Consider the following 72,089-nt stretch of genomic DNA (forward strand, 5'->3'; position numbering starts at 1 on the left):
GACCTCCTTCGCCACTAAAGACAAGCCATTCCTGAATGGGCCACCGCCTCTATGGCAGGTTCAGTAGGCGGACAAATGCAATTGTTTTATCAGTTACGTCTTTCCACTTCAAATTCCTTGGTCCTAGGAGTCATCAAGAGGAGCTATGCGCTAGAGTTCATAACCATTCCACCCAGCCTGCGCACTACTATGGCATGTCTGTGGTACCCAGTGAAGAATCGATTCCTGCAAGAGGAGATACAAAGTCTTCTCAAAAAGAGGGATATCTGCCCAGTTTCACTTGATGCCATATAGCAGGCCTGTTACTCGACATTCGTTTTGGTTCCAAAACATTTGGGGGTCTACCAGCTTGTGTTAAATTTCAGTGGAGTAAATCAGTTTGTTTCACTGATTGAAAGACCAAAGAAATATCGAGGCTTAGTACCACAAAATGAAATACACCAATCACAAGTATCTTTTATTTCTGTACAGTCAAAGCAAAACAGATAGCTATCTGGCTCCCAGCACCTCACAGTGTGTACCAGCCGACACAATGATGAGAGAAAGTGCTGGACATCTAAACACAGGCATATTTATACTATTTCTGAAACATTGTCCAGCCCCTCTCCACAATAATAAATTACTGGCTAGAGTTCGTGCCTAGTTCACATGTCAAATATTACAATATTGTACAAGGGATAAAAACAAGTTTGCATGTCCATGAAGTTACAATGAGATTGTTGGTTTTCTAATCCACAGTAAGCCTTGTCCCAAGAATCGCTACAATGTAGTTCAGCCAGACCACACGGGCTGAGTTTGTTTTCCATTGTCTCTTTCTTTATATAAGGATGAGGCTTGTGAGCGCAGACAACACATGGATGGCAGTTCATTCAAGTTACAAGGTTTCTTTACATTGGTCAACAGTCTGCTCTCGATCAGCCTAAACATTAACAGAACTCAAAGGTCGTTTGGCATGGCTGCAAGTTGAAAACACAGTCCACCATTTTAGAACATAGAAACAAGAGTTGAAATCAAAATGGCGGACGATTCTTAAAATGGCGGTGACATCGATCAAAAAGCGGAACATTTCAGATGTGGATTTCTGTGTAATGCAAAAGGGCTTAGGCCAGTATTCATATTAAGGAGGCACTATATGATTACGGTTTAACAAACCCTTCTTTTGGCCTAAGCCAAGAGCATTACTCAACCATTCGCTTTACTCAAAACCCCATGCCTCAATGTCCGTACATCCTGAATCACATTCTTCAGAAATATCAATCGCCATTAGATCCTTGATAGTGATATCTTTCATTACAAAAACATTAATCATTTTCTCGGGTGCATGTATTTTTGGTCCTAATGTACCCACACTTTGCGCACAACATCCCCCTAACATCGAAACATATGGCAGAAAGACTTTGTATGCAACAACAGAACAATAGAACACCAAGGATTACCACAAAGACTGAAAGGAGTTTCCATCCCCAAGACCGTAGAAAGTCCGAGAACCAAGCACTAAGATCCAAATGTCCCTCGGGAACATGTACTTCTGTACTTAGGACATGCAGATTTTGTTTTGCCTTGAATATGGTAGGGAAGGAGTCAGGTATGAAAATGCAACAAGCAGATCCTACCAATTTACATACTCCACCACGCTCAACTAGGATGACATGTAACACCATCTGGTTCTGTAGAGCCACTAATCTGATTGCTTTCTGTTCAAACGTCATATTGTATAGTATATCGGTGGGTCTGTTGATGGTTCTCTCCAATACTCTTGCCAGTCTCTTAATATCCTCAGAGTTCATGATCGGTCCCCAAAATGGCACAAAATATTTTGCTACATCACCCATGACCTGTGAAGGAGTATCACCATTCTCGTCCCGCCTTGGATGAGCTCTAGAGACCTCAGGGCGCTGGCTACAAATACCCCTGGTAGCAAGATACCCAAATAACAAGTACCCTGCCAATCTCTAGGTAACCAAGGGTAAGCTTCATTGCCACAGACAAAATAAACGGAATCACCTACATACAAAGGTCTGTCCTCACTAGTTAGATTTGCGATATTGGTACAACCCTAAAAAGTACCCATTGGCTGAGAACCATCCCTTTGTATGCAGAAGGAAACAGAGTTGGGGATATGATTGATAGTATAAGAAGGAGGCATGGCATCCCGGTTGCCTACGGGAGCCATCTTGAAAGAAATTAGCAATTGGAAAGGTTTGGAAATTCTATCGGAAGGCCTAATAGAAGCAACATTGAGTTTACCTCTATTTGCGAAAAGGGAACATCCCAGAGTCGTCAGGACCTGTCTCTCAAATTCATTCAAATTAGTCCCATCGAAGTTCCCCGCAATGCTGCCATTCCAACTACCAAAGAATAGTGCCCTTAGAGAGGCATAGCATGCAATAGTCAAAGGAAGAGGATGAATATATCGGCCCAACCCTTTTTCCCCGTGCTGTGGCAAATGCGAACATATCTAAAAATGTGTTCTATTGCGAATTGCATGGGTCACATTCATGATTAATAATAAAGTATTATTGTGGTAACTCTGTCTGTGTTGGGAATCCCTAGAAGGTAGAATGTGCAGATGCACGAAAGGTGAAGACATAGTGGGAACATTTTCAGTAGGTAACAAAGTCTCAAGTGGATACACACCCTCAAGGTACCAGAGCCCAAGTGCAAGTACAACTCTTAGACAAGTTAACATTACTACAAGGAAACAGTGAGTCCTCAAGGACCATGATTTTTTATGCTTAATGTCTTTGTTAGCCACACGACCAATAGCTTGCTCCCTATGATTAGAGTTAGAAAAGGGCATTGTTCCTCAAAGTTCGTTTCAAAAGGTTTCTGCGACAGACTCCTTAAGTTTGTTCGTTGGTGATCTCCTGACCACATGTTTTATCTTTATAGAAGGTAACTTTGCCAGTCCCAGCCAGTTACTTATGTTTCAGGGAGAGTGGTAAGGGACTAGCTCAACAGTCGTTTCTTGTGGGCACAGCCGTGCTGTGCTGTAAGTCTAGTACCGTGGACGCAGATCATACCTAAAGACTCCAGGTACGGCGTGATCTGCAAACAGAGTGTTGTTGCTTCCTGATGGAAGTGGTGAAACAGAGGCAAGATTGCTCAAGGGTGCAGAAAGATCTGAGTAAGAATTCGAAGACAAAGCAGCAGTCTCCCCAGGCCCCACAGGCTCAGGAAGAATCTCCAAGACACCCTTGGTATTGTTGAAAACAGGTTTGTCGTACAGAACAGAACAGACAGTCTCCTTCTCTATGTCCAGTGGCAGAGGAAAAGGTATCTTCTTGACGTGAGTCACGTAGAACCATTGTCTCTTTCCGGATAATCGTACAGCGGTCTGTGTGGCCAACAGGACCTGGAACAGTCCTCTCCAGTGTGGTGCGAAACTGGATGCTCTTTCAAAGACTTTTGTAAGCACCCAATCCCCAGGTCGAAGTTGATGACCTGGCCCCTCGTACTTTACTGGGAGGGCTTCTTGCACCTGTTGATAAATCAAATACAAGTTTTGAGTTAACTGGTCACAGTATTCAGAAAGGAGCAAATGCTCCACATCTTTCATTCGCATAGGCTTGGGCATGCTCCAAATATTGGCTGGTCAACCCATTACTATTTCATAGGCGGAGACTCCAGTTCTTGTTTGTGGGGTCGTCCGCATGGACAAAGCTACCGCTAAGCATCTGGCCATTTAAAATTGCTACTGGCACAGATCTTAGCCACCTTATTCTTTAAGATACCATTACGGCGTTCTACAAGCCCAGCACTCTGAGCATGTCTGGCTGAATGGAACCGTTTATCGATCTGTAATCCCGCGTATACTTGCAGAATAACAGCAACGATAAAATGTGGACCATTATCCAACCAAATGACCCTTGGCAAACCAAACCTAGGAAAATATTCCTTAGGCATGGTTTTCCCCATCGTCATTGCTGTGGCATCTTTCACAGGAAAGGCATCAACCCACTTGCTAAAGGCACAAATGACTACCAGAAGATACTTATAATTCTGGCAGTGCTCCGTTTCGATGAAGTCGAAATGTATCACTTCAAAGGGCACAGAGAGGGGACCAAAACTACCCCTTGGTGTTGATGTACCCTTTCCCACATTATGCTGCAAGCATACCACGCAATTTTGGACTAAATGCTCAGCAGTCTTTGAGATGTTTACATTGACCCAGACAGGTTCTAGCAATTTACACATTTTTCTAGCACATATATGAGTAGGACCATGAGCCATCATAACCATTGCAGTGACATAAGCATCGGGTAGCATCCATCTATTCTTTATGTTGTCCACCCAGCACCCTTCCTCATTCAAACTTGCTAAATACTCAGCCCAGTGTTTAAATTTTTCTGAAGTGGCATCAGCTTAAATATCTTTTATCAAATCAATTCCTTCATCTAATATACAAATCTTCATGGCTTCTTTAGTGACATACATGTCTGAGTATAAATCAGTGGCAGTCTGTTTGGCTATCCTGTCAGCAAAAGCGTTTCCTCTCTCCACATCATCTGTTACTTTCTGATGTGCGGTGCACTTCATGATTGCTAGTTGAGTAGGAAGTGCAAGTACTGAGAGTAGCTGAACTATCAAGGTACCATGTTTAATCTTAGTTCCGTGTGAGGTCAAGAAACCTCTCTCTGCCCATAGTCTACCGAAGTTGTGAACTACCCCAAAGGCATACTGGTTGTCTGTAAATATATTTACTCTAAGCCCTTGGGAAAGTTCACAAGCTCGAGTCAATGCGATAATCTCTGCGGCCTGCGCAAAGTTATGCGAAATTTTTTTGGTTTCCACAATCGTGCTTAATATAGTGATGGCATAAGCAGCAGTGGATGTACCATCCGGAGGTTTGAAGCAGGCGCCATCGCAAAACAGCTCCCCTTGTGGATCTTTCAATGGTGTGTCATTTAAATCAATCCTGCCTTTGGTTTCTTGCTATGGGGTATAGAGGCAATCATGTGACATTTCATCACTGCAAGCAGTTTCTTGCGGAAGAGGGAATAGTTCAGCCAGATTTAATGCGCAACATCTTGCAATTTTGATATGCGGTGCACATAGAATCAGCTCGTATCTTGTTAATCATGCTGATGTAAGATGTTACATTTGCGTTCTGTTCAATAGAACGTCTACTGAGTGGGGTACCCTCACGGTTAAAAAGTGACCTAAAACCATACCCTCACTTTGTTTTATGGACGCCGCAGCAACAGCTCTCAGGCATCTCGGCAAAGCGCATGCAACAGGATCAAGCTTGGAGGAAAAATAACTGCACAGTCTATTCTTCCCCCATGTTCCTGCGCTAACACAGCCAAAGCACATCCATCACATTCTTGCACATGTAAAACAAAGGCCTTATCATAATTTGGTGTGCCCAAAACTGGTGCTGAACACAGTGTAGTCTTGAGCAGATCAAAAGCTTTCTGGTGCTCCAAGTTCCACGGTAATGGCAAAGAAATGCCCTTCTTTGTCAATGCCAACATTGGTTTTATCACTAGTGATAAATTCGGGATCCACTGTATACAGTAAGAAGCCATTCTTATCAAGGATCTGACCTCTTTCTGTGTATTTGGGACAGACATGCTAGCGATGCTTTTTATCCATTCGGGTGTCAGTCTTCTTCCCTCCTTTGACAGGAGATAGCCTAAATTCGCGACCTCCTGTCGACAATATTGAAACTTTGTCAATTAAGCTTTATGCCCATGCTCTGCTAGATGAATAAGCAGCAACACGATGCCCTCCTTGCAAGCAGCTTCTGAGTCTGCAGCTAAAAGAAGGTCATCAACATACTGCAATAATGTACAAGGGGGAGGCAACTCAAGTGTATCGAGCTGCTCCTTCAAAACTCCACTGTAAATACTCTGACTTTCCGTGTACCCTTGTGGCACACAGGTAAATGTAAACGAGCATCCCCCTAAGGTGAACGCAAACAAATATCTACTATCCACATGTACAGGAATACTAAAGAAGGCATTCTTAAGATCCACCACACTGAAATGAGTAGCATAAGCTGGGATCATTGTTAATGTTGTTGTTACATCAGGCACAATTGGAAATTGTGGGGCAACAATCTTATTAATAGCACGCAAATCAATAATAAAACGGAAAGGAATTGCATTATCCCCTTTCTTGTACACCAGTAAAATCGGGCTATTGCACAAACTTCCTGCAATTTCCTCGATTACTCCACAATGTACAAAATCGGAAACTATACTCTTCAAAGCTTGCTCACCATCAACTGAAATCTTATATTGTGAAATACGTGGCAACTAAGCTCCTGGCTTCAAAACAATTTTAACAGGTTCAATTTGCAAAATTCCGACATCATTGTCATCATCTGCCCATAAACACGCCGGGGTGAAATGGTCAAACATACTCATTCCGAAGAACAATGAATTACCGCATTTAATTCCTTCAACAGATTCAACCCCATCAAATTCTCACCACAAGCCGTTGTTAGAAGAAATGGACAGTGCTCCGTGAATGGCCCTAGTGAAATTGGTACCAGCAGAGAAACCGGACTAACCACTGGCGTGCCAGAAAACCCTACAGAAACGTTATTCTGCCCTGACAATGGAATATCTGGAACCCGTGAATGATCAATGGAACACGTCTGTGCTCCTGTATCTATTAAAAATAGATGCTTCCTATTCCCCACCTTCATCTTAACGTAGGGCCCTTTTTGATCGACGGAATAGGTACAGGTTCCAGACCCTGCTTCGGGCTGTCCTAGCGAAACAATTGATCATCAAAGACAAGATCCTCAGAAAGATAGGCAGTTGAAGGATTATAAAAATATTTCTGCTATCTATACTAGTTTGCTGACCATCTTGCGAGAATGACTGTGGATTTGGAGAAAACTGCCTTCTACCAGGACCCCTACCCCAGGGCGGCCTATGGATCGTCTACCCATGACACCATATGTGTTATTCGATCTCTTCTGAAGGATCGGGCATTGTGCTTGCCAATGACCCTCTTGTCTGCAATAAGCACATTGGTTCATGTGTACAGGACCCAACTGCGCATTACTTTGTGGAACAAACTCACCTCTAAACTGTGTACTCCCACCTCTGGTTCCTCTGACTATCTGTTGGAATAATACTTTGGTTTTCAGGTCTCCCTTTTTCTTTTCAATCCTCTCTTTTTCATTATGTACCATATTTTCATAATACTGAGCCATATGCATTACTTCGGACTGCGATTTGGCTTGCCAAACACTTTCGGAAGTCATGATTTGTAACTGGATATCAGGCAATAATCCATGCACAAATTTATCCACAACCTTTTCCCTGACTCTGTGCTTAAATCCTGTCTGCTAAAACCTGAAAATGCTTGTTCGAACCGATTAAAAAATTCGGTAGCACCTTCAGATTTCCCTTGGTTTTAAGCAGTGAGTTTGTCCCAAACTATCCTTCTTTCTGGAACTAAATTCTTTAATTTAATTGTTATTCTGTCTGGCAGTGTCAGTATGACCTGTGGTGGTCTCTCACCAGCTTTCCTTTCTCCATCTAACCATACTAAGTTAACCCATGTGTCACCCAGCCCTGCCTGATCATCTACAGTTCTAATCTGTTTCCATAAATCAGCAGGTAGGATCACAGGGAACAACAAGTCTATCACCCAGGGTGAAAACTGATGAATACAAGACAGATTATATTTCTTTATAAAATCCTGTGGATTTTTCCTAATGTCTGGAATTGACTGTCTAATAGTGTTCACCTCCTGTCTGGAGAACGGGACATGAACAAATTGCGATACATAGTGAGCTTCAATAGTAGTGGCTGCTGTGCCTGTTTCAGAATTTGCTGGAACTTTGGGAACAAATGTCAGAGGAACCACTCTCATAGGCAACTGAGAACTAGGCAACTCTGAACGTTTGTTAAGCAATAAAGCCAGATCAAGCGCTAAAATGGTGGAAGCAGTATCGGGCTCTCTTGTAAATAATCATCAAATCTGCGGGACAACAAATCTTTTTCTTCATACATTCATCCTGCAGGTACTCTACCATTACCTGTAACACTTTCTTTTGCATTTCTGGAGTATACTGACTAAACGTATCATATACTTCCAGGGGAGATATCGAAACATCCGAAATCCATCTATGCACATCCCTTGTGCAAATTCTCGTCTCTTCACTCATTGATTTACAAGAAGGAAGAAACCGTTTCTGCACATACAGAGCACCCAATCTATCACCATCTGTTTCATCATTCTGTAACCGATCTAACTCCCTCCTAAACTCAAAAACCCTCTTGACATGCTCATGTACTTTCTCCACAGTGTCCCTTGTGTAGGCTAAAACATTCAAATCCCTCAACCCTTGTGGGACATCCATGTCCGTCAAATCATTCCACATTTCAGCCAAGTGCATTCCCATCCCCTCTATAAAAATATTCTGATCGGGAAAACTTTCTTGGTCAGAAATTGTAGCTAAGACAGCTGATTTTTCACCTTCTTCTATACATTTCATAGCCCATACATACAATTCCCTCTTTCTAGCTTTAGAAACTGTACTTCGAGTCACTACCTTTGATTCGGCACTCGCCCTTTCAATTGTTTCAAGTGGAGCAGAACCACTTGGGAAAGAGAGTTCAGACAAATCCTGTGCAAAAGGTAGTGGAGACACTACCGTTGGTGGTAAAGATGGAATTACGGGAACAGCAAGTATTGGTAAGGGTGGAGATGCAGAAGGGGGAGCAACAACAGGAAAAGGAGCAACAACACCTGGAGGCGGAGGGACAACGGGAGGAACGGGAATAACAGCAGGAGGAAGTGCAACAGCAGGAAGAGGTAAGGAAGACGGAAGAGTCACATAGGGAGGTGGTGCAGTGGCAACCGTCCTACGTTCATTTAAAAGTTTATCAATTAATTTGTGTGACGCATGAAAATCTTAAAACAGATTTATCTTCTGTACACCAAGTTGGAAAGCCCTATCCATGTTTCTAACAGACTCTGACTGTTTCTGTTGATCATACAATAATGCCTTTTCTGAATTTGACATATGACGACGTGCATGCTTCTCTTTACTCTTAAATTGCTGCATAGCTTCTTTTTTCCAATTCTGAATTACATCAAATGCTGCAGGTCTAGCTTTTTTCTTTAACAATATGGACTCTAAATACTCTTTACGGGCAATTTCAAAACTAACATTGACTGGCCACTGAAAGTCAGAAGCATGTCTAGTTTGTCTGTGCCAAATATCGTTGAATACTATACTACCAATGCTGTACTTACAGTACATCGTACATGCCGGCGCCGCTCCTGTGGCTCCGAACGGCCAAATTCCAAAGATTGTCTCTGCGGAATAATCCCCTGAAACAGGCAGACAATTTCCCAGGCATATCAGTTCACTTGTGTTACCTGCCATCACTTAAACTCGCGAGTGCAAAACTACAACCAAATATCAGGATACTTAGGGATCAGGGTATGACTCACCTGGCTGCAAAGGAAAAAGTCAGTCCCATCGGATTACAAAGGACAAAGGCCCTCGTGGTTGGTGATTTCGGCAAAACTGCCTGCCTCGATATGTGGACCCTCGTCAAGATGCCTCCTCGGACCGCGTGCTCACCGTCCAGGGAACAGATCGTGCAGTACTGTCGAGGGGTCGTGTCTCATACAAAGGGGTCCCCTTTTTTCTCACTGTCCGACCCCGGTCCGATAACCGCGTCTTCTCTTCAACGAGGTGGCATCAATCTTGAGGGTCCCTATTCAGGCGCCATCTGAAAGACCAAAGAAATATCGAGGCTTAGTACCACAAAATGAAATACACCAATCACGGGCTGAAAAGATACAAGTATCTTTTATTTCTGTACAGTCAAAGCAAAACAGATAGTTTTCTAGCTCCCAACACCTCGCAGTGTGTACCAGCCAACACAATGAGGAGAGAGAGTGTTGGACATCTAAACACAGGCATATTTATACTATTTCTGAAACATTGTCCAGCCCCTCTCCACACTAATAAGTTACTGGCTAGAGTTCGTGCCTAGTTCACATGTCAAATATTACAATATTGTACAAGGGATCAAAACAGGTTTGCATTTCCATGAAGTTACAATGAGATTGTTGGTTTCCTAATCCGCGGTAAGCCTTGTCCCAAGAATCGCTACAATGTAGTTCAGCCAGACCACACGATCCAAGTTTGTTTTCCATTGTCTCTTTGTTTATATAAGGATGAGGCTTGTGAGTGCAGACAACACTTGGATGTCAGTTCATTCGAGTTACAAGGTTTCTTTACATTGGTGAACAGTCTGCTCTCGGTCAGCCTAAACATTAACAGAACTCAAAGGTCATTCAGCTTGGCTGCAAGTTGAAAACAGAGTCCACCATTTTAGAACATAGAAACAAGAGTTGAAATAAAAATGGCGGATGATTCTTAAAATGGCGGCAACATCGATCAAAAAGCAGAATATTTAGGATGCAGTTTTCTGTGTAACGCAAAGGGCTTAGGCCAATATTCATAATAAGGAGGCACTATATGATTACGATTTAACATGATCAGGGTCAAGATGGAAACCGTTGAAAGTGAGGTAAGGACAAGAGATGGGATTGCATCTCTGGGCCTGATGAACGCTTACCTCCACCATCCCATCCATCCCTCTTGTCACAGGTTTGTGGGATTCAAAGTTCGGGGCAGCATTTACAGTTTATCTTCCTCCCTTTCGGGCTTAGTTAAGCGCCAAGAGTGTTCGCAAATATCCTGGCATCCTGGGTGGGAAAGATTTATGATGAAGAATTACAGATGAATGATCTATTTATTCAAGGTTCCCCCGTGCCCCAGAGTAGAGTTTGGTGTCTAATGAACATGCAATTGCCTAACTGCTCAGAGGTTTCTGCTGAATCTCCGTAAATCTCATCCCATCCTGATTTAGGATCTCCAATTCATCAGAGCACGGTTCCACACATGCAAGTGGCGTGTTTTTCTACTTCATGACTGGACCAAATCACCTGCAGGAAGTCTCCCATATATGAAATCAGGTGGCCATGGTTGGTCATGGTTGAGGTTGCAGGGGGGCAAGATGGCCACGTTCTCCATAACACCTCAGGCTAAATATCATCCATGGCATTCCTGTTTCACCTATAGAGAAACTAGCTGTTGGATCAGCAAACTTCAAGGGGCTGATCCCAGTTTCCACCCAGTGGGAGCTTCAAAGGTGGGTGTCATCTTCAAATCTCCTCAGGGATTTCCTCTTGATCACTGCTTTCCAGAAATGGTGAGTATGGATGCCAGCTCCCTCTGTTGGGAGAACTGTCTTAGATACCACATCAATGCAGAGCCGTTGTCCTCTTGGGAGTTCTAATGGTCCTCCAACTAGAGGGAACTACAAGCTATCCATTGGACTCCAAGTTTTTTCACACTGTGATCAGAGGCTGTGCTATTTGGGTTCTGTCAGACAACACAAAGCAGTGGTATACATCAACTGCAGAGCAGGGAAGGGCTCTCCTCTCCTGACACATATGTTCTCCTCTATGGGCAGAGAGGAAACTGCTTTTGCTGGAGGCTTTTCAATTCAGAGTGGTGAAGACGGTATACCTAACTTCTGCCGAATGGCAATTTTCCCAAATGTATTTTTGTTGAATTTTGTACCTCTTTTTTTTTACCACAGACGGTAAGTATGGTTAAGGTTTATAAAGGGGCGGGTTTGTGGATGGAAGGGAATTGTGGGGGAGTCTCCCCAGCTTTCTGTGTTAAAAAAGAGGTAAAAACATAGAAAAAACTATCAGCAAAGTTGCCACTCAGGAAAAAAACTTTAAAACCTAATAGATCCGGGAAGACTGTGCTACCAGATTCTCTCAGCAGGGTGTTCTCCCTTCCCTGGGCCTTTTCTCTTTGTCAAAAAACACCATGTTTCCTCTGTTCTGCTTAAGGACTAGGGGGTCAGGATCCTGGGGATGGATGCAATATCAGTTCAGAGGCCAGCCATGCTCCTTTATGCCTTCCCTTACATTCCTCTGCTGCCCAGGGTCTTGGCTCTGATCAAGAACACCAGGGAGCAGGTTTTCCTATTGCTCTTTACTTGACCAGGTGGTCCTGGTTCCCCCTCCATCTCCAGTTAGCCACTGGTTCTCCACTTCTACTTACGAGGGTTCCAATGCCATTCCAGCTTTCACTGGGCTCTGAACTGAACAGCAGTTGGCTCTGGTTAGCATTGTTTTTGAGCGGTTATGCCTCCAATGGTAGAATCTGTCACAGTATCTTGCATCGTTGTCCAGGGCTTCAGAAGCTCTCCACCGTGCTGGATTATTCTCGACACTGGCAGTCATTTGTAGCATGGTGTGGCAGGAATAAACTCAGGGACGTAATTTCACCAAAATGCCAGGGGTAGCGGAAGTGACATCACACAACCTTTGACCCCTAATGACATCACAGGAAGTGATTTCATTTGACCCCACCCCAAAGGGATATCTCGGGAAGCGATGGAACACGACCTTTCACCCGTTGAAAAAACAGGAAGTGGCATCACATAGCATTGCACACTATGAAAAATATGGTTACGATATCACTATAATGTGATGTATACATTTCATACCAGAATGTATTGCCATGTGTATCGTTAAGATCTGTGTGTATAGGCCCAGATTACCAAATTACTGTGAATGTAAGCAGACACCCATGACCAAATGATAATGATGTGTTATTATATAGCACTTACACTTAAGCGCTTTATATAGAAAAAATATACACCCAATGTCACCCAACCTGTGTTGGTACTCATTTATCACAAAAACAGAAGAGAGCAGGGAAACTCTATACTCTGGACCAGAGTATTATTGTACTACAGAAATCCGGAAAAATTGTCCAGAGAACAAAACTGTGTTACTTACAAATTGTATCAAATTTATTTAATCATGATACAGAAATTTGAAAAATGATCAGTTAATGACACAGTGCTTTAAAGAGCATGTTATTTCATATCACAACAATGGAGGTACATATAAAAAATGGCTAAAAATTAGTCCAACATCCAAACCATTCATAGTGCAGCATTCAACCCATACAACATTCAACGTGACAATCATCCAGACAACATTGGCTAAAAAATGACAAAGTCAAGAACTGTTAAAAAAAAAAAAAAAAAAATGACAAAGTTAATTCATACCGGGGAGCGAGCACAATCCTCACATCCCATCTAATAATTTTAGTAAGTTTTTTTTGGTTTTTATAGGAGCAGAAAGACATACAACAGAAAAAAGTTATTAAAACAATCTATCGCAAAGGCAGATCTAAAGATGAACATGTGGTATGGATCACATCCCTTGTACTCATTTATCAACCTCAGAAAGATGAAAGGCTGAGTTGAGGCATTTAAAAACAGACTAAATCAGTGACTCACCCCCTGAAGTGTGCCTGAAATAAACCCTTAATGAGTCTAGCAATTATTGTATAGAATAAGTACCTTACAGAATAGAATAAAAACTAAAAAAGATGATCTAAACCTAACACAATCGATTAATTCCATACCACATAATTGTACAACCCTGGCACAAAATAATAGCTTTCGCTTCACTAAAATATCGGTTCTAGAGGTAGAAAAAATCATTCTATCACCTAAACCTTCGAAGTGCAAAGGTGATGCTTGCCCAGCACACATTATAAAAGAGGCTGCCAGAGACCTCTCCCTGTTAATATCTAAACTTATTAACAGTTCATTCTCCACTGGAATCGTCCCTGCTAATCTCAAACAATCCTGGGTACTCCCACTTCTGAAAAAACAAACCCTAGATCCTCTCATTGCTACCAATTACCGCCCTATCACGACGGTACCATTTTTACTAAAAATCCTGGACAAAGTGGCCTATGTGCAAATTCAAAAATACCTCGAGCTCCATAATCTCCTAGGGATCAGACAATCAGGATTCCAACCATTACACGGGACGGAAACGGCCCTGATCGACCTTAAAACCCAAAATCGATGAAGTGAGAGACAGTGGGAAGACTGCCCTTATCTTACTACTAGACCTCTCAGCGGCATTCGACCTGGTGGACCACAAGGTCCTCTGTAGGCACCTGAATTCAGCCGCCCACTTCTCTGCTGAAGCGGTTAGGTGGATCGAATCCTTCCTCAGCGACAGAACAATCAGAGTGTTCTCCCCATCAGCAGAGGCTGACCCGTCTCCTATCACCTGCGGAGTGCCTCAAGGCTCCTGCGTATCGCCCACCCTCTACAACTTATTCACCAAGCCACTGTTCGACGATTTGGACCTTCTGGGTATCACATACACTAACTATGCAGATGATACACAGATTCTCCTCACGCTTTCTGGGGATCACGACAAGGACGTGGCGCTGGTGAATAAGATCTATCTCATCATTCAGACATGGATGGGCACTCACACCCTCTGCCTGAATGATGATAAGACCGAGTTGATCATTTTAGGTACCCCTTCCAACATCATCAAACTAGGCCCGGCATACACCTCATTCATTATCGATGGCAATAATAGCAAAGTTTCTAAAGAAGTAAAAACACTGGGATTCTATCTGGATGCAACTATGTCCTTCAATAGACAAGTGAAATCCCTGGAACCTACCACAGCTTACACCTGCAAACTTATCAGAGCAGGCAAGCCCTTCCTGTCCAACGACAACTGTATTATTCTGGCCAGAGCACTAATCTTATCAAGATTAGATTATTGTAATGCCCTCTACTGCGGTACCAGCAAAACTAACATCCATAAACTCCAAATACTACAAAACAATGCTCTCAGAGCCGCACTTGGCATCAACAAAAGAGTACACATGACCGCCATTAGACGTCAACACAAATGGCTGCCTACTGGGCCTAGAGACCCAAGCTACTCCTCACTGATGACGCCCAACAAGGCTGAAACATGTCTGGAGATGCTTGTGGTCTCGTGCAGAAGGGATGTGACCTAGCAGTTCGGGCTGGACTACCCCATTTGGGGGTAGGGCCAAGCCCGATTTGCATATGGTTTTTCCCCTTCTGTAATGGCTTGGCAGGCAAAGAACGATGGTCTGGAGGGTTGCCCAGAGCAATGCCAGAGGTTAAGATTCATTCTAAACCTTCCAGCCATTACCTCTTTTGTTTTGCTGCACAAGACAAGATACAGCTAAAAATTGCCTCTATAACCCATAAAGCTTTACATAATGCTGTCCCTATTTACCTAATAGACAAACTATCGAGAAGATCCTCCACTAGGCCCACCAGAACTATCAATGCCAATTGTCTCGTGGTACCCATATTCAAATCCACCAAGAATGGTGGTAACAGCTTCCCGGTGGAGGCAGCTCAACTCTGGAACTCCCTACCTCATGAGTTAAGAGCAGACCAACCCTACCTTCATTTCAGAAAGAGCTACATCGCCCTTCTCAACCAAACATAACTAATGTATAACCACTCTGTGCCCAACCTCTCCTCCTTCTTGCTTGTGTAAATACGTTATTTTTATTCCTTCTCTAAAAACTATGATTGTAAAACACTGTATATACTCTGTAAATTGCACCTTTGCTCACTATATTTACTACTATGTCATTGTGATCATTGTGATTCTAATCTGTACCTTTTAAGCTTTGAATATCCTTCCTTTACTGCACCCTGCTACCCTTGGGTCTGGTGCGCATTATAAATCCAATAAACAAACAAACAAACAATTCCAGAAAGACACATTATTTGGTATTCCTATTCTTTCTTATTTAGGGTCAGTGCTGAAAGTGTTAGACTTATGGCACTCCTGTTCTTATTTATTTGTTTTTTAGTTTTTTTTTAAGAGGCCTGAAAAAGAAAGCCAGCCACTCCAGAAGTAAAGACCCACATGGTGGTGGCCACAGCCCAGGAGATTGCATTACAAAAAAATATATATATTTTTTTAGAGGTCAGAGGTCGCAAAGTAGACCACAGAGGTCACAAGGGAGACCTCAGAGGTCGCAGTTGCGACCTCTGGCGACCCCTAAATGACGTCCCTGCATAAACCTCCTCTGGGAGTGGTTTCCCTCTATCAATCTGTATGTTTCTTCAGTGGGGCTTTGAGGTGGGGATCACTCACTCTTCCCAGTGTGCCCAGTTGGCAATGATTTGAGCTTTCATGGAATCTTTGGTAGCAGCTGAACTTAAGGATGATACAAAAGCTAGGCGTTTACACATTTTATCCATCTCTTGACTTATGGTTAAATCTCTCTAGCCCCAGTGGGATCTCTTGAAGCTCTTCTGGGTCCCCCCTTAAAGCCTTTATCCAGAGTAGAGTTAAAGCTTCTCACTTGGAAGGCCTTGTTTTGGAGCCATCACTTCTGCCAAGAGGGTTGGGGAATTGGGAACCTGCTTTGTTCTTCTCCCTACCTAGTTATCTCTCCAAAGAGCCAGAAAATTGTTATTCCTGCCTTCCCAGGGGATTTTATCTCCTGAGGATAGGGAGCTCTTGGCCACCTTGGATAGTCACTCAGACCTCTTTGTATACCTGCAGCAGACAGCCTCTTTTCTATCCTACAAAACCTCTTTGTTGACTTTGGAAGAGCTAACGGGGGTCACAGAGCCTCGTCGGTCTACTTTAGTAGGTGGATCCAGGTAACCATCACTCTAGTCTGCTCTCTTTCAGAATCATCTCCATCGCTGGGGAGGTCCACTAGGGATATGCCAAATCTTGGCCCAAGGCTAAGGTGGCCTCATTGATTGATATCTGCAACGCAGCAACTTGGGCTTCCCCAAGTACTTTCACTCATCACAATCCACCCTGAACTATATTCATTGATAACTTCAAGTACCACAGGTGCCTATTCTGATCCTGGTTGCACCAATATTGTAAACAAGAATGTATACACTATACCTGTACGTGTTCTCTAAAAGAAAATTGCAAAATTTCAACAATTGCCATGTGCTCCGAGTTTTATTAAGTGTTTAATTTCTTCACTTTTTCAGAAACTATTGCATCGACTTAATTCTTTTTCATGTTTGCAAAATCTGTTACATCAACTTAACTTTGTCAATCAACAACCAATTTCTCACATCAACTTAATTCATGTAACCTTCAATTTCTCCAAATGTATGTCCCAAAGCACAACTCGATTTGTAATCGATTCATTCATGGATGACTTTTAAGGAAGATATAACATTGACTTGACTTATAAATCATTTCATAATTACAATGCACCTTATTGCCGGAATACCATACACCCTGCAATCAATTTGCATACATATTTATACTGCTAGAGCAGCCTTCATATTATTGCAATCAATGTTTTGTATTTGTACTCCTAGGATAGACTATAATGCTAGAACAGCCTGCACTTTATTGCAGTAAATGTTTTATTTAATTATGCTCCTAGAACAGCCCACACATGTTTCACTCAAAGATCCATATAAATCATCCTGGGCCTAATGGTGATCTTCTTCAGGGCAAGTATTCCTGGGAGGGAGCTACGAGAGAGCTCCGTGGAAGACTACCTTATCTGCCCGGATGCACACGGAGAACCTGCTCTCATAGAATGAAGTCCGCACTTGGGCAGCAAATATTACTAGCTGTTTAAACAAACCGCATCAGTTGAACCATTGAGGACCTTCAGTTTGACTGCATCTGCAGTGAGCCACTGACAATAAAGTGCAGATTCCTGCAACTATCTAAATCATTCAACTACCAACTCTTCAAATGAAGTATGTGTGTCTACACTATGTGCAAGACCCCAGAACCACGTGACCAACCCCAACCCCAAGTAGTGGTCCACATTTTGAAACCACCTTGCCTTGGTAAAGAACCTTAGGTCGAAACACGTGTTGGATGTTCTGTTCCTTCACAAATGCACCACTGTTTCTATGATTATAATTGTAACCTGTCACACGGACAGGTCTGACACCAACACGTTGCTGCTTGTGTATACTAAATGTGCCGTCACATTGCCGACTAGTAAAACACAGGAGGGAACTCCTTGACAAACACTGCAAGCACAAAGTTGCCTTTGGTCCCTCTTTTCTCCAAGTTAACATCCCGGGTAACTGAGGGTGAGGCCCCAAACCAAGGCATATGCAGCATGCTCTTTTGAACCCCTCATCCATATACTTGATATATGCCCAGCGCAGGAGATTACGCGGTTCATCACTCACTCACCTTGTTCTCTTGTTCTCAATGATACCCTATGGTGGACAGGGGGAGACAAATGCTTTGGGTTTCCTTACCTCCTGATTCTGATTTTCCCAGAGGACTGGATGGGTCAACTGGGGGTCACTCGAGGTTGGATTTCCAGTGAGAGGTGCCTAGGAGCTGCTGGTGCAAGGATTCTTCTGGTTGCATCTAGCTGCAGAGTGCAACCCTTAGTAATGGAGAAATGCAGAATGCACTGATGCTGCACTCATCTGGACACTTCACAGGATGGGGGAAGGCGAGTTCCAGCGATGGCCCCGCGCACATACGACAGCAGGCGTCCTTCCAGTCGTGGTTGTAGAAGTCCTTCCAGAGCAGGATGTCTTGCGGTTGGGAGGCTGAAATTTGCCAGGAAGATGACTTGCACCACATCTGGTGACCACCAAAGTTCCAGCTGCAAATGTGGAACAGTGATGGTTCTAGCGAGGTAGCCCACTGGATAGTTAGTTAGTACACTGGGTGGTTCAGGAACGCTTCCAAAGCCTCAGGATAGCTGTATCTTCAAGAAGATTTAGAGATTGGTTTCTCCCACCAGTCCAGGGGTTCGAGCACTGCTCAGGGTCTTCGCAGATCAGGTAGTCCAACAGGGCTTAAATAGGCCAGATGCAGGAAGGGATGCTGGGCTTCTTCAGGAGGAGTCTTCTGATCTTCAGTCAGCTGTGCTTCTATGAGAGAGTCTTGGCTCCAATGTTGATCTGAAGAAATGACTGCAGGAGTTCTATTCCTATCCAAACTCCAACCTGGAATCAAGTCTAAGATCACCAATGGTAAGGACCTTCACCATTCTAACAGCTGTCCAATTAGGGGCAACTATCGGTTTCACTCATGCCCCACACCTAGACTCACTGGCACTTCAGATGTGGAGTGGACCAGACAGTCCCACCCACCTCCTGAGTCACACACACACACAAAGCAAGGCATCACTGCCCGCGAAAGCTGCCGCTTTCCCGGGGTAAGTGCCTGACCTTATATGCGATTTCCTGGCCTGGCAAGGCAGGAAGAAAGCCACAAACCAACATGTCAATGAACAAGCGACAATCTCGTGGTGTGTCCATTTTAGGGCACTAGCCACGTTTAGTAGCCATACGTGGTAAACATGAATATGCACACTAGAAATAACACAAACATTGTACCAATATAATTGATGCCACTAGCTTTCATTTGGGCACATGTAAAAGTAACCAAAAATCCCAAGTGTAAAAAGCTAGGGTGATACAAAAGTATCCCCCAAGATGGTGTGTGCAATGTTAAAAAGTCACAAAAAGTAAAAGACAAAAAGGGAAACATAGTTTTCCAGTACTGATAGTCTGAAGGATTGATGAGTTTCTGCATAACAAAATAAGCAGAAGGCAAAGGGAGTGAAGCTAAAGGCTTCTCTTCCCTGTAAAAAGTCAGGACAGTTTCAAAAACAAAAGCAAAACGTTTGGGGGTCCATAGAACTATGGCAGGAAAGTTGCCAAAAGACAAATCTTCCCAAAACGTTTACGCCCCTCCAGCTAAAATATTTTCAAACCATCACTGGACCAGTGGCTGGTGGGTGAATGGGTATGAATATGTGAATGCATTGCTGGGGCCCAGGAAAGGGGCATTGGAACATGGATATTTGCTTACATGTTTTACTGGTGTTTTGGGCAAAGACAACTTGACAAATGTAATTGCTTGGAAGAGGGTTTGAGGAGGGGGTTTATAACACAAAAAGGCAAGCAGAATAGACATTTTCTTTCGGTGACATGGCATTTTTTACTCAAATAAGTGGATCTGTGTTCTTACCTGGGGAGGATGGGGGCATGTGTGCATTCAGCAAGTAAAGGTTGTCATACTGTGGCATTGCTTGCTTTAGTGGTGTTGAGGCCAAAGTCAACATGATGAGTGTTCTTACCTTGTGGGTGGAGGCATTTGTGCAGCCATACTGCAGCATTGCATGTTTTACTGGCGTTGAGGGAAAGGTCAACATGAAGGTATTCTTACATGGTGGTGCAGGGGTTGGGCAAGTAGTTGTGCAGCAGCACTACCATATTTTCCTTCCTGTGGCAGGTGATTTTTACTGGTATTAAGGGCAAAGCCAACAAGAGCATATTTGTACATGGGGATACTGGCATACACGGACAGAGCCAGCATGAACATGTTTTCTTATGTTATCATTACAGTGTGTAATGCCATGCACAGAGCTGGCTGGTATATTTGGGTGTCAGGACTCAGGAACCAGACACAGCTCCCTTATTTCTATGCTAGGTGAAGATTTCAAATTTGATTAAAACTCATGCTTATATCTTTCACCTAGTACAGTGCACAGCATACCCCTGCAGCAGCATGATCTTCATGTGCATTGCTCATGCATGCTTGTCCGGGCCAGCATGGAGTGTGTTACGGCCTGTGCTTTTTTTGCAGAGTTTGGGTGCATTGGGGCTGGGTTGGAGAGCGCTCAGCATGGCTCCCAGGGAGTCCCACACATTTTGTGTTACGCCACTGGTTCCCAGTCCAGAGCTTTCCAACATAGTTTCCTGGATTCTAGCCCAGAGTTTCTGTCTATTACTTCCTGTTTACCAGTCTATAGTCCAGTCTGAAATTCTTTGATTCCAGTCATCCACAGACAAGGCTGCAGTTCCAGTGTATAGTTTTTTATTTTTATTTATTTTATTGATCATTTATAACACGCTTAATACCAGCGAGTGGTTTCTACGCGCAGGATCGGGATTCAAATCTGTGTTGCACCACGTTGCCTTGTTTCCAAGACAAACGCATTGCCCCTGAGATTTCCTTCCTTCCTATCCTATCCTTGGTCCTATCCTGAAGTACATTTGCAATTACTCCTGCTACTCATTTACTATCTTGAAAAATATTTGCTTTTAATAGCTTGTTCTTTCTCTGGATATTTCTTTGAAGGTTTGTGTATATTTTCTTATCCTCACTTGTGCTTATGTAATTCCTTTGTTCAGAGTTTGGCTGCTGGAATTTCCAGTAGGCAATGCGTGTTTCTTTCCTTTGTTGCATCTCTGTATTTTCCATTGTGCCATATTGTTAACAGTGTGCTATTAACTGTTTCAGGTGGCAATCACTTTGAGGCCACGTTTCTTGAGTTTTGTTTACATTTTCGTGCTATAGGGTCCAGAAACAGAAGGATACTCCTACTGGTCCTTTCCAAGAGAATTCAGTCAGGCACTTAAATAGCAAGTTGCTCAGAAGTCCTTCACTTCCCCAAACATTGTAGGAAACCCTGGGCCAGTTGGGAATCAAACATTTTGTCTGAGCTTTCTGTGTAAAGCCTTTGTTGCTAGTCAATGCTTAAAGCCTATTCTCTCTCGTGTGTAGGGTGTCCTTCTAGTTTTGTGGTACCGGTCCCCGGTCAATCCTCTGACACGCCACCCTTCTGGCCACCTTATCCACCCTTTGGGCATCACCTTCTTTCTCAATAATTTTGCCCATGTTAGTCACCACTCTCCTGCTCCACACCTCTTCCCGCCACTCTCTTGATATATCAGTCTGGTCTACTGAGTCACTCCTCAGGTTCCAGTATTGTTTAGACTCCTGGACCTCTCTTCCAGTCTCCTGCGTCTTGATTTTATATATTTTTATATATTTATTTGCATTGTTAAAGCGCTCACACAGCCCAGGGGCATCAAGGTGCTATTACAGAATTTTCTTTTTGTCGTTTTTATTAGTTGCATATTTATAATGCGCTTAAATACCCAGAGGTTTGTAAGCGCAGACCCGGGGTTTGAACCTGTGTTGCTCTGTGTTGTCTTGCTTCCAAGGTGAGCACGTTGCCACTGAGCTATCCATCCGGGATAATGCTCATTACTCTCTTCCAACCTTCGGCAAACAAAATTCTGTCTCCACTCCCCAGTCTCCAGGTCCTACTCCAAACACCCATAATGTTGATCTTGTGGGCATTTGCCCACCTTCCAGCCTCTCTCTCTGATAAAAGGGGACTGTGGAGCATTAGCTGGGATAAAGATTGGCTATTGGGCTCTGCACCTGGGGATGTCTTGCAACCCTGATGTAGTACACAGGACTGGCTTATCCCTCCCCTTAGGTACCGCCCCACTCTCTGTTTATGGGGTAAGGGAACTCAGGTGTGTCAATTTAGGCAGCAGGTGCAGTGATTGGCTGGTGGGCCCAGCCCTGAAGTTATCTTCCATTTCTGATCTGGTACTTGGGGCTAACTATTATCTCAATCTGGGCAATCCTGTCTCTGGTTGTCATGCCCTGACCCTGTAGTGCACCCTCTTAGCATGTACGAACAATGGCTGGTTGACTGTCAAGTTTCACAATCTAATTCAGACCCCTCTCCTTTCCTTTGTAGGTTTATATGAGACTCCTGGACATGTTACAAAGACAGCTGTGCATGCAGGCACTGCCGGGTTTGAGGAACCATCCTTCCTCGACTCCATTAGAGGGTCAGGAGTGACTTTGATGGAAATGTGACTGAACTGGGGACTAAGTGGAGGTCTCAAGGGTATCCTCCCCATGCAACCCGGGCCCATCAGCCACTAAAATGGGGGTCTACCCGATTCACTTGACCATCCAACTGGAGGTGCCAGAGTGAAGTAATGGACTTCATTCCATATCCCTACCCTTCTCTTTAACCCCCCCTTGGGGTGACTACCCAAGGTTTAAGGAGCGGAAGTTCTTCGGGGAGGCCAGTGTGTGACTTAACGTCCCCACCTGCAAGATCTACTCCTAAAGGCTTGGAAGGATCAGGGAAATTGAAAAGAATAAGTGGGACATACTCCCAGGTATCTTGTCCCGTGTCCTGTTCATGACGCAGGATGTTCCCTCGTTAACTCTCTACTTTTTTTGACCCTGATGCTGTTGGTATAAGCCTAATCTTTCCTCCTCTCTTATGTGTGGCTGGGAGCCTATGACTGAAGTCTCCCATGTGGTGGTAAAGGGTATGGTAGATGGAGTCCAGAAATTCTTCTGAATTTTCTCCACGGTCATCTACCTCGTTGACTATACCATTTTCAGTGCAATTGGTTAATTTGGCTATGCTGTTGAGTCCTGGCAGATTCTCAACTTTCACCCCTCCGAGGCCCAGTTCTGTCTTCCATTTGGGTGACTTGCTTTTAGTGGGTCTTTAAAGTATTTATGGAATCCTAGGTCAATAATTTGAATGACTTTCTAGAAGCAGCCACCATTGGTCATTGTATAGAGGTAAATTAAGGACTGCCTAGTGAGCCAATGACCCCATTAAACCCATATGTTTCTTTAAGATTGCTGTGCCCTTTCCCATAGCTTTGGCCCATCGAAGGGCTCCTATTGGAACTGCAGCTATGGATCGCTTAGGCTGGGCAAGACAACTTCCACAGATATCTTGCACATAGTGACATGGCTCCACTTGCAAACATGCCACTACCTAACCACAGAGGATCAAGATTGACAAGCTGTAATGGGTCCACAAGAGCACCTTCAATTATCCTTCATGGTTTTCTGGCTCACAAGTGTTGGATGTCTGGAGCCATCATCAGGGTTTGGTTGGACATGGTGGGATTAGTAGGCATTAGAGAAACTTTTAATTTTGTGATATTTCCTCCATTTATTGCAATAGAACCCCACAGCTTATCGGTATAATTTCTTTAGCCATCTTGCTTATTGGTGGTCTTCCTGCCCTCTCAGGCCAGAAACTCGCAAACAAGTGCATGCACTTTTGCAGGATCCAGCCTTGGATTACCGGTCAGTCTTTTGTGTTCCTAGAACTGGTTGAAACTGGGATGTCTGGTCTCAATACACATTTCTCCCAGAGCATGTCTCTTGCTGGCTGATGTAGGCTAGCTGGCTATTCATGATTGGTCAGCCACAACTTTTTTGAGTGGTGCAGATCTGTCCCATTGGTAGGATGGGGAAGCCCAGAGTCTCGATTTTGGACAATAATAGAGGGTCTGGATCTATTCTGGAGTCCACCTACTGGAGCCAAGAGTCTAAAAAGAGAAGAAAGCACTGTAAAGAGCCAAATGACTGCAGTGGAGGGAACCATTCACCAAGGATCCTCTGATTCAGCTCCAGTTACCAGTGAGGTTCTTTGTTGATGCCCCTAGATCAGTGGGCCTAACCACGCTTTTGTCCTGTAATACTGCTCACCATCATTGGACTTTGGAAGTGTATCTGGACCATCATGGCGATTGGCCATCCACTGAAGAGGCACCATGGATGCAGCAAACACTGTCTCAAGTTGGACCCTGCAACTTGGTAGATCCATAACGCTTGAACCAGGAACCCTATGACCTGGAACAGCAGCTCTCTACCTTGAAGAGGCCCTGTCTGGAGCCTGTATTTCACTTTCACAAAGGTCCGAGCCTGATAACCCCTGAATGGGGACATGCTGTTCTTCAGGGTTAAGTTCTCTCTTCTCACTCAATACTTCTGCTCTCAATGCCATTTTTTTTTTTTTTTAATTTTTATTTTGAAAACAAATAAACCATACAAACCAAACTTGCAGCATTATTTACAATAGACTTGTGAACATCAATTGACGCTCATTACTGCTCCCAAAATCCCCCTCACCCCCTCAAGAGCTTATTTGCATTTTTCGTTCTGTGTCTGCTGCGTGTGGCTGGGTATCGCTTCCTTCCGAAGCTGCAGAATCCACTACTGTGCCAAACAGTCCTGTTATTAACATTCTCCAAGCCATCAGGTTACCCACATCTTCTTCCCCGCACTTGCCACATGCCTCCTTCCACACCACCGTTTCAGCCTCCGCCCATTTTTGCAAGTCCCGCCACCATACCTCTACCCGTGGCTTGTGGCATTGCTTCCAGCCCATGGCAATCCTTCTTTTAGCAAGCACATATGCCAGGTCCCTCAGTTTCCCAAGGTGTTTAGTATTCCGTGGTCTGGGAAACCCTCCCAACAGGCAGGCCCAGGCTGTATCTATGTTGCGCGTGACCCCTTTATCCGCTAGTTTCCGTGCCACTTCCCCCAAAAAACCTTCAATCACTGGGCAAGACCAGAACATGTGTGTCATATAAGCATCTTCCTCATCGCATTTTGGGCATGCTTGTCTTCCTGCGTTTGAAAACTTAGATATTCTCTTCGGGGTCATATAGGCTCTATGCGTTATGTATAACTGTATCTGCTGCAATCTAGCATTCCTGGACACTTTCTTGTGGTATCCTATAGCACGTTCCCACATTCCATCGGTCATCTGTGCCCCCACCTCCGCTTCCCAGTCCAGCCTCAAATGAGTCAAATCCTTCCCCACCCGGGCATCACCATCTCATACAGTCTAGAGATCTCGTGCCCTCCTTCTGATATGTCATATATTGTTCCGATTAGGACGTCTGGCTCCTCCGCCAGTACTCTCAATGCCATTGTTAATTCTTTTGCTGTGTTGTACGATTTCTACATCAACAACTCCCAGATCTTTCGATCTTTTTCTTCTTGCTCTGATTCGGTCCAGGCTAAGATTACCACCTGCTTACTCCCCATCCAATCTTGTACACATTTCTGTTTCCTACATCTCAACTTCTCAAAAACTGAAATTCTCTATGTCCCCTCTTCTGCTATCCCATCTCCTGTTCCCATTCGCCCATTTCTTTCCCTCCTTCCCTAATTGCTATTTCTTCTCACACAGCCAATCTTGGTGTTATCTTTGATTCTTTTCTCACATTTTTCCATCCATATCTCTAATTTTGCTCATCTCTACCATGGTTCTCTCACTTCTTGACTACTACACTTCTGATTGGGTTTTCTGTCTCCTCTTTGCTCAATATTCAACTCCTCTACCTTGGTTCTCTCACTTCTTGACTACTACTCTTCTGATTGTTTTTTCTTTCTCCTCTTTGCTAAATTTTCACCTCCTCTATTCACATCCTTTTTCTTCTCTCTTCTCATTCCTCTATTCCTGCTTCTCTTCAATTCATCTCCTGGCTCTACTTTGAATCTCACTAATTTTTTCATTTCTTATGTACTATTTGCTAATTCACACATGTGGCCTCATTATGACCTTGCCGGTATTGAAAGTGCTACTATTTCCATATACCAGCATTTTTCCAGACTGGCAGAGTACACGTTTGCCGATGGGGGTGGACTTAATTACCTTTAGCCAAAAACTGGAGGTAAGTCAGGCCCCCAACAACAAAAAACAGCCCGTATTAGCAGTGCCTTTAACACCCGAAATCCCCCATGGAATCCTTTGGGACTGCATGGGATGGGGATGTACCATTATTCCCACCACCTGTAATATCTCTGTAATTCCAGGATATCAGGCAGCGGGAACAGTAATACCGTTTGGTGGTATCCCGCTGGATTGACCAGCGGAATACCACCAAACTTCTAATGAAGGCCATGGACTTGCCCCTCTCCACCTCTTCTCTTTAGTTTCTTTCTACGTCCTTACTCATTCATTACGTTCTCAACTCTTTTTCCTTTTATTGTTCCTAAACCACCGGGTTCGCAATCCTGTTTCTGCCCCTTTTCTTTATAAGTCCCTAAATACTGGAACTCCCTTCCTCTTCCTATTCCTTCTTCTCCTACTCTGTCTATTTTACGTTCCACTCTCAAAGCAAACCTACTTTCTGTACAAGTGTAATCTTCCTACTTTTTTGGTTTTTGCATTCCTACTTCATTAATTTATACACTTTGATTACTGTACAGCACTTTGGTGAAAGCTCTTTAAAAGTTACACAAAGCGTGGTCTGGCAATCTCTCTACCAGCACGAACACAGCCCAATGACATGTTCTTGGGTGAATAACCCCTGGGAGAGACTTTACTAAGTCTTTAGCTCACTATCCCTTTCACAGAGAAGAAATATCCCCACACATCAGTCTTTGTCCTGCCCAGGGGCAGTCCAGCACCGAAATGCTAGGCAATTCTCCTCTGAACAAGAGTACCAACAGCAACCCCATACACGAGTTTCAGCCTTGTTGGGCATAATCAGTGAGGTGAAGCTGTGCCTCTCTAAGAACAGTGAGCAAGGGGTCCACGTCTGGATCGCTCTGGTAACTTAGGGTGAGACCCAAAGTTAATTTTTGCAACACAAAGGGGGGGTCTGGAAATCTCTCTACCAGCACGAACACAGCCCAATGGCCTGTTCCTGGGTGAATAACACCTGGGAGAGTACTCTACCAAGTATTTAGCTCACTGTCCCTTTCACAGAGAAGAAATGTCCCTGCGTATCAGTCTTTGTCCTGCCCAGGGGCAGTCCATCACCGAAATGCTAGGCAATTCTCCTCTGAACAAGAGTACCAACAGCAACCCCATACACATGTTTTAGTCTTGTTGGGCATCATCAGTGAGGTGAAGCTGTGCCTCTCTAAGAACAGTGAGCAAGGGGTCCACGTCTGGATCGCCCTGGTAACTTAGGGTGAGACCTAAAGTTAATTTATGCAACACAAAGGGGGGTCTGAGAATCTCTCTTTAAAAGTTAATAAATATAAATACAAATACAAACAGGATGGCTTCCCTATCCCTCTGCACTTCAGTGTCCTGTGGAATCACACGTCATTGTGGGAGGGGCAGTGATCTGCATCCAAGGTCCTCTGTCCTGTCCAGCTGAGGCATCTCTGGAACTGCATCACCACCGGAGACCAGAACTGCTGCTAGCTGGACCAAAGTTATTTTTGTTTCATGGGGTGGTAATTTTTGGAATCAGAGTCTAGGGGCCAAGTGAATATACCACTCTTGTGGGACAACAAGGATTACATGTGCATAAAGCCACTTCCCTACCACTACTCTTACCAGAGTGTGGGTGGTGGAGTCCTGGCCTAGGATTCCTCTCTTGAAACTTATTAAGAACTAGGGTCTTTGTCTTAGATGTGTTCAGTGAGTGTCCTCCCCAGTTTACTTACCTGGCTAAAATGGTTCTAAATCTCAAGTTGTTCTACTTAACTCACTTGCTTTACCACACACAGATATGTACAGTGTTGTTCTTGAATTTGCTAACTATTGCATAATTGTTTCTAAAGGTAAAATGTTGGTGTTCTGTTAGCCGAACCTCCTCCAATGGTGAATTGTATATGAAAGTAGTTAATACATACCTGAAGTTTTCGTTGCTTAATGTGAATATTAAATAATTGTATACTTGTTTACTTTTCTGTCTAACTGGAATTATTGGAGTTCTTGGTGTGTGTCTCATTGTAGCCCTTGCCCACTCTCACACCCCTCCCGAGTCCAAGACTTACTGCTCTGATACTCTACCTTGACTGGGTTTGGCTAGACTTCAGCGGTTTTCCTGAACACCATAATAGGTTGGCCTCTCAGAATCCACCGAGAGGGTGGATTTTGAAAAATGCATGTTAACACCCGCTTTCTTTTCTGAAACTTATTTCCCCCAAAGTGACAAAACTTTAAACTTACACAAAGTTAAAATCAATCAAGTAAAGCAATAGCAAGACTAGTTCAAAAGAAGTTGGAGAGAGTAAAAAAGGTTAAATGGATGCAAAGCCAAATTCCTTATATGTACAAAATAGTTACCTTAACTTAAACAGTCCTTACCTAACCATAGACGTATTTACAACAAGGCTGCCTAGACCCAGGCCTAAGGCAGCAGATTGCCAGAGGAGCACCATTTTATTACAGTTTATTTTTAATTTACTGGTTGTCATTTTTTAAATATAAAGACAACATTGTTTCTCTAAGTCTGGCTGATCCACAACACTGAGAATAATTATGAATGGTCAGCAGTCATTCCAGTCTGACAGCTAAGGTTTTTGATGGCCGAACTTGTATATATGCTTGATATTTACAACATTTTTATTGTTAGGGTGAATTTTCTTTAAAAAAAACACATTTTAAAAAAAGGAAACACACCAAACGCAGCGTGTTTTAGGTATTTAGTGATTCAGTCATACAACTCTCACAGGCATATATGACAGATATAAAGCTCATTGGTCATTCTTATCCCCAAAATGCTGTTCAATATGCAAAACAGACAAAACCTCATTGGTTTTATTGGTGCCACTTCATTGTATCTTTGGACTTCTTTCTAATCAATACACACATACACTGTGTTACGCAATCACTTTTATATTCAAATACACAAAATGCATTTTTTAAACCATTGCAAAAATTAGGGTTTTCCCTTTAGAAAAGTAAAGGTTAAAAATGATGCTTCATTTTACAATATTAAACGCATGCCTATGTTTAAGTCAAGCACTAATTTTCCTCTTCGGCCCCACATTTCAGAGGTCTGTGGCTGCCCAAAAGGTGCAAGCATGAAGTAGATCACAGAGAAGTTAAAATGGCGAAGAGTAAATCTGAATGTGTGAGTGCATCAAGAAACCCTTGAAAGGATACCCAAAGCCCAGAGATTCAAGCTGATTTCTTAAGATTTAGGTTGAATATTTTGCCCTCAAGCGAGATTCTGTACATTAGGCATAATGACCTATATACTGATAACCTCTGTACAGGCTGCAACAACCAGTGCGTTGACAATCTTAGACATGTCCTGATTCAATGTGTGGGAACAAAGGAACCGAGATTCAAAAGGTTCATGAAATTTGTAGATAGGGACTGGTGGTCGGACTCAGAGTCATTTTGGGAATGCATGAATATGACCCACGAGATGCTTCTAACGTAGGAAGCAATCACAGTACTGAAAGAGCTTAATTTGCTCTGTAAGTCAGCCTGAGTTGTGAGAATTGATCTATTGGTCTTATTCCGGTGCCGCTTGATCTTGTTGAAATTGTAATCACTGTATCTGCTTTGCAGGAAGATTGTACCACTTCTTGTGTATGTTAATTGAAATTCTTCTGTTAAATGTTTACTTTTAAATTGTCTATTTTGTATACATGTCAAAAGTCAAGTTTTATTGGCTGTAACACATTGAATAAAAAATATAAAAAATAAAGGATACCCAAAGCCAAAGAAGGGTGAGAACAAAAACTGTGGCCAAAGTTACACACTGCTTGACAGAAGTAAAGGTGTCCCGTAAAGATATCCATTCAGCCCTCTTTACAGAAGCTGCTCAGTGCTCAGCAGGAAAATGACACCTGTGCTGGGTTTATCATGTGTCTTTGATGACATTCTGCTGCACGCTCGCAACTACCAGGAGAACCAACTGCAAATTGTGTCACAAAATGTATAACTGTGATGTTTATAAGTAATCTTTAAATTCATTATATTTCCAATACAAGGTAGGACGTTTACCTTGAAGCAGTACTTCACACGACAGCCAGACACCTATACCTATACCCACAAGTCTCAAAATGTTTCTGTGTATTGTACAGTCCAACTCTACGGAGTTAACACACATTTTCATTTACCTTATACGGAAGCTGGCAAGACCCACAGCTTTAACCAGACCTACAAAAGTAATATTGTGCTAGAACTCCCGATTCATTGCTCAATTTTACTTTTGGATTGTTGGGTATTTTGAACGATTGCACAAACAGCAAAGATGTAAAGAGTATGTACCATTTCATTTGTCATATAAGATATCTCATTGTGCAGCTACAAGGAATGCTGTTGCTTCCCACACATGAATGTTCAGGGTCACCTTTATCCATTACTCCACTGTCAGAATGCACAGCCAAAGATTCCAAGAACCTTCTCCAGCTGTCTTTACTGTACGGAGGTGTTTCTGCCCATGCAGAGTTTACTAACATCACTTGTGATTTTGCCATAGTTTAATGGTGTTCCAGCCCAAGGGATTGGAGGTACATCGGCTGCAGCAGGCAACTTGCCTTATTTCCATTCTACCCATGCTAACACCAGAGATTTCACCATGAGAAGAGTGTTGAGTTCTTTTTAGTCAACAATTGTATAAGATGTGCCTGCACCACTTGCATATATTTCATATGTAAACGTTACCATTTGAGGAGACTGGATGTACAAAATTAGTTATGTGGCATTAATATTACAGACCAGTCTATGTGCTTCTCATAGGGTGACAGCAACCATTTTGTGAGGGAAACCAGATATTAGTCTAATAGTGGATTTGGAAACCCTGTTTAAGCAGACATGGTAGGCCGGTAAATCCCACACTCAAAAACAGAAATAAAGTAAATGGCAAAACCCCACTTTATTAATAACCCACATAAAGCAGGGACAGCATACAAACAAAATAGCTGTGAGCTCTCATCCTTCTTCAGCATGACAATGGTTTAAAAACAAAAAATACATCACCTTTGACGTCACATTGTTTGTTTGTTTTGTTTGTTTTATTATTTGTATTGCGCAAGTGTACCTGAGGGTATCAGGGCGCAGCCTTTACAAGAATATGCAAATCTTGGTTACAGTGGTCATAGAATATACAAAGAGACAAGAAGGTACATTGATATTATATACATATCAAAAATGAATTACATAGATCTTATATACATATCAACAATGAATTACATAGATATTATATACATATTGACAAGTGAACGCATGAGGTTACAGTGTGTGCGGGTGACACGAGAAGGGGATGGCCTGGCGCTTGAGTATCTCTGGCGTCCTATGTTTTCAGCCAAGAAACAACCTTCGATCGGAAGTTCTGGTAGGGCAGGTCCACTCTGAGATTTGGCGGTAAGGAGTTCCACAGTTTGGCTGCTTTCACTGGGAAGCTGTTGCCCCCTATGGTGGCACGTTTAAAGTTGGGGACAGAGAGGCAATCTTTGTACGCAGTTCTGGTAGGTCTCAGGGAGGGTTGTCTGTGGAATCTGTTCATCAGGTAAGTAGGGGCAGCGTTATTAAGGGATTTGTGAGTGAGCAATGCGGTTTTTAAGAGAATTTTGTCGTTGGTAGATAGCCAGTTGTTCTGTTCACTAAATCCTGAGATATGCTCTCTTCTGGAGATGCCTAGAGCCGCTCTGAGGGCATTATTCTGGAGAGTTTGTAGTTTGCTAGTGGTAGCCTTTGATGATCCCAGATAGAGGGCGTTACAGTATAGGCGGGATAGTATGAGGGCTCTAGCGAGGGTAAGGCAGCTAGTGTCCGACAGAAATGGTTTAGCTGTGTGGATTAATTTGCATGTATATGCCGTGGAGGAGGCCAAGGAGCTCACCTGTCTTCTGAAGGAGAAATTAGAGTCCAGTTAAAAGCCCAAAGTTTTGACCTCTTGTCCGACCTTGATGTTATTCCCATCAATCGTGAAAGAGTTGTAGGCAGGGCCAAGTTTCTTTTAGGTGGATGTAGTGCCTAGGATGATAAGTTCAGTTTTATCATCATTCAGGCATAGTCCATGTTTGGCCATCCATGCCTGGATGATGATGTACACCCTATTTAGCAAGGCCAAATCCTTTCCATAATCTCCAGAAAGCGGAAGGAGGATCTGGGTATCATCTGCATAGTTGGTGTAGGTGATACCGAGATGATCCAAATCATCGAAAAGGGGCTTGGTAAATATGTTGTATAATGTGGGGGATACACAAGAGCCCTGCGGGATGCCACAGGTGATGGGTATGGGGTCAGCTGCCGCAGTAGGTGAGAAGACCCTCATGGTTCTACCATTAAGAAAAGAGGTAATGCAGGTGATGGCCTCAGTCAAGAAGTGGGCTGATGTGTGGAGGTGTGTGCACAGGACAGAGTGATCGACCAGGTCGAAAGCTGCAGACAGATCGAGGAGGAGGAGTAGGGCAACTTGGCCATTGTCTCTAAGCGAATCGATCTGAGCTTTCAAGTCGATGAAGGCTGTTTCGGTGCCATGTTGAGGGCGGAACCCTGATTGTCTTGAGCCTAATAGTTGGTGTTCTTCCAAATACTTCTGTATTTGGACATAGGCGACCTTGTCCAGGATTTTTAGTAGGAAGGGAACGGTCGTTATAGGTCTGTAGTTAGTGGGCGTGGATGGGTCGAGTGTGGTTTTTTTTAATAGTGGAAGTACCCAGGATTGTTTTAGATTGGTGGGGATGGAGCCAGTGGTGAAGGAGGCGTTAATCCGTTTTGTGATGAAGGGGGAGAGGTCGCGGGCGGCATCTTTAATGAGCTGTGCTGGGCACAAGTCACCCTGACAGTTGGACGGTTTCATAGATAGGATGATTTTTTCTACTTCGAGAATTGTAACTTTAGAGAAGTTAAAGCAAGGGAGATCTGAGGGCGTGGGCATAACCGGTATTTTTAAGGGGGGAGCGTCATTGAGGGACACTTCTTTACGGGACATTTTACTTTGGAGGGTTGCGATTTTGTTGGCTAGGGCGCTTTGGATTTCTGAGCACCAGTTTTTGTCTTTAGTACAGGTATCAGGAGGTGCTTTGGGGGTTTCAACTTCTTTAAGGATGGAAAATAGTTCCTTCATTTTTGATTTCGCTTGGGATATGCGAGAGTCAAAGGAGGTTCGTTTAGCCAAGTAGATTTCTTTTTTGTAAAGTGTAGCTAGTTTGGAAAGTTTGAGTTTATTCGCGGCTGAAGGGGAGTTTTTCCAAGTGGCCTCACAGTTCCTTTTTTGCTGCCTTAACTTTTTAAGGAATGGAGTGTACCATTTGTTTAGGTGCGTATTCTGGACGCTAGCGGTTGACCTGCTCAATGCTGCTATACTTCGTATTTGTAGGTTAAAATTAAATGTGGCCTTTAACATAGCATGGTCGCATAATGATGTAAAAGGGATCTCATACTTGCTTATTAGGCGACAAAGAGTGCAGGAAGCAAATATGCAATCGAGACTGGAGGAACTTGAACCAACCTGCCTCGTAATATTGTCAATTAAGGAGATTTTCCCCGTTGGGTTCCGAGGTTATAGATGATATACCAACATAATGGCCACCCAACCAGCCCCACATTTTATCAAGTGCAAGTTTGCTTGCCGTCACTGAACATTTCCCAAACCGAGGTGAGTCACTATCCGGCAGATGTAACTCCCAAAACAGCAGGCAATAGGCGTTAAAATCCCTCGCCGCTAGAGTTTCACTGCCTGGGTGCAGTCTGTGCCATCTCTCCAAGAGGTCTTTAATATCACTGCTGAGGTCCGATGTTATATGTCCATCCAGGGAGTCGTATATGTTAATAATCAGCGTGCTAATATTGACATGAGGGAACGCATTCATAACCGTTGCCATACAATTTGCTGGTTTCTTATCAATGTTAATCAATTTAGCATCCATGTCAGATCATACCCCGATACAAAGTCCCTCCCAGGGGCGGCTTCTAGGGATGATTTGTCCACTGATGTCAAGGCCTCTATAACTGCTGCATGTGAAGAGAAAGAGTTATATCCTCACGTGTTCCAACATAGAACAGAGCAGTTCAATCTGGTAACCATACATCAGTGGAGACTAGTGCCATTCACCTACTGCCATATATTAGATTTCATATGGCGATGACTTATCATTGGCTGAGATTGGGCCGGGCAAATGAATGGCTCCTTATGCTGTTTATAATGTTTCCCTCTAGCTTGCCTCACCTTGTCCCCAGATGAACATTGAGGTACATTCGGAACCTCTTCTTGACTGAATATCCAAGCCCAGGTTACGAAGCTCTGATGCTGCTTGGAGGACCCTTTCCACCACCACCAATGAGAAACAATACAATAGACCAGTTTGTAGGGCTATATAGCGTTGGCAATTCCACAAATGTAATGTCTTGCGGTGTACAAATTTGTTATTCCTGTATTTTACTAAAGAGAGCCATGAGATTCTTACAGTTGAGAAAGGGGCTTTCATTGGTGGGTATCAGCTCCTCAAACCGTACTAGGCGATTTCTAAGATTAGCTGTCAAAAAAGGCACCTGATTTATTGCCGAAAACATTGTTTGTGGAGCACTGTGGGAGATCCTGGTCCCCGGGTCCAGTGTTGGATTGACCAAAGCAGGTAAAGGTGGAAAGGGGCTGTGGATCAGATGATCTCTTGCTTCAATCTCTGTGGAACCCCTCGTGTATTGGTTTGCGGGAGGTGCCCTCCAGTTTATCCCTGCTAGGTTTTTTTAGTAACCTGAGCATGTGGGGCGAGGGGAAAGTCGTTGGTCGGGCCAAACTTACTGCTGTCATGTTAAACGCTGGTGCTGATGTTGTTCCAGGTACAGGTGGCACGTGAGGGCCATAGCTCACTCATCTCTGCCCTTGTTGGGGTGCTTGAGCTGCAAGGTAAATGAGCCCCTGTGGGATCATAGATGGCTGCCCAGCCTGAGAAATATCTGACCGGCTCTGAGAAGATCCTGGCAACCACTGCGGTGGCATGGGAGGCGCAACAATGAGTCGACTATCAAGCAAGACCATCGTAATCTGTTGAAGGATTGCCGACCGCTGTAGCCCTTTCTCTGATGGTTGGATAGCAACTGAGGTTACAAGTTGTGTAAATTGTAACCACTTGTCTAGTGTACCAAGATTGCTTCCGTCCTTTTCAATAGAGTTGTGGATGGTCTTGCTCAGAGTATTTTTTGTGTGCAACTGAAGAAGTTTTTTCCTGCACGGACCCCTCTGCCTCCCTGGGCTAGACAGGAGAGGATGGAGTGGGGACAGATGAATAATGATTATCAGCGTAGCTTTTTTACTTTTTTCCGTTTACGGCTGTTTTCACGCGTGTTGGAGTTATTTATTCTTGCCTGATTATGTTGCAGAGGTATGGATTGATTTGATTTATGGTTACACAGTCAGCCAAAGATGTTGTGACTCTTCCATATGTGGAGTTGAGGTGGCTATAGTGAGGGTAGAATCAAGCATGCTATTATCTTTGAAGGAAGTAACAACCCTTTCCGACACTTACACTTGTGAGTTGGTTACGGCTCCATTTGCGGTGAGGTTGGTGCTGTTGGCCAGGATAAATTCCACAACCTTGTACAATATCTTCTTAATATAATTTTGCTCGCTAGTCATAGCACATCATAATGTGAAGACTGCGTTGAACATCACTGCAATTGTGCTTAACGTAGATGAAAATGATGATTTGTGTGCTTACTAATCGATGAGTCAGTGGTGGAGAACATTGTACTTTCCATAGCGCTATCCGCCCCTGCTGCATTCCCTGTGACGTCGGGACTAGCCGAAAAATTGGTTGCAGTTACACCCGTCAGAACCGGGTCTCGGCGTGAAGATTCTCCTATTGATTTTCTATGGAGGTTGAGACACATATTGAGTGTTGGGGGCTGTCCCGGTCCACCGGGCAGCCCCATATTCGTGTCGGGCAGCACCCGACGACACACGCTGCCGTGCGGCGATCACGCCGCTTGATGAAGGGTGGGGGGTTCGTCCCACCCGCTCCGGGACACCGGAGCTCCACACACGTGGCCAGGTCCACCTGGCCACCGCGGCCCCGGCTCTGGGGGCACCCAGGCCGGGGTCGCACCCCAACCCGCCTCACATGGTTGGGGGACCCACAGGGACGGCGTTGCCCGGCAGGGGCACCGTCCGGACGGCGTTGCCCGGCAGGGGCACCGTCCTCCAGCTGGGCCCCGACCTTGGGCCCAGCACACGTGGCGAGGCACCCCCCAGGCACCAACACAACACACCACGCGGAGTCAGGCTCACTCGTGACTGCCGAGCCGGAAGCGGCTCGGACCTTTTATTAGGTTGGTCACATGGTTACCCATGTGACCACATAACTCCATGGGACGTACCATGGCCCCTCACAGGGGTGCCATGCAACACTCCTCCTTTTTCATAATACAATGCAAAAACTCCAAAATTCCACCACGACTACCACTACTACTACTGGAGCCACTCTACTACTTTACACACCCTTTATTAACCTGGGTGAGTGGCTCTCATGTCACTAAATAGCACCAGTGAGGGCTACTGGCACCACATAAAGCACTCGGAGCCTGCAGGTGGGCACCACACAACATTGCCCACTAACTGGACCATTTTAAGCAAGTCCATGTCTGCCGGCTCACAGTCTTCCGGGGGAATGTCACTCATGATGTCCACCTTCCGTATGGAGTCGCCGGAAACCAGCTTGCACCCTCACCAGAGTTCATTTAGGACAGTTACTACGATCACACAAAACACCGGCAAAGCCGCACCTGGGGGGGCCCAGGGGCCACATCGGCTAGGTCCACTTGTATGGGCCGACACCCCTCAGTGCGCCTCCTCTCTCGTGTCCTTGCGAGCCCAGCTGGTGTTGGGCCCGCTGCCTTTGTTCCCTTTTTGCAGGCCCCGTTGGAATCGGGCCTGCATCATCTTTTCTCCCCTCTCTCCGATGCCGGGGAGATGTCCACGATGGGGGAGGGGCGCAGCCACCCACGCGGCCGACGCCGCGGGCTTCTTCCGTCTCCCTCGGGGGACGGGCGGGCCGCTCGCCCACCATGTTTTCCTTGCGGGCCCAGCTGGTGTTGGGCCCGCCTCCTTCTCTTTTCCCGCGGCGATGTGAGCCGCACCAGCACTCTTTGGGGAGGGGAACCGGCATCCTCCCTCCTACAGCGCCGTTAGCCGCTCCTCGTGGCGGCCGACGCCGCAGCCTCTCCTCATCGCGGGTGGGGGAGGGGCAGCGCCTCCTCACCGCGGGTGGGGGAGGGGCAGCGCCTCCTCACCGCGGCCAATACCGCGGGCCCTCTCTCGCCGGGGAAGGGAAACGCCAGCATCCCCGCTCCTGCCGCTGATGGTAGGGGCCCTCATCCTCCTGCGGCCGACGCCGCTCATGCGTCCCTCCGCCCCCCGCAGCGGCAGAGTCCGCATCCAAGGTGGGGGAGGGGCGCAGCACGCACGCGGCCGATGCCGCGGGCTGTCCCTCGTCAAGGGGGGAGGGGGGAGGGGGGGGGGGGGGGACCCACGCGGCCACCGCCGCCATCTCCTCTGCCTTCCCCCACGCGGTCCGGGCAGTACTTTTGCGGGCCCAGTTGGAGTTGGGCCCGCATCCATCCTCCCGCGGCGATGTTAGCCGCTCCTCGTCGCGGCCGCCGCCGCTGAAACTTCTCTTCCCCACGGGGATCGGGGGAAAAGACGTCTCCGCTCCTCCACATCGCGGGCCCAGATGGAGATGGGCCCGCACCATATCTTCTCCGGGGTACGCGGGGCCCCTCGCCTCGTCGCCATTGTTGGGGGCTGTCCCGGTCCACCGGGCAGCCCCATATTCGTGTCGGGCAGCACCCGACGACACACGCTGCCGTGCGGCGATCACGCCGCTTGATGAAGGGTGGGGGGTTCGTCCCACCCGCTCCGGGACACCGGAGCTCCACACACGTGGCCAGGTCCACCTGGCCACCGCGGCCCCGGCTCTGGGGGCACCCAGGCCGGGGTCGCACCCCAACCCGCCTCACATGGTTGGGGGACCCACAGGGACGGCGTTGCCCGGCAGGGGCACCGTCCGGACGGCGTTGCCCGGCAGGGGCACCGTCCTCCAGCTGGGCCCCGACCTTGGGCCCAGCACACGTGGCGAGGCACCCCCCAGGCACCAACACAACACACCACGCGGAGTCAGGCTCACTCGTGACTGCCGAGCCGGAAGCGGCTCGGACCTTTTATTAGGTTGGTCACATGGTTACCCATGTGACCACATAACTCCATGGGACGTACCATGGCCCCTCACAGGGGTGCCATGCAACATTGAGTAAGGAATTGTTATTATCAATAGTGTGAATTGACAAGGGCAATTCTTGTATCGATGAGTCATTTGCAGTAACAGACACTGCCAAGGAATGTGGCATAATTTGATTAGCTGGTGAGAAAAAGTTTGTAATCTTTTGTTCTGTCGATTTCCGTGCAACAAATTTTACTCCTTGCGCTTTCATTTGGAAAGCACTGTCTCCCTTTCCACCTTCTCTGTATGGGCGCTGTGAACTGGAATTTGCAGCGGTGTTTACCGGCCAACTGTCGTCGTGTCAATGGCTGCTGCCATTTTGAGCGACTCCTGTTGTGGGGGCTCGCCATTGACATCCAGCGGGCCCCCGCAGAGCTTTGGTCAACAGCACTCGACAGGCACAGTGCCTGTGGGGGCTGGGCCCTGCCCTGGGCATCCAGCAGGCCCCATGGTGCTATAGGGCTCCAGCACCGGTGCGGTGGGTGAGCAGCCAGCCATGCCCCCGATTCTGCGGGCCTCTCCCACTGTACTGGCACGAGGGTCCCACAGCATCAGGGCATGCAGCCCTGTGCCTCCACTGGTATGCCTACAGGCCTACATAAATGAGACACGGACTCCATCGTTCCTTTTGGGAGTCTGCAGTGTCTGCAGAGCCTCCTTTTATTAGCCTGGGCCATGACACAGTTATGGCCCATGTTAAAAGGGCAATGCACAAGGGATGCATTCCCTTAAAAGGGCAACACACTTGGGAGCGTCACACACAACAGCTCCTGAGCGCCAATATGCGAGAAAGTGGGGGTTTCATTCCATGCCTCTTAAGCATTTTATTTTCACAGAGGGCCATACTCCAGTGGAACCGGAGAGATATCACATTTACCCTTTAACGATTTAAAAAGTGTCAGTGGGACAGAATGTGCATAAACTTTATCCAGCAATAACGAAATGATGTTAAAGCATTTACCCAGGACCCAGTTTGCCAAGGAGATGCCATGGACCACCACAGACCAGACTAACTCACATCTCCACGTGCCATAAAGTCACTGGTGTAGTAGGCTCCTCCTGGGTAACAGAGCTGGACAAAAGACTGTCTTCCAAATTGCAAAATTGCATGAGCCGGTGCCACAAGCACCACAGACCACTCTAGTTTATCACTCTGCACCAGTGACATGTACAGTATTTGTCCTTAGTGTTGTACCTTGTATGTGTCCATTGTGCTGTATTGTGTGTGTGTTTCATGATGTGTGTGTGTGTGCTATTTGCATATCTGGTGCTCTACTAGTTGATTTGGTGCTGCACTGTCTGCATATGCGTGTGTCTGTTAATGTGCTTTAATGCGCAAGTGCTCCGCTAGGTCTGCTCTACTCTATGTGTATGTTCTTTCCTGAACTGTGTTTATTCTGTGCTGAGTTTGTTCTAGTGTGACTGTCTGTGTGTGTGTGTGTTTGTGTTTGTCTATGTGCTGCATCGAGTTATGGGTCTGTTGCACACCATGTGTGCTGTCCTCTGTTATACATACGCTGTTACATGGACTGAACTATGTAATTGTTGCAATAGATATCAGTTCTGCTTGTTGCACTGTTGTGTGATTTGTAACGTATGTATGCTGTTCATGCTGCACACTATGTGTGTTCTACTGTGGCATGCTGCACTGTTATTTTTTTGTACTGGCTTACTGTATTGTGTGTCTATGCCATTCCATTTTTGGCCCTGCATGTCATGTAGTGTCTAGCCATTGTGAAATGTGTGTAGTACAGTGTGTGTACTGTACTTGTTTAACTGTTTTGTGTGTGGTGTACTGCATTTATACACCACTGTGTGGGCTGTATGTGTTTGTGTTTTACTGTGTGCTTTACTGAACTGTTGTATGTGTGCCATATTATGTATGTTCTCTACTGTATGTGATAACTGTATATGAGTTGTGTTGTTTTTGTGTTGTTTTTGATTTGTTGTACGCCCGTTGTTCACTATGTGGGTCCTTTGTATTGTGTCTGCTGTACTGTATGTGTGCTTCACTGTTTGTGTGTTGAATTTCCTTTGTGCTTTATTGCATATGCAGTAGTGCATGTGTGTTGTGCTGTATAAGCTGTATTGTGGGTTCTCTACTATCTGTGTGCTATAGAATGTGTGATGCGCTGTGTGTGCTTAACTGTATATGTGGGCTAATGGCAGAGGTCATTGGCGGCACACTATTCCTGGATAGCAGACAGACAGTCAGAGATAAGGGAAGGAGAGGAGCTGGGTGTCATCCGCATAGCACTGAAAGTTGGGGCAGAGGGCGGCAATGCGATGGGCAAGGAGTGCCAGCCGGGCAGGAGGGGTCGGCTGAGCGTTTCTTAAGAAGAGGGTGCACAAGGGAGTGCTTCAGGGCGGATGGGAAGACTCCAGTGGCGAAGGAGTGATTGCAGAAATCAGCCAGGGTGGGAGTCAGGGAGTCGATGTGGCCCTTGATAGTTTTGGAGGAACAGGGGTGAACCTGTTTAGACGAGACTTTCATCGATCAGACTTGTCTAGAAACCTTGTCTGCAGAGAACAGGGGAAAGGCAGAGAAGGAGGGAGGGGAGGTGGCTGCAGAGGGGCTAGAGGAAGAGCAGGGAGTAGAGGGAGGGAGGGGATAGGAGGAGAGTGAGGACAGAATGTCCTGAGTTTTAGAGATGAAGTGGGTACACCCTGTGGGTGGAACCTGGGTGAATGGAGTCTGTGACCAATATGCACTTCTTGTTGTGGATGTCTGGTTTCTGGTGTTTGACACAATGACTGAGACAGCCCTGCCCAAAACTGGTATGAATGATGTGTGTAGTGTTGAATGGCTGGGTACTTGTCCCAATACACATTCCTTGTTGTGAGTGTCTGAGAGGGTGGAGTATGGCCTGAATGCACTGTATGCCTTATTGGCTGACTGATTGCTGAATGCCCTTCTGAGTGATTGGTTGCCAGAGTGTGACCCAGCAGAATGAATGCGAGATCAACTAGTATATCTGGGGGCCTCTCACTGCTAGAATTTGTTCAGAAGCTGAAGTTCAAACTGATGCTTAATCTCGAAGCCGAGCCTGAAGAAGAAGGTTGACTGCTGTCTCCCTTTGCCAAAAGCTGAAAGCCGTCTAGACTGATCCAAGAGAGGACCTTGTTAGGCGCCCTGTTCCCGTGCTCCAAGGGGCCATCGAGCACCGCTAACCTTCACCGAAGGTCCATGGAAGTCAGACCCTCGACAGGCTGCCGACCGGAGATGGCGACCGCCGAGGAGAACGAAGATTAGCACCGGACATTCCATCCACCGTCGTCGACCAGGGTTCGCAGGTTGGCTATAACCGCTGGAGGCCCGTCAAAGCCGTGTTGCCCAGAAGAGAGGACTGCTTGAGGCCATGCCGCTGATGACCGGAGCCGCACGCTCCTTTGCCTAAGACTTTTGATTCACGGATGCGCTCGTCCGCACCGCCGCCCGCCTTATCCCGCTGGAGAAGGCCAGGCCGTCGACGCGCCGAGGAGCATCCGCCAGTGGTTTCCCGCCACCCAAAGACCATAGAGACGTTGGACGACTCGATGCCCTTGCTGGGCCACAGTTCTTCACAAACTCTTTGCTGTCCTGAACTATCGACATTGAGGTGCCCCGCATGCCTTTTTCTTGCAGGACATCTTCACTCCGTCATCGGCGAGCACCGCTGGGACCGTAGCTGCCGCCTCGACGCCGAGTTCACTTTCTTTGAGGGATCTCGACGATCCATGGCTCCTGCTTTAAAGGGAGCCGCTCAAGAAGGATCTGTCGACGACTCGTCGTCGAACTCTGCTATTACAGGTACATTGGAGTGGTAGAAACCTTATAGAAGGAAATAAGACTTATGGAACAATATATGGACTGGGCTTGTGATATAGCTTTATTTTACAGGTTGCCCAGGTGGGGGGATCTCCACACAGAACTGTGTCTAACGGTGGAGGCCAGTATCCTGCCAATTGTTCTAACCAACCGCTTTCCCTCCTATATTTATTATTGGTTACCTTTTTTATCTGATTGGTGTGACATTTGACCAGAGTATAGTTGATGCACCTTAATGAGATCTGATAATTGTGGTACCACTTAGAACTGTATATATTTGCCATTGTAGATTTACTGAGCACAAAGTGAGTTATTGTGATTGTGTACATAACCTTGAACCTTAATTATATAAAGACTGTGTTTTAACTAATACCTTAATAACTGTACTTAAGAACCAGCCTGCATCACCTCCTGAGAAACTAGGCCTTGATTGCTCGTCCATTGCTACCAACAATAGAGAATCTTGGCTGTGGTCCTCTGTGCCTCTGCTCTACCATATAGAGAGCAGAAGTACAGACCCCCCCCTCCAGTCTTTACAATAATCACTGACACTTAGACTCAGGCAGTTACAAACATAAAAATATACTGAGCATTATGTCCATATTGAGGGTACACATCAGGGTTGGTGAGCTGCTGTTTGCACAATGGTAGATCCACCACATATTAAGAGACCCTTTATTAACCTGGGGTGAGTGGAACTTCAACCACTGAATGACACCATTGTCAACTCCTGGCCCCATATAATGCAGGCAGACACACTCCGGGAGCACAGCTTCACATCAACATTCTGACGGGGACCACTTTGAGCATATACATAACCTATAGATGCACAGCATCCAAAATGCATGTTACTGAGTTCACTTTAAGCACTCGTGGAGCTACAGGAAACCAGTTCATAGTTGCACAGGCATCAGTTCAGGTCAGTCACACACCACATTTCAGGGGCCGGCAAAGCCGCACCTCGGAGCACCAGGGGCCACATCGGCCTTGTCCATTGCTGGTGGGGTACACCGCTGTGAGACACTGGTGGCAGGGTATCTGAGGCCACACCTTTTCCTCTAACCTGAGGTTGTTCATCTTACTGGTATGGCACCAGCCACTGATCGCAGCAGACAGCGCACAAGCACTCATGGTGAGATGCATCCCTTCTGTGTTGGATCAGTCCTTCTGTGTTGGGCCTGTGTCCGTTCATCCATGTGTCAGGGCCTTCCACTTCACACACTCCACAGAGCATATTGACATCTGAACAGTCACTGTTGCTTGGCACAAGCCATATGGAGAACACTGTATGGCAGGGTGTAGGTTAACACCCCCCCTACCCCCGAGTACCTCCCATGAGCATGGGCTTCTGCTCCACTCACAGTTCCTTTTGCTCATTTCCCATTTACGTTTTATGTGCGTTTTAGAAGACATGGAGCGCATTACTTTATTACGCCATTGATGCGCTGCAGGTGTTGTTATCCCTTGTTTTGTTGGGAGACAAACTCTGAAACTAAGAGCACCTTCAGATTCACTGCCAGGAGGCCTTTGATCTCTCTTTTCACTGCTGGTGGGTCTGGGTATATCGCAGACAGGCCCTCTTTCGATTTTCAATGCTCTGACATGGAGGGCTGTTCCTTTCGAACCGCTGGTTGGCCCGGGATCGCTGGAGGGCCATACAGATTTGTTTTTCACCTCTGGGCGGCCCAGGGGCTGGGATGCATACTCACCTCCTTTCACTCTCCAGCGGAAGATTTCTTTATGTATTGCGGCAGCCCGGCCAGAATCGCTCTCTCCCTCCACAACGCGGCGGATGCCGCTTCCTCCCTCCACCCTGGCGAGCTACCGACTAGGTCTCTCCTCCTCATCGCCATTGTTCTGTCTGCACCCCAGAAGCACGGGGATCCAGACATGCAGTGGCTGAGCCACCAGCCTACAGTTTTCATAGCAGGGATCACCCTGTAGGACCGTGAGCACACAGTCAGATCATGGCCTTGGGGACCCAGGCCAGCAGCCATCACAACGCCGGAGCTGCCCAGCAGGGACTCCGGGACATACATGCAGAGTTGCCCTGTAGGGGCTCTGCTAGTGCAGGTGGACAGCGTTGCCTCGCAGGGGCACTGTCTTCAGGATGGGCCCTGCAGGTCAGGCCCATTTGCCTCACATGCCACGCTGGCGTCCTGCAATGACCACGGGAGGCAGGAGTCCGTTGGATCTGACTGATGAGCGACCGGCGCTTCTTCATCTTCTTGCTGATAGATTTGTATCCATCAGCAGTGATTTTTGGATACCGAGGCTTGAGCCTCATTACTCCATCTTCTCAGGTTGAGTATGTAGTCGTGGGTTAGGATTCTTCTTGGTCTGTGTGGTCTTGTCATAGTAGGGCTGGTTTCACAGGGTCTTCGCAGTGTAACTGCTCATCCTTTTTATTAGCATGGTCACATGGACACCCACATGTGACATGAGCACAAGCCCTTAGCAGGGACTCCTTTCATCTTAAAGGGGGAGCACATCACGTGTGTGTGTGTGTGTGTGTTGTACTGTATGCATGCTACATTTTGTTTACTGTACTGCATGTATGATGTACTGTGTGAGTTGTATTTTATCTTTGATTTCCAGCTTTTTTGGAGGACTCGTCACAGTTTAGATGGGAACAGACATTCTTTGCTCTCGACTTCCCATTAGCATGGGAACGGACCAGTTTGCCTTGGTGCGCGGGCTAGTCGGCAAGCATACCCTATGTTAGGGGTGGAGTTGTGAGGATTGCGAACACGAGGCACCGAATTCATGGAATGCGGGATTCATTAGCACACCGGTGCTCACATTGTTACTTCAGGGAGAGGGAAAGTTCTAATCTGATGAACTGCTTCCAGCTGCCTCGACTAATGCAAAATGGCGCAGATGCTTGCTCCATGCAAGCTCTATTCGCAGCTGTATCTAATTATTGGTGCTCCTGGGGAGACAGAGACAGAATGCTGGGAGCAGGAAAGGGAGGGGCGGGGGAGGGTTGGGGGTTGAGGCTGTTTACGAAGGCGAATACCTCAGCTGAAATTTTAAATGTTCATAAAACTGAAGTTCTATCGTAAAAAATCGAAACGCCTGAGATATGTAAGTCCATCCTTGCCTCGTAAATATTCCAGGAGAGTATCATTTACTTTTCTAATTTAGGGAACAAACTGTGTTTTAGAGTCCGAGGGGTAGGACTCCATGAACCCCCCAAGGGGACTTTTAAAAGAACACTTAGGTGAAGTGTGAAAGCCTTTTCCCGCATACTCCCCCTCATAGAAACTGTTTCCACATGAACTTCCTTATAAACAACGAATGCATGGGTAAAAAAAAGACATGGCGGTCCATGTCCACAGTTAATTTGCTGCTTGAAAAAACTGTCTTTAGAGTGTCTGTTATCTGCCCCAGAATTCGACTGAAAGAGAACCCTCTCTCATGAGATAAATAGGGAGGAATCAGTGACTCTCTGCTCCTTTACCGCCGGCGAGTACACCAGGATAGGATGCCAATATCCGAGAATAATGCACATATGCGGGCTTTCAAATCAATACCATATCTATAGCACATGAGACCTTGCCTTTTTCTTTTCTGGTGTGAGTCCTCCCTGCCTTTTACTAGCAATACCTGTCAATGGTGTGAATGTTTCTGCATTTTACGATAACCATACTTGCCAACATTCTGTGACCAAAAAGATGTAGGATTTTTCAAGTTTCAAAAATAATTCGCATAACAATGACATCACAGGAAAATACAAAACATACATTGTTGGCACCATTGAAGCATTCTAAAGTAAACAATTTATCAAACAGCACAACATGGAAAGATGTTCAAATGTTTAAAATGTATAATTCTGAATGGCAAGTTAACACCAAATTTCATTTATCTAACTTCACAGAAGGTAATCACGCAGAGCTGGTAGGCAACGTTTGCCACTGCTCTGTAGCATCAGTCTGGGAAATACATATGTATTCCTGCAGTGCAGGTTGAACACTGAATGACATGGAGACTGATACCCACTCAGTCTGATAGGCAGATGCTGTGTGATGGTGTTACACTCTGCCACTTGCCTTCACTGGCGGTTCACCTAAGGGTTGCCCCAGTAAGAGTGCAGGACAGAGTCACGCAGCTGTCAGGTCAGTGGATTGGTCTGAGCCCAATCAAAGTAGCCACCTACTAGCCCACTGCACAGACAAATTAATGTGTTGCGTGCTTTGTCCTGCAGCCCGCCTTAGAGCCACATAAATTACCTGCCACTGTAAAAAGCAGTAGGATCTGTCACCCAAATCTGTAGGCGGTAGAATTGCTTAAAAAGCAGTCGCCTACTGCGTAAATTGGTAGGGTTGGCAAGTGTGGATAACATGGTCCAATGAGGAAAATACATGGGCTTTTGATGCAATGGTGTGAGTAAATCAGCTTTTGGTGGTGTTAAAATTGATTTTCAGAATCAACCCTGGGGTTGGTTTCTGAGAGGCCACCCTATTAGGGTGAACAGGGAAGACACTCAAGTCTAGCCAAGCCCAACCAAGGTAGGCTAGCAGATCAGTTAGGTCTTTAATCGGGGGGGGGGTTGAGAGTGGTCTGGGACTGCAATGAGACCCACACACAGTACTCCAGTAATTCCAGTTAGGTAGAAGAGTACACAATTATGCAATTTCTTACTAGGCATAAGCAAAAAAATACTTCAGGTAAGGGTTACCATTAAACTATTATCAACCACATATATACATTCCCCTTTGAGGGTTCTGCTAACAGAACACCAATGTTTTACTTTTGAGAAACAGAATGCAATTGAAGTAGAGTTTGAAGCAACACTTTTAAATAACTGTGAGTAAAGTAAGCGAGAAAGAGAGAAAGTCTATTTCATCACCAGCAACACAGAGAAGTAATTTAAGCAGAACACCTACAAAACAACCTAAGACAAGGTCACTAGCACTTTGGAAGTCAAGCCCTGATCGGGAATGAGGACTAGTGCCAAAATATCACTAGTTCAACAAAACACTTTTCAGGTGGGTTTATTATTGGATTGTGACAATAGCTACCCCGAAGATCGCAGGCTGCAGATAAGTGCTCCAAAGGTAAGTAAAGTTTAGAAAGGTTTCTCTTCCAATCCCACCACTCTAGGGAAGGCCCAGTCGAGATCCTTAATTATACCATCCTGATCTTAGTTAGTCAAGGGAGGGATAGGGTGATAACTTTACCCCCATGCAAACCATATGGTGGAAGGGGTAGGAATAAGTAGTATAACTTTCCCCCCTTACTCTGATTTCTCCAGGGACCACTGCAGGGGTTTCTAGAGCTGCTGGGTCAACTTACTTCTAAGTTATCCAAGTATCCAATCGAGGTCCAGGGTCTGTAGGTGCAGAGGTCAGTTTTAGCTTCAGGATTGAGTGCCGCTGGTATGCGGTTCAGGCTCTGGTCTTCACACCCGGGTTAGGGCGCTCAGCCAGTCAGGTGGCTGGAACAGCAGGCAAGAATACACAATCCCCACCCGCTGTTCCAGCTACCCGAGGCCCTTCTCTGGGTGGTGCATTTTTTTTCCTTTTTTCTGCTATGGGGAGGAAACAGGGAGGCTCTCCCTGTTGCCTCCCCATGTTAGAAAAACAACACAATTCCCTTTCCCCACCCCAACCTAACTGCAGGGCCGGAGCCTTGCACGCCGGTCCCTGATGCTTTTCTCGTCTGGCATCTGCCATCAAAATAGAAAAAGTACAACGCCCCTTTTTGGATGACAGCAGCCATTTTGGAACATGTTTTCCATGGCCGATGTCATCCGAAAAGGGACCTAGTCCCTTTTCCATTTCAATTGCGGCATCCATTTGTTGCATTTTTTGTTCTCCGATGGGAGATGGGCTCACGCAGAGCTGATCACCCATCGGATGAAAAAAAGAAAAAAAACATCCTCACCCCAGTAAATCCCAGGGTACAAATAGCTTTCACGCCCCAGCAGAGGGGCGTACATGGGCTTTAACGGCCCACAGCCTGAGCTGGGAAGCCCAGGTTGGTGGGCCGTCAAAGCCCATGTATGCCCCCCAGCTGGGACGTGAAAGCTATAATACAGTATTGAAGACTGGACAGCTGTATAGCCTTAGCACTAAGAGATGTAGCCCTCCATGGGACAGGCAATCTCATAAGACCTCCAGAAAATGAAGAAGACAGGATTCAGTGGCAGTCACCCCCAATCAGGTGGTAGCAGGTGATCTTTGTAGAACGAACATAGGAGCAGGTCCTGCACAGTTTTTCTTTGGTGTAGGAGGCTGAAACTGCTGGTGCAGACATCTTGTTGTACAAGCTGAAGAGCCATCAAGTTCCAAGGATGCATCCAGAATGGTGATGGCTGCAGCAAGATAGCCCAAGTCAGTCCTCTAGGTGGTCCAGGGTTGTCCAGAGACACCTATGAAGGCCCAGCAGGCACAGAGCCTCAATCAGGGGTCAGGACACATTGTTCCCACCAGTCCAGAGTTCAAAGCACCAACTAGGGCCTTCTTGAGATCAGGAGAGAGGAGCAGGGCTTCACTGGGACTGGGCCTGGGGTGATGCTGGCCAGCTGCAACAGTCATCTGCAGATATTCAGCAGACTACACTTCTTCCCAGGGGCCTTGACTCCAACAATGATCTGTCGAATGGCTGCAGGAGTCCTCCTTTCATTCAGGATTTTGACTGGAGTCGCCACCAGGTCCACCATTGTTAAGGATCTGCACCATTAAAATTGGCAGGGATTGTCTAATCATGGGTGGCTACTGGCCAAACATTCTGCTCAGCAACAGACAGGTTGTGGCTTGAATATGGACTGGGACCCAACACTCCCAGAACCCACATCCGGCCACACACACAGACTGACACTTTCCCCAGGAAAGCAGAGGCTTTGCCTGGCAAAGGGCTTTCCACATATGGCAATTCCACACCCCACAGTGCACGAAGAAGGCCACACTATGAAATGGCCAAAGGCGAGGTCAACATCTCTTGCCACTGCCATTTTAGAGTATATGGTTCTCACTATGGCATTATGTGGTACACTGCAAATGTTCACGAGCAAAACGTTAAAAACATGGTAGAAAAATATCTACTGCCACCAGCCCATCCTAGATACATAGTGCTTGCAACCACAAAGTCAGAAAAGACAAAGTTGTAAGGATACAACGTATCCTAACCACACTTCACTTTAAGGTGATGTGTGCAGCTTTCAAAATACAAAAAGTCCATTACAATTTTGCCGGTATTCCGCAGGTATTGCCGGCAGGATACCAGCAAACTGTAATATAATTTACGCCACTTGGTCTGCTGAAATTAATGGCAGATTCCAAGTGGCAGAAATGCTGGCAAATCCCCATTCCATGGAGTCCCATTGGACTCCATGGCGGGATTTGCCGGTATTACTGTCACCGGTATAACCAGGCCGATAATACTGGCAGTTTTTTGCTGATAAGGGGGCAGATATACCTCCAGCTCAGAGCTGGAGGTAAATCCACCACCTTACCAGCAAACTTGGAGTGTGCCGGTGCGGTGACATGCCGGTATGAAGTAATACTGGCACGTTATTACCAAGCGGCACACTCATAATGAGACCCATAGTGTCCCAGTTCTGATAGTGTTAGGGGCTGATCACTTTCCCGATAAAAGTGAGAAAACAGCAAGGGAAGTACAGCTGGGGCTTTACTTACCTCTAAAAATATCATGTCAGGAAGCAAAGAATAGCAAAAATAAAAAGGTCTCCCGTAGAAGTCCCTTAGTAGTCTATGGCAGGAAAGCTGTAAGAAGAAAATCTTTCCTAACATACGCCAATACCTGCAAATGCTCTGAGTACCCTGGAATTGGTGGCACCATCTTTGAATGGTGCGAGTGCCCAGGCTTTTGAACCCAGCACCAAGCAATGGTGTGAATACCCAGGCTATTTTTGATTGTGATCCCTGATAATGAGTCTATGGGATTTGATGACTACTTTGCAAATAACTACCTATGGCCTTGAGGGGAGTACTTGTCAATGATGGGAGTAATTGTGCTTTGTATGGAAATACCTGACAAGGGTGTGAAAACCAGATATTTGAGGGCAATTCCTGTCCATGGCTAGTCGGCCCATTTAGGAAGCCTATTGGTGCTATATGTAGAGTGGCCACAGCTGAAGGCCGTGGGCACTGGCGATGGCCGAAGGCCAGGGCTAGTCGGATTGGAAGAAAGCTATTGGGGTAACATGTAAAAGGCTACAGCCGAAGGCCGGGGACAATGCTCATGGGCGAAGGCCATGGCTAGTGAGTAGCAAAGAAAGGTAGTGTTTTCAGATATATAGTGGGCATGGTCGAAGGCCTTGGATAATGGGCCCAAAAGACATGTATAGTGGCCAGGAACATAGGCCGTGGCCACCTAGTGGGTTCAAAAGAAACATATTGGGGGAACATGTACAGTGGATTCGGCCAAATGCCTTGGGCACTGGCCATGGCTGAAGGCCAGGGCTAGTGAGTAAGAAAGAAAGGTAGTGTTTTTGTGTTTTTAAAATGTATGGTGGGCACGGCGGAAGGCCTTGCTCACTGACCAGGGCCAAAGGCCCTGGATAATGGGCCCGAAAGACATGTATAGTGGTCACAGATAAAGACAGTGGCCACCTAGTGGATTCAAAAGAAACATATTGGGGGAACATGTACAGTGGACTCAGCCAAATGCCCAGTAGTTTTTTTAACAAAAACAGTGGGTCGGGCCGAAGGCCATGCTCACTGGCCAGGGCAAAGGCAGTGAGCCCCGAAAGACATGTAGTGTGTCCAAAAGAAACATACTGGGAGAAGATGGCTATTGGCGAAGGCCCTGGCTTCTGGCCCATAAGAAAAAATGATGGTATGAAAAAACCCTTGAAATTCACTGAAAAACCTGGTGGAGTTAAGTTGTGCAGGTTTAATGTAACAAAACGCTTGAAATTCAGCAGATGTGGGAAGTTATGAACAGCTTAACTCAGCGCATTCCCGTTGCAAAGCCCATGAGCAGATACATATTATAAGAGAAGGGATTAACGATGGCATACAAAATGGCATTATGGGAACATAGCATCATGGGGGACATCACCGGAAGCGCGACAAGTTAAGCTGGTCGTGACTTCCCACATCCCTGAATTTCAAGGGCTTTGTTGCGCTGAATTTGCATAACTTAACTGCACTTTAACTAAGGTGTTTCAGTGAATATTATATATGAAAACGTGCTTTCTTTCTTATGATCCTAAAATGTTCCTTCATGTTATGCTTTTTGTCCTCCTCCCCTTTCTCATGGGTGATTTCAGAGCCGACTGAAGATGCAGCGGGGGCTCCGGATGGCCAACTCCTTCTGTGGCTGCTGGATGGTGCATGGATTATAATTGAGATCGTTTTAATACAAACTCCAATGGGTGATTGCTCTGCGTTTTTCGTTGAGCCCCACCTTTGACTTAATCATTCTCCAAGCACACTCCCTCCCCCAAGCAAAAGAGCTGAATGTGGGGAAAAACCTCCTGGGATAAGTTAACACCTTGAGGTCTTTGGGCAGTAAAAGCACATTTAAAGTGACTCAGTCTTTAGATTAAGACTGGAGACTCCATAGGAAGAATTTGAATATTATTAGTCCTTGCCGGCCGGGGTTAATAGCTACAGAGTATTATGGGACAGGCAGACAGCATGGGAGGTAAAAACCTAGGTGCTATTAAGGACACTGGGCCTGGGTCATTTAGTTACAGAATGAAGATGAGTTACTCACTGATTAAATTGCTAGTATACCAAGTGAGAAAGGGATTTAGTTAGAGACAGAAGTTTGTTTAGCTACTGAACCAGAGAAGGTTTTATTGGCAGTATGCAGATCAGATCAGTTCCTTTATCTGGCTTACGCAATTTAAAACAATCAATACAAAACACAAAAATAAAATACGATTGTAAAATATCCTAACATTGGGCCTCGTTACGAGTGTGGCGGTCCGGAAACAAAGCTACCGGTAAGCCTACAGGGACCCTTGTTTCCAGACCGCCACACTACAAGTCTGCCTGCCCGGCAGGTCTGACCCTGCCGGGCACAGCAGCCAAAGTTGTCATGGAGGCAGCAGCACTGTTAGCAACGGTGCTGGTGGTTCCGAGGCCCCATTCCTGCGGCGTCATATGGGACTCCACAGGAATGGGGAATTCCCTGCCTGACTTCCCGCTCTGCCGGGACTAGTAATGTCCCGGTAGCACTGGAAAGTCATGCGGCGGATCTGGTGTTATGGGTACGGCGGCTACCGGCGGGTTACCACCATACTCAGCATTAGGCCCATTGAGTTAAAATGGTCTCTCCAATCGTTTAAAAGCAGCTTGCACATATTCATAGAGTTCTACAATAACACTACTGTGCATGCCATGTACAATAAACAGCATAGCCTCAGATACAGACCGAATATAGGAATGTATAAAATGCGTACATAGCCACTGTCTTCTCAGATCAATGAACGAATCACAAATCAACATGAAATGAGGCAGATCCTCTTTAGCCCCTCTTCTGCAAGAACAGTTCCCATTTTTAAACAGCCAGGACATGCGTCCCCTTAGAGGTAAAGTATTATGTCTCAGCATTAAGATGATTCGCCTCTTTTTGGGGCATCTTGATTTACGTATCGTGCTTCCAGCTGGTTCTAAGCTACGTGAAGTAGCTAAATATTTTAGAAAACTTAACTTCATGATACATTTCACAGCCCGATCAAATTCAAGTATCTTTGTTCTCTTTTTTAATTCTACCTTATCGAGAGCACCCATCCGTAACTGCAGAAAATCCACTCCCCAGCACTTACACAGGGCAGCGCATTCCTTATACCATGGGTAAACTTCTTGCAGGAAGTTGGACTCCATTTCCCCAATAGCATTCCTAAAAGTTGGGGTTTTCAGGAGTCTTTATGAATACTTTCCGAAAATATTCTACAAATCTTTGTTCTACATGTATCCTAATACCTGTTATCCCCACTTCCATTCTCAGAGCCTCCCCTGACCCATTACTTTCCTCAATACAGTGCTCTGAACACAGTAAAGGGGAGCACAATTCATATGTCAAAATTACGGCCATCAAACTTGTAATAAAGCCTTACTAGGCCCCTGAAGCCTGTCCATAACCTCTTCTCCACCATTTTAGAATGCAGGGCCCAGGAGCAATTACTTGCGAACAACGTCCCCAAATAGCAATAGGTACCCACAACATCAATAATGACATTATTAACTAATCATGTATATTTTGAGATGTTACTACCAAAGGCCACTATTTTTGACTTTGAAAGTTTCACTGTCAGCCCATGCAATTGAAAATAACTAGCTGCATATCACAAACTACTTCCTAGCCTCTATGGTGTGAGGTCTCATAAAACAGCATCATCAGCAAACAGAAGAAAAGAATATCTGTCTCCAATAAGGGCCAGCGAAATTAAAGACTCTTGGCCAGAACATGGCTTAAAATCAGATAAAAAGATTATTAAATGCAAAGGCACCAAAGGGCCCCCCTGTCTAACACCCTTATTGGTGCTGAATTCCATGATCTCCCCTTGGCTTAACTGACTGAGAACATAGGCTGTAGTATCAGAGTAGAGACACATTTTTAACTGTAAAAGCATTGCTTGGATACCCAAATTAAAAGGTTTCCTCCATAGGCGATCCCGATCCACAGAATAGAAGGACTTTGCCAAATCTTGAAAGGCAGCATACACCTGACCTCGTCTAATTAAAACATACTTTTCAACAACTATTTTAAGAACAAAGAAGTGATCAATCATCTTAAAACCTTTTCCAGAGCTAGCTTGGAAGATGGGTAAAATGTAATTCTCTGCAGCCCACTCTTCCAGCCTTACCTTACCCTGACAGCAGCCGAAAGTCCTAGAAGCACTATCTAACAATGATATAGGATGATAATAAATCCGACTCAGCAATGGCCTGAACCCCTAAAAGTACCTCTTTCTTCCCAAAGCAAACTAAATCTCTTGGCTGCTTTAGTCCAGCTAGGGAGGTAGTAATGGTTGCGATACCCGGCGAGGAATTAATAGTGGAATTGGAAAAACCTTCTAATGGGGATAAAAATTTGCAAATTTCCTCCGTTATCATAACGAACACAAACATTCAGCTGGAATCGGCAGCTATTATGATAGCAGAAAGACTAAAGTCTATGAAGCAAACTGAACATAAGGAGGGCCATCAATATTCTAATATTGTGCTCGAGGCGCAATGTGTGATGTTAAATATGAGCGACCACTATGAAGTCACATTGGATGAGCAAACAAATAATCAGCAATCTGAGCCTCTCCTGGGTTATACCCTGATTTGTCCTCAAGCTCTGACAATTCTTTTTCTGCCTTTTCGGAACAACCTTCTCTTACTGCTCAAACGAACTGATTAATCAATCAGGTGTGAATTGGCAGTATCTAGAGGGTATTTTTAGGAAAATAATGTTGGTGACACCTAAGAGCACCCCTATGCCAGCAATTAGATCCAAATTGGGGCTACTCTCACTGTCATGGTGCATTGGAAAAGGCTTGTCTTGCTTAGGAAGTGTTTAGTTGCAGCCACTAGTTTGTCACGTTTTTTCCACATAAGGCAAGTGCTAGAATTGGCTTTGTATCATGTACTAAGGGATTGGATGTAAGAATGTAAGTATATCATGGCCAAAGCAGATATTGAGTTAGATCTGCTGCTTAATAATCCAATTAAGGTTAAAGCAAAGTTGTGGATTAATGACTGGTTTATGACTCAGTCCGTATTGTGATGAATCTGATGATGTCACCACTCCTTTCCCAGAGGTAGCCTCTCCTCATCTGGCCAGGGGACAGGAGCCACTGCCTGACTATGACCTTGAGGATGGCTACTTGAGGGAGGACCACATGGGGGAGGCAACCCTCGGGGAATGACATGACATCATCAGGTGAGACATAGTATCCCCCTTTCCCCTTTAGGGATGTTCCATCCATGCCCCATGCCCTAATGGCATACTGCCATTATTCCCCTCAACATTTTGACAATTCTACTTACTGTACTCCTCAATGTCAGATAACATGTAAAGTAATACCAACTGAGAAGTGGAAGAGGCAAGGAGCAATGATGATTACTTCTAGTGAGAACCAACTCCAGCGGTCTAGTAGCTTGAGGAATCTGATTGGCCCAACACAGTTTAAAACCATGCCAGGAAAAGAAGTATGGCGTTTTCTGTCTTCTTACACAGCTGAGGTGAGAAGAGCCGAGCAGAGAGACTGGGAGTACAGCAGCTAGCAGTGGCGCAGAAAGCTGAACAGCAGGGAAGAACAAGAAGGCAGCCCAGAGCAGCATGCCCAGTGAAGCTCCCTGGCGGCTGCGGCAAGGTGAAAGGAGGCAAACAGAGCTTTCTGATAGCCAAAGGAGCTAGGACGCCAACCGAGGACCGGACTCCTACTGGAGGTGCCTGCAGGCTCAGAGAAAGCTGTGAGATTCAGAGAAGCACCTGATGCAGAGTCAGAGACATGAAGAGAACACAAGAAAGCAAGCAGTGAGCCCCGGGAAAGGGTTCGTGGAACCGAAGCACTTTCGGGCACGGTATCAGTAGCCCTAGACAGTGGGACTGTGGTCAGGGACCCTCAGTACACATTTGGGGAAGACTGAGAAGGGAAGACAAAGGAACACTGTATGATAAAGAAAGTCCTAGCAGGAGACTTTACCAGGCAAAGCCAAGTGTGTTAAGCAAACAGTATTAAGAAAGTCCTGGTAGGATAATATACCAGGCAAAGCCAAGTGTGTGAAGTGGTGTGCAGTGAATGTGGAAAGGAACCTGGCAGGAGAGTATATCAGGTGTTGTTTTAAAGAATCACATGGAAGACCCATGTCCTAAAGATTCTGAATTGCAGTGAATGAAGAGAACATGGCTTGAGAGTATACCAGCTGTTTTACTGTTACATCTTGCTATAAACGTTGGTATTTTGAGTCCTTCTAAAATGGCGGGTGTCCTTACTTGTCGTTCTATGAGCACCGGTCTAGTTGTTGCACGTATTCCCCCTATGTTGCCTGCCGATCATGTGACCGAAAATATAGGGGGACCAGTGCATTGCTTCAGTGCGTCGCTACTCCAAGTCCAGACGCTTCGTAAGTGACTGCCACCTAGGGATCTTACCTTCTGACTCTTGTCTAAATCCTAACCTCTTACCTATTGTATGCTTCGCCTTTGTTAATCCAGATCGTGGGAAATCTTTGGCCCCGCTCTCCGAGGCTTCGTCCCGTTTTCCTTCGGAATACTGCCTGGAACTCGTTCAGGTGATCCGCAACGGAAATTCACACCGTGGTAGATATTCCCAGTCTTGCCCTTACTTCCTAACTGTAGTACCGTCTTTTCGCTTCATGCCATTATAACAGCAGATATTTTCGACTTACACTTTCTCCCTCCTGTTTAGGATCTTTCCTCCCTTTTTGCAGTCTTCCGATTCACAGAACGCGGCTAGTAGATTTGATCAGCATTAGAGATTCCAAGGCGGATCTGAGGTGGGTGACGGCTCCCACGGGACTCCCTTCAGTTCGCTATTCTCTCCGCTTTTCTTACCTGTCCTTTCTCATTCACAGAACAACTTCCCTGCAGAAACCGAAAGATCTGAAACAACGACAAGCTCCGCAGGGGTTCCGTTCTTGACGATCAGACGACATCAGACTGCTCTCGCCGCAGTCCAGGGTTTTCTTCCCATAGAGGGTTTCCCTGGGGGCTCAGTCCTCTCTTCTCCTGGTTACCATTATCCGGGTAGAGAGCGATTGGGCTTGTAGGGGAATTCTCGCATTCGTCTGTTCCTTTGCCTTTCCGGTCACTGCTGAATGTCCAGGTTAGTGCTCTCCTTCTTAGAAAACTACTGAGCTGGAGATTGTTAAATTGTTTTCCGCTAAGGGCATAATCATATTATAACAGTTAGCGACGCCCGGTAAAATAAAAAAAAGAAAAAAAAGAAAAAAAAAAGAAAAAACCCTTTATTTTATCTTTCTTTGTACATCAGCAAGTGACTATGGAACAGCAAATGCAACAATTTATGGCTGCCATGCAGTCAATGTCCCTGAAGCTGCAAAGTGTCAAACAAGACAATGCGCAGCTCTGTCAACAGATAGCTCATGTAGTTCCTGAAAACCCCCGTCCTCTCTGCCATCTGGCAAATATGATGGAGATCCTCATAAATTAAAGGAGTTTTTAAACAGTTGCACTGTGCAATTCACATTTAAGCCACGATATTTCCCAACTGATAAGGACATGGTAGGGTTCTTGATCTCTCATCTTTCTGGACCCGCTTTAGCGTGGGCTACCCCTTTAGTTACCTCGGGGAATGCAATTCTGGATTCGTATCCAGCCTTTGTTAATAGTCTTAAGTCTATGTTTAATAGACAAGAAATATCTGTGGCCTCCCAGGAACGACTCCTTGATCTTAGACAAGGAAGTAAGGCTCTCTTGACTTATATTACACAGTTAAAGCAGCTTTCATCAGAAACTAATTGGACGGATGACACTCTTCTTACTTTGTTTCGAAGAGGGCTCACTGAGGAATTAAAGGATGAAGTGTCTAGGGTACCCCGTCCAGCCAATCTAGCTGTTATGATCACCATCACTATGCAAATGGACTATCGTCTCCAGAAGAGATTGGCAGAACGAAAGAAGGGAAAAGTGTTTGGTCAGCGTTCCGAGAGCTACCCAACAACCAGTAAACCACCACAGACAGAGGAACCTATACAGATCGGGGCAGCCCGAGGTCCACTGTCTACGAATGAAAAAGAACGACGTAAGTCGTTAGGGCTATGCATGTATTGCGGTTCCTCCACCCATGTGCTACGAGACTGCCCGACTGTTCCTCCTCGAAGAACAAGTTCCCAAACTTCGGGAAACTCCAGAACCCAGTCGTAGGAGGAACCACGGCTGGGGGAAACAATGACGGTTCCTCGACTCAGATAGACATATCCCATGCATCCCCCCAACAGGATCTTTCCATGGTTGTTTTGTCTCTGACGTTAGTGTTTCAAGATAGAGTAATTCAAAGGGTTCCGGCGCTAGTGGACTGTGGTGCAGCTGGAAATTTCATTGACGATAAATGGGCAGAAGACAATGGAATCGCCCGTGTCTCCAAGACTTGCATAATGCCTGTTCAAGTGGTAGACGGTAGCCCTTTAAGTTCAGGTCCTATCCGGGAACAAACTAAACCCTTAACTTGTATAATCGTCTCACATTAAGAAGCCCTCACATTTGATTTGATTAAGGCAGCACATGTTCCCTTTATATTGGGCTTGCCCTGGTTACGGTTACACAATCCGTTTATAAACTGGTCTGCTGGCACCCTTTTCCTAGGATCTGAATACTGTGTTGTTCACTGTCTCTCTCATGAATCCTTGGGACTTCAGGTTCCCTCACAAGTTCCCAGTCATACTCCGATAACAACAATTTCACAGATAGGGAAAATCCCTGTTTGTTGCCAGAAATATCAATCAGTATTTTCCACACCGCAGTTTCCTACTCTTCCTCCTCATCGGAGGGATGACTGTCATATCGAGTTGATCCCAGATCAGCCTGTTCTGTTTTTAGCGCATGTACATGCTATCCCAACGGGAAAAGACCGCCCTCAAGGAGTACCTTCACATCAATTTACAAAATGGCCTTATTACCGAATCCACCTCTTCTGCTGGGGCCTCTCTATTCTTTATTCCAAAGAAAGACACTGAAGAACTCAGACCCTGCATTGACTATAGAGGCCTCAACGAAATCACGGTACCAGGCAAATATCCGATCCCCCTGATTCCAGATATTCTTGAGGCAGTACAAGGAGCCACCATTTACTCCAAATTAGATCTCCGAGGGGCATACCATCTCATCCGAATCGCACCAGGAGATGAATTGAAGACAGCTTTTCGAACACTTTTTGGACACTACGAGTATCAAGTAATGCCATTTGGCCTCTCTAATGCCCCGGCCATATTCCAACGATTTATGCACCATCTGTTTGCAGATGTTCTATTACACTTTGTAGTCATATATCTGGACGACATTCTGATTTTCTCTGCAAACGAAGCCGAACATATCTGTCATGTAACGTTAGTCCTGGATCGGCTTCAAGCCAATCATTTGTACTGTAAGGCAGAAAAATGTGAATTCCACAAACCACAGGTCAATTATCTGGGATTTGTACTATCGGCTCAAGGGGTGTCTATGGACCCAAGAAAGGTATCAGCAGTATTGGAATGGCCATCTCCATCGAATGTTAAAGAAATACAACGGTTCCTTGGTTTCGCCAATTTCTACCGTAAGTTTATCCCATGTTTTTCCGACATCTTTCTTCCCATTACCAGGTTGTTAAAAAAGGGGGTACCCTTTTCTTGGGATTCAGAGGCTGAAGAGGCTTTTGACAGACTGAAAAGATTGTTTTCATTGGCCCCGATATTGTCAACCCCTGACCAGTCCAAGCAATTTATACTAGAGACCGATGCATCACATTATGCTTAAGGAGCGGTCCTCCTGCAAAGACCTAGTCAAGGTGTGGAATACCCTGTTGCATATTTATCCAAAACCTTCAATCCCTCTGAAGTTAACTATTCGGTTCTGGAAAAGGAACTGCTGGCTATCAAGAGATCTTTCGAAGAATGGAGACATCTGTTGCTGGGGTCTCCCTTTCCTGTGGAAGTCCGCACAGATCATCAAAATTTGAAAGTACTTTAACACGTCCAAACCATCAACAGTCGTCAGGCAAGTTGGGCTCATTTTTTTCTTCCTTATCGTATTCTATTTACCTTTTTACCTGGAAGTCAGAATCTTAGGGCAGATGCTCTTTCTCTGAAAGACCACCCTAAGGCTAGATTCTGCCCTGAAAGCCTGTTTCCCAAGGCTCAGTTCATATCAGTTCTGACTGATTTTCTACAGACCATTAAACTAGACACGGCTCTACATTTACAGTCCTGCGAAGATCTTGAACTTAACTACCATCTGGTTAAAGACCGCGGATTATTCTTTCATGGTAGGCAAGTACTTGTACCCTCCACCACTCTCCAGAAAGAGGTGCTGTATATGTGCCCATGATTCCAGAGCTGCTGGTCACCGGGGATATCAATCTACGTTGGAACTCATCCAGCGTCATTTCTGGTGGCCAAATCTCCACTCCGATGTACGAGACTATGTTTCGGCTTGCGTTACCTGTCTGCAGTCTAAAACACCCAGGCAACCTCCCTTGGGTCTACTTACCCAAATGCCTATTCCTGAATGGCCCTGGCAATTGATTTCTACGGATTTCATAGTGGATCCCCCTCCATCCTCTCACCAAACCACTATAATGATAACTATAGACTATTTCACAAAAATGGCCCATTTCACCCCTTTGCCCAACGCAGACCAGATGGCTCGACTCTTCGTATCAGATATCTTTTCTCGCCATGGCTTGCCAGACACAATTGTGTCAGACCAAGGTCCTCAGTACATCTCCCTTTTCTGGCAAAAGTTGTGCGCCTTTTTGGGAATCAAAAGAGCACTGAGCTCAGGGTACAATCCACAGACTAATGAACAAACAGAGCGTTTAAATCTGACATTGGAATGTTATCTACGTTGTTTCATATCCGCCGCGCATGACAACTGGGTTGAACTTTTACCAATGGCAGAGTTCGCTTATAATAATGCGAAGCACTCGGCCTTGAAAACTAGTCCTTTCTACTGTACCTATGGCTACCATCCAGCTTATGTTCCAAACATAACACCATCTCCTTCCCGATGTCCTGGGGTTGATCGGCTCATTGTGGACATTCAGCTGGGTCATCAAGTCGCTCATAAGGCTCTTCAGTCTGCTCAGGATCGTGCCAAGGTATCTGCAGACCGTCATCGAAGGGCGGCTCCGAAGATAACTGTTGGTGATAGTGTATGGTTGTCTTCTCGATTTCTTCCCCGACATTTGGTTCCCTCTAAGTTGTCTCCCCGGTTCTTTGGACCCTTCAGAGTTGTTTCTCTGGTGGGCGCATCAGCGGTGAGACTCTCGCTGCCTCCTTCTTGGTCTCGGATCCACCCTGTTTTTCACCTCTCCCAGATCAAGATGGGAGTACCCGATCGTTTTCAACGCTCCACTCTTTCTCATCCACCTCCGTTGTCCACTGTAACAGGACCTGAATTCGAGGTTGCTGGCATCTGTGACTCTCGTTACCACAGGGGTCATCTTCAATTCCTGATTGATTGGAAACGGTTTGCTCCGGCGGACAGGTCCTGGGAGCCAGCTTCAGGTGTTCATGCTCCTCGTTTGGTGCGCAGATTCTTCCGGCTCCATCCAGGGAAGCCGGGTTCCCTGCCCTTGCGGAGGGGGCATACTGTTACATCTTGCTATTAACGTTGGTCTTTTTGGCATTTTGGCCGAATTTGCCGTGCCGTGATTTTGAGTCCTTCTAAGATGGCGGGTGTCCTTACTTGTCATTCTGTGAGCACCGGTCTAGTTGTTGCATATATTCCCCCTACGTTGCCTGACGATCATGTGACCGAATATAGGGGGGCCAGTGCATTGCCTCAGTGCGTCGCTACTCCAAGTCCAGACGCTTCATAAGTGACCGCCACCTAGGGATCTTACCTTCTGACTCTTGTCTAAATCCTAGCCTCTTACCTCTTGTATGCTTCGCCTTTGTTAATCCAGATCGTGGGAAATCTTTGGCCCCGCTCTCCGAGGCTTTGTCCCATTTTCCTTCGGAATACTGCCTGGAACTTGTTCAAGTGATCCACAACGGAAATTCACACCGGGGTACATATTCCCAGTCTTGCCCTTACTCCCTAACTGTAGTACTGTCTTTTCGCTTCATGCCATTATAACAGCAGATATTTTCGACTTACACTTTCTCCCTCCTGTTTAGGATCTTTCCTCCCTTTTTGCAGTCTTCCGATTCACAGAACGCGGCTAGTAGATTTGATCAGCATTAGAGATTCCAAGGCGGATCTGAGGTGGGTGACGGCTCCCATCGGACTCCCTTCAGTTCGCTATTCTCTCCGCCTTTCTTACCTGTCCTTTCTCATTCACAGAACAACTTCCCTGCAGAAACTGAAACATCTGAAACAACAACAAGCTCTGCAGGGGTTCCGTTCTTGACGATCAGACGACATTAGACTGCTCTCGCCGCAGTCCAGGATTTTCTTCCCATAGATGGTTTCCCTGGGGGCACAGTCCTCTCTTCTCCTGGTTGCCATTATCCGGGTAGAGAGCGATTGGGCTTGTAGGGGAATTCTCGCATTCGTCTGTTCCTTTGCCTTTCCGGTCACTGCTGAATGTCCAGGTTAGTGCTCTCCTTCTTAGAAAACTACTGAGCTGGAGATTGTTAAATTGTTTTCCACTAAGGGCATAATCATATTATAACATTTACGAGTTTGGGACACACACCCAAATTGTCTCATGGAGCTACATGAAAGAGCATAGCAAGGGAGTACTCCAGGTGTTGTTTTGTGTGCCAGAGAATCCCATGGAAGATTCATGCCCTTAGCATTTTTGGATTACTTTGTGTGTGAAAAGGATCTGGGAAAGGGACTAATTTCCCCTAGAACAAACTGCAACATCAAGAGGTGGGGAGTCACCCCCTTGACCTTTAAAGAACTTTGTTATTCTTTTGAACTTTTATTTGGTGGAGGGAAACCTGGGGAAGGGAGACATTTCCCCTGGAACAAACTACAATATCAAGAGGAGGGGAGTCATCCTCTTCAACTATAAAGAACTTGATTATTCTTTTGAACTTTTGTTTTGGTGGAGAGACACCTCGGGAAGAAGCTTTGCCCTGGAACTTTGAACACCATTCAGTTGGAAGTTCTGTTGGATATATACCTTTTTGTTGAACTTGAACATTTTCACACTTTTCAAGCTAGAGACATTACCCTTAGCACCTTAGAGTTAGTGGGAGGGCTAGCTTATGACTTTGGACACAGGACATATTTGCTTTAACCATTTTGACAGAGGACAGACAATACGTTTTGGTTGAGGTAGGGAATATCTCTTAGTTTAGGCATAGTGAGGCAATTTCCAACCCCTTTATTATTTAATAAAAGTTTATAACCAAAAACATGAGTCCTCTGTGTCCGCGTCTCATTGCTGGCTCAGTATATAATAAATATAACATTTTTGATAGCTTTATGGAGTAAGTTAAATCTTTCAATGTTCTGACTAAATATTTGGGCAAATTCCCTAGTCAATTTTATAGGAATATGTTCTTACAAATAAGAATAAGAGCCTGATTCACAGAGCGTTTGACTATGGGATCACACCATTATAAAAGGCTTCTGTGAATCAGGCCGTAAATTTACTCCCTTTGAAAGAAGTTTTGGGTATTCATAATAAGCTGGGAAAGTTGCACCCAAAATGCAGGTTTTGTAATCGAGCTATTGAAACGCTATTGAAATTCTTCGACATTTGTTGGTAGAGTGTGAAAGTCTAAATGAGTCGCGTTCTGTCTATTTTAGCAGGTTCACTACCCAATAGGTTCATAGCGATAGAAAAATGGTGGGAGATCCTATTTAGCGGAAGATATACGAGTGTAACTACAGCAGTAGTGACATTTTTTAAATGTTTAAACTTGTAATGAGGTTTGTCATTTTCTAGATTTTACCATTTTTTGTTCTGATGTCTAGTGTATTTTGAGCTGTGAAATATGTGATATACTTATTTTAGCCAATTTCTAGCTGCATATGATGTTATTGTATACAATTTTATTACTTTCTTAAAAAATGGGTAAATATTCATTTATTTGAACTATATGGCTAATAAAAATGTTTAAAAAATAGGACAATAGCACTGGTGATCATCTTTAGATCCCTTCTTAAAAACAGGTGTCATCATACTCCTACTCCATGAACAGTGGTAGGACTTGGGTCGGGGCAGTTAAATGAAATACTTTGCACAGAATTGGAGTCCACCACCCTGAAAACCATTTAAATATATCCGGTCTTACATCATGCCATTTAGCTTTCCTAACGTTACTGCCATTAATTGCCCCCTAAACTCATGGTGCGTAAAAACAAGTCTACTGGGAAGAAGACTACACTTCCATGCCTCCACTCCAGTATGCAGACCACACAAGACAGTGCTGAGTGACACAAAATACAAGTGTGTAGGGCCTCATGATGTTTTTTTTTGTTTGAGGCAGGTGACCCTTGCCTAAGCCACATGTGTCACAACGATGCGGCCATGGAAGCTATGGGCAAGATGGAGGCGCTATTAGGACTCTACCGCTTGTCTGTTAGCGGTCTAGCCTTTTTTTGCTACGGGCATATAGGGAAGCCATGCCCCCCGCGAGTCGCGTTGCAACTCGCTTTGCTGACTTTCGTTTTGATCCGTACCAGTGCCTTCCTTGGATTCCTCCCGTTTTCAGCATTTCCCCTTGCTGCTTATACTTACGCTGCTGCCCTTTCCTTCTCGCCTGTTTGCGGTTCGCTTCCATTGCCTTCCTTACATATCATCTTTGTTTACGTGTTATTTCCGGCTTTGTCTAGTGCTGCTTCTATTATCGGCTTCGAGCTGCCGCAGACCTGCCTTCCCTGGCGGCGGGGTTCTGACTTGTCGGCTCCCACCCGCTCGGGGAAACGTTCACAACATTTCCGTTCTCTCGCACTCAAACTCATTCGCCCACTCTCTCATTCTCTCTCATTCAGACTCACTCGCGCTCTCTCACTCTCTCTCATTCAGACTCACTCGCGCTCTCTCACTCTCTCTCACTCAGACTCACTCGCGCTCTCTCACTCTCTCTCACTCAGACTCACTCGCGCTCTCTCACTCTCTCTCTCTCATTCTCTCTTGTGCTCTCTCTCGTTCTGACTTCTCGTTCTCTCTGATCTTACCTGTTTCTCCGGGAGTACTTTTCCCATGTTTACTCTTCCTGGCCAGCTTCCGTGTGTATTGCGGAGGTCCTCTACAGCGACTCTTCCTTACCTCTCCTTCCTGGGCTCCTTCCTCCAGAAAGCTCCGCTAGCCTTTGGAGATACAACCAAGATCATAGTAGAAAGTCCTTACCTGCCTCTGGAACTTCAACCGGCCATCGTCATCTGCAGCTACACAGGGTTTTTTCTGCCAATCAGGCTTTTTCCCTGTTTGAAGGAGCGGGCTCCCCAGGGTTCACTTGACTGTTTGTTCTATTAACGGTCAAAGTGGCCTCGGGAGGAGACCGTCCCCATCTCTTTGAACGTAAGAAGGGTAAAGGATCTCTAAAGAAGGAAGAAGAAGAAGAGAAACCTCCAAAGGATCGGAGAAGGAGGCAGAAGGTACTCAGCCACAGTAAAGACCCAGGTGAGGAGATCCCTGGGAAAGGAGCCTTGGGCAGTGACAGTTTGCAACGCCCAACAGCTACTATGGCCTCCTTGGAGCAATACCAGGAGATGGTGACAGCGATTCAAGGCCTTCAGGCAGAGGTTCAGAACCTCAGAACAGAGAATATCAACCTACGTCAACAGGTAGCGGCTCGAGAAGATTTCCGTGGCGATTTACCACCACTGACATTCTCCTTTGGGAAATATGAAGGCAGTCCTCAACTCTTGAAAGAATTTTTGGATGCCTGTATGATATACTTTACGTTTCGACCTAAGGCTTATGAACTTGACAGAGCCAGAGTAGGGTTTCTGGTCTCCAACCTTGTGGGTAATGCCTTGGCTTGGGCTACTCCACTGATAGCCCAGGCAAATCCCGCGATTAATAACTACACTCAGTTCACTCAATTGATGCGTGCCAGGTTTGAAAGACCGGAGGTCCAATATTCTTCCTACGAAGCCCTCCTAGATCTCCGTCAAGGAAACCAGGATGTCCAGACTTATGCTTCCACATTTATGAAATTGGCGACAGAGGCAGGGTGGCCGGATTCTGTACAGCAGACCCTCTTCCGACGAGGCTTACATGATGAACTCAAGGACGAGCTTGCTCGGATGGCACGCCCTGCTGCCTTCCAGGATTTGGTCACGATGTCTCTGCAGTTGGAATACAGATTACACGAGCGAAGGTCTGAAAGAAGGAGGTTTAGACTTCATCAGTCTGTAGGAAACCCAACGGCAAATACCCCTACCAGACCACAGACAGAAGAGCCTATGCAAATTGGAACAACTAGAGGTCCGTTGACTCCTGAGGAACAAAGAAGACGCAGAGATCAGGGTCTGTGTATGTACTGCGGATCCTCGAAGCATTTGCTTCGGAGTTGCCCTGAGGTACCCCCGAGACGTTCGGGAAACGCATCTCCCCGGTCTTGTGCAGGGTAAGGAACCGGGCGGAGCTGAAAGATCCCTGCAATTCCAGACTACAGAATGAGTCGGAAGAGGACCATAGACTTATGGTATTTACTGTTCATCTCACTTTTGATTCACTCGCTTCATTAGAAACCTTGGCTATGTTGGACTGCGGTGCCGCAGGAAACTTTATTGATATTCAGTGAGCGCAAGAACAAGCTATTCCCCTACATCAAAGGAATTGTCCTTTGCCAGTAGAGGGGGTTGACGGAGCATCTCTCTCATCCGGACCCATTACCCAGGAGACCGGTCCAGCCACCATGTCTTTATTTCAGCACCAAGAACAGATTACCTTTGATGTTATTAGAGCTGCACACTTCCCGGTCATCCTGGGCATACCGTGGTTACGCAAACATAATCCCAGAATTGACTGGTCAGCCAACACTGTCAGCTTTTTGTCGCCGTTCTGCTTGGCTTCGTGTCTACCCCAGGCATCTCCTGTTGAGGGGAGGGGAGTCGCAATTCCAACCTCCTCGGCTGTTGTTCAGACGATTCCTCCGTATTACCAGCAGTACACCGAGATTTTTGAAGATAAACTACCCCGTACTCTACCCCCTCATCGAGCAGAGGACTGTGCGATCGATCTGAAGCCTGAAGCATCGGTGCCTTTTGGGCGTATGTATCCGATGTCCCTCCCGGAAAGAAGGGCACTGAAAGAATATCTAGACACCAATCTACAAAATGGCTTGATCCAAGAATCTCATTCTCCAGCAGGGGCCTCAATGTTCTTCATTCCCAAGAAGGGCACCTCTGAACTCAGGCCATGTATAGATTATCGGGGATTGAACAGCTTGACGATTCGAGATAGATATCCGATGCCCCTTATAAAGGAGGTACTTGAGGCGGTTGAAGGAGCTTCAATCTTCACCAAACTAGATCTCCGGGGAGCCTATCACTTGCTGAGAATCAGGAAGGGGGATGAGTGGAAGACCGCCTTTCGGACTCCTCTGGGACATTTTGAATATAGAGTCATGCCCTTTGGTCTGGTGAACGCCCCTGCTGTATTCCAGCGTTTTGTTGATAAGATTTTTTCGGATTTGTTATGTGCCTCGGTAGTGGTCTATCTGGACGATATCCTGGTCTTTTCTTCTTCCCTTTCTGAACATCGAAGGCATGTCACTCAGGTCCTCCAAAGGTTATGGGATAATCAGCTCCTGGTTAAGCCAGAGAAGTGCGTCTTTGAGGCTGCGTCAGTGTCATATTTAGGGTTCATCCTCTCAAAGGAAGGGGTACAGATGGATCCCGAAAAGCTACTGGCAGTCCTCAGATGGCCTACTCCAAAGAGTCCCAAGGAGCAGTGTTCCCTCTAAGCTGTGCGCATGTGCGCTTGCCCAGCTTCCTTCTGGGTGCCGCTCAGAAGAATTTTAGCAGCGCACACAGACAATTCCCAACTTCTCAAGAATTAATATAGTAAAAGCCACAGCAGATACCTGACATTTGCTTTCTCTCAAAATAAAGCTAAATTGTACTAACTAGTCTTGATATTCTGGTCCAGCCTATTTACATTACTCTACTACGCAAGTGTGGCCTTAAAAAACTGAAATAGATAATACACCATGAAAAAGTAGCTCTTTGAACCTACGATCTAACTAAGATATGCCTGCACACATAATCAAAGAACCTTCCCTCCCCACCCATGATTCCTATACTTGACTACCACACTTGTACCTTATGATTCCACTTCCGCCCATGTCCACATTTAGATATTACCGGACAACCTTGACTCGGCCTACTGTGGCTCTGCGAAAGGTTACCAGACGTGTACCTACATCCACCTGTCTTATGTTTGTTGGAATATGAATAACAATCAAGCACCAGAATTTCTGTTACTCGTGATCCTTAGCAAAAGTGTCATCCACACTATGTGACCGAACTGTCAGCTCAAATATCGGATAATGACTGCAAGTAAGAAGGCTACTTGGATGTGTAACCTCACCCCATGCTTCCTATGCTTTTGTATATATGTCACACACAGGCTTTGAAGCAGTACCTTTACAACGCAATATAAAACTCAAATACTAATTTGCCTTTTAAGGATTTTGAGTAGGAAAATGTCATGCTCAGTGTCGCCTACTTACTGCTAACATTACCCTATAGGTGGAGAGCAAGATTGCAATATCATTTACTTGGCCTGCAAGGGAAAATGGGTATGGACTATGCCTGGCAGTACAGTGCAGTGAAGGAAATGTGTTTGTTTGCTAAACTAAAGGAAACTCTAGTAACCGCCTAGGAAACAGCACCTTCTGTTTCTTTCTGCTCAGCTGTTGAGGGCTTTCCAATATAATCATGTTTTCTGCGTTTATCACCTTGAGCATCCCCATGCATCTTGTTTAAGTGATAACAGTGAATTGCAGAAGAGGGGTCTCTAGTTACAGAAGAAGGCATTTAATCTGATGTACCTCTGATCATTGCTACTACTAACTTAAACTGCAAATAATTGTAACTTTCTTCAACTGCCCCATAAGAAACCTCATTAAAGTTCTTGTTGAATTTTGTGTAGGCTGTGGTGAGGAAGGGTGGGCAACACTATAGGCTGTATTATATGCCCTGTTATTTTCTCTTCCTTTGTCAGGGTTACAAAGCAGGGCTCTGAGAATATTTTATTCCCTACTTGCAATCAAATGATTTTTCAGGGAGTAATAAAGTAAAAAGCTTTGCCAGTATGGATACTTTAGGCTTCTTAAACGTTCTTGCCCCTTAAAATGCCTCTTGAGATTGGGCAGTAATATTATTAGGTGCCTTCATATGCAACTGCTATGCTGGTCCCTGACTAGAAAATATCAATGGAGCTTTGTGGGTAGAAGCAGGTGGTAGAATCCTTTATGTTCATTGTTTTGCGTCTTTCTTGAACATATTTTCCTGTTTTTATTGAGCAAATACTGATGGTGTATATATGCCTCTTAGCTGAATGACTGATTTTGAGTAAGTCTCGTCACAGCTCTATTCACAGAACAATATAATGTTGATGGATAGCAGAGGAACAAGGATTTTCTGATCCTAATATTCTGTGGAGCAGTTATTCTGATGTAATAATCATCCTTTCACTAATTATGAGAGGCACGTTCTCCCGGCTCTTGAATTACTTCATTAAAGTGGCACATGAACTCCTACTGACATGTTTTCTGATGCATTCCTTTTAGTTGTCATTATTCCTTTTGCAAACATTGTATCCTGTAGTAATCTTTTGACAGCCGACTCAGTTATGACAAGTGATATTTGTTTTTTGTAATACATATGAGGGTTTTTCCCAATGCCAAACAACATTGTGCATGGTCTCTGAGCAGTGTCGACAAATTAATAGCCACAACTAAACCAACTGTTTATACTGAGCATACAATGATTTTTTGTACACTTATTTTTCTCCGCATAGGAGTACTTTTGCTATATTCTGTGGCAGACATTGAAGTCTTGGACTGGTTGATTAACATTCTTTATATTCACATATGAAATTATGAAATATTTGTTTTTTGTAGCCTATATGTTTGGGAAAAGTGTTTAGGTTGCACCTTATACGCTTCTTTATAAAGGATTACAGTGGTTGGGTGTGGAAATTCCCTTCCAAACTTTCTTCGGGGATGATAGCTCACTAACTGTGCATGCTCACCAAGTAACTTACCTCATTAGTGAGTTGCGCACATGGAAGATTACGTGTGCACAAAAGCCAAACATTTCCGCACTTAGAGAAAAATAATTAGAGGGAACATTGCCAAGGAGATACAGAGGTTTCTGGGTCTGTCCAACTTTTACAGACGATTCATCTCTAATTTCTCTGACATAGTATTGCCCATCACTCGTCTTCTTAAGAAGGGTCAGAAGTTTGAATGGGATTATGAAGCCGACCAAGCCTTCCAGTTACTTAAGAAAGCCTTCACGACTGCTCCTATTCTCGTGCAACCAAACCAATCTCTCCCCTTTGTGGTCGAGACAGACGCCTCAGGAGGAGCAATTGGAGCCGCCCTCCTGCAGGTTGGCAAGGATGGAATAGAACATCCGGTTGCATATTATTCTAGGTCGCTTACACCAAGTGAAAGGAACTACTCAGTTTTGGAACGAGAACTACTGCATTGAATGGAGACATTTATTACAGGGAGCTGCCCATCCTTTTCTGGTCTGTACAGACCACCGAAATTTGAAGGTTTTACAGCAGATGGAGTGTCGGAATTCCCGACATGCTCGTTGGGCCTATTTCTTTTCCCAATTTGATTTTGAAATAACTTACCTTCCCGGAAAGGACAATGCCTTAGCAGATGCTCTTTCTCGGGGCCTGGAGTACCAAGAGAATCAGGGCCAGGATGAAATACTTGTGGGCAAGAGAATCCTGGGAATGATTAGCTCTTTCTTGCATGATGTAGAGGTTGCTACATGTCGTTCTGAAGTGTTATCGGAGTACCAACCACTCCTGGTTAAAAAGGGTATGTTATACTTTCATCAGGGTGCACTGTTTCTACCGACTAAGGAACTTCAAACTCAAGCCCTGTACTGGTGCCACGACCTTCCTTCGGCAGGGCATAAGGGCCAAGAGGCAACTCTACATTTGGCTTCTAGATATTTCTGGTGGCCGACTTTGTCAAAGGACATTAGGGCATATGTGACGGGTTATCCAGTATGTGCCGCCAACAAGCAAACCACACACCGACCTTTAGGCCTGCTCCAACAGGAACCTCTACCGTCTCAACCCTGGGAACATATCTCTACTGATTTTATTGTAGATCTTCCCCCTTCTAAGGGGTACACAGCTATCATGGTGACTGTAGACACCCTGAGCAAGATGGCACATTTCTCTCCCTTGCCTGGTCTGCCTTCTGCTCCTGCCGAAGTATTTCTGAGAGATGTGGTGAGATTACATGGCCTGCCCCGGACCATTGTGTCTGATAGAGGGACTCAATTCACCTCACGATTTTAGTCAGCGTTATGTAGCTCATTGGAAATAAAGAGAGCTTTATCTTCGGGTTACCATCCCCAGAGTAACGGCCAAACAGAACGTTTAAATGCCACCCTCGAACAGTATCTCCGCTGTTTCTGTCATCAGGAACAGGACATGTGGCAGTCTTATCTAGCATTGGCCGAATTCACCTACAACAATACCCAACATTCCGCTACAGGGTGTAGTCCTTTCTTCTTTACCTATGGGTATCATCCGAGACACATACCTCTTTTTGGGGTACCTCCGACTACAGTGCCCTCGGTTGATCAACGCCTTCATGAGCTTCGTTCCATCCAAAAGGAGGCAGTGCAGAAGTTGGAGGCTAGTAGGATTCGCTACAAGAAATACGCCGATAAGAAGAGATCACCTAATCCCAGGTGGACAGTAGGAACTAAGGTATGGTTGTCAACCAAATATCTTCCACGTTGGGTTCACCCAGGGAAATTCTCGGCCCGATTCATAGGTCCATTCCCTATTTTGTCTCAGGTTAACCCTGTCGCTTTTCGCTTACGACTACCACCTAGTCTGAAGAAGATTCACCCTGTATTTCATACCTCTCTTCTGAAGACTTATCATCCCGATCCCGTGTGTCGTCGTGGACTCTCCTCCTCAAGGATCGAGGATCCTGACCCTGAAGAGTATGAGGTGGAGAGGCTGGTGGATTCCCGCTACAGACATGGCATCGTACAGTATTTGGTCCACTGGAAAGGCTACTCCGCTGCAGAACGATCTTGGGAACCCAGACGTAACATTCACGCCCCACGTCTCCTTAGACTGTTCCATCGCCTTCACCCAGGTAAACCTGGAGGAGAA

The sequence above is a fragment of the Ambystoma mexicanum genome, chromosome 14 (assembly GCF_040938575.1).
Source record: "Ambystoma mexicanum isolate Mex_15411 chromosome 14, UKY_AmexF1_1, whole genome shotgun sequence".
Taxonomy (NCBI): domain Eukaryota; kingdom Metazoa; phylum Chordata; class Amphibia; order Caudata; family Ambystomatidae; genus Ambystoma; species Ambystoma mexicanum.